General features: G+C 37.3%; 4 protein-coding genes and 1 pseudogene across 7 annotated transcripts; 3 read left to right on the top strand and 2 right to left on the bottom strand.

Moving 5' to 3' along the window:
* Window positions 1–22,530: 22,530 nt before the first annotated feature.
* Window positions 22,531–28,248, top strand: LOC112177019 (26S proteasome non-ATPase regulatory subunit 13 homolog B). Its single transcript, XM_024315181.2, has 6 exons — window positions 22,531–22,752; window positions 23,915–24,361; window positions 25,397–25,477; window positions 25,995–26,191; window positions 26,302–26,401; window positions 27,734–28,248. Exons 1-6 carry the CDS (start codon window positions 22,603–22,605, stop codon window positions 27,917–27,919), a joined length of 1,161 nt encoding a protein of 386 aa, XP_024170949.1. The 5' UTR covers window positions 22,531–22,602; the 3' UTR covers window positions 27,920–28,248.
* A 194-nt stretch (window positions 28,249–28,442) lies between these two features.
* Window positions 28,443–31,266, top strand: LOC112177020 (annotated as a pseudogene).
* Window positions 31,267–31,393: 127 nt separating this feature from the next.
* LOC112176333 (extra-large guanine nucleotide-binding protein 3) lies at window positions 31,394–38,900 on the bottom strand. 4 transcript variants are annotated; one of them, XM_024314203.2, is made up of 10 exons: window positions 38,638–38,900; window positions 38,110–38,189; window positions 36,957–37,735; window positions 36,719–36,856; window positions 36,173–36,277; window positions 35,904–36,083; window positions 35,200–35,377; window positions 34,047–34,294; window positions 32,418–32,590; window positions 31,394–32,129 (listed from the first exon to the last, which is right to left on the bottom strand). In XM_024314203.2, exons 3-10 carry the CDS (start codon window positions 37,698–37,700, stop codon window positions 31,535–31,537), a joined length of 2,361 nt encoding a protein of 786 aa, XP_024169971.1. In that variant the 5' UTR covers window positions 37,701–37,735; window positions 38,110–38,189; window positions 38,638–38,900; the 3' UTR covers window positions 31,394–31,534. The 4 variants fall into 4 exon arrangements, with proteins under 4 accessions (XP_024169971.1, XP_024169972.1, XP_024169970.1 ...); XM_024314204.2 differs by lacking the exon at window positions 38,110–38,189; XM_024314201.2 differs by having other exon boundaries at window positions 31,535–32,129; window positions 36,957–38,189.
* An 8,443-nt stretch (window positions 38,901–47,343) lies between these two features.
* LOC112175423 (pentatricopeptide repeat-containing protein At1g31920) lies at window positions 47,344–49,445 on the top strand. Its single transcript, XM_024313097.2, has one exon. The coding sequence runs from the start codon at window positions 47,600–47,602 to the stop codon at window positions 49,418–49,420; it is 1,821 nt and encodes a 606-aa protein (XP_024168865.1). The 5' UTR covers window positions 47,344–47,599; the 3' UTR covers window positions 49,421–49,445.
* Window positions 49,446–52,247: 2,802 nt separating this feature from the next.
* On the bottom strand, window positions 52,248–57,602 carry LOC112179396 (phosphomevalonate kinase, peroxisomal). The gene is made up of 10 exons (XM_024317794.2): window positions 57,442–57,602; window positions 57,198–57,348; window positions 56,982–57,079; window positions 56,691–56,800; window positions 56,529–56,581; window positions 55,866–56,240; window positions 54,892–54,996; window positions 53,938–54,165; window positions 53,522–53,644; window positions 52,248–52,734 (listed from the first exon to the last, which is right to left on the bottom strand). The coding sequence occupies exons 1-10, from the start codon at window positions 57,447–57,449 to the stop codon at window positions 52,468–52,470; spliced, it is 1,518 nt and encodes a 505-aa protein (XP_024173562.1). The 5' UTR covers window positions 57,450–57,602; the 3' UTR covers window positions 52,248–52,467.
* Window positions 57,603–72,089: the final 14,487 nt, after the last annotated feature.

Genomic DNA, 72,089 nt, shown 5'->3' with positions numbered 1-72,089 from the left:
TATAAAAGGATTTTTTTTTTTTATCATTTTAAGAGATCCATTGTGTGATTCATTTTTTATCGCATTTCGGCATCTCGACCGTACAGTTTTTAGGTCTTAATGTATAGATCATTTTTGAAAATTTTCAGCCAAATTGATGATCGTAAAAGTATTGAACTAAATTAAATCAATGTATGAACCGAATCTGTCCAACATGAACCGTTTATGTTTATAATTATAAATCACAGTCATGAATGCCTTAATAATTATCAATTTGGCTGAAAATTTGCAGAGGTGATCTACTCATTAGGCCTCATCAAAAAGCCCGCGGATCAAGTGAGCCGATGGAGGCCCGCCGACCCTGAGGGCCCGGCCCGTTAAAAAGCCCGCCTAGGTGGGTAGTGGGCAGGCCCACAAAAACCCGGCCCGGCCCGACCCGTAAAAGCCCGCTAGGCCCGGCCCGTAAAAGCCGTAAAATATTATATATGTGTGTGTGTGTGTGTGTGTGTGTGTATTTATATATATATATGTAGATATGTATGTGTGTTTATAAATATATATATATATATATATATAGATACATATAGATATATATTTGTGTGTGTGTGTGTTATATATATATACATATAGATATATATGTGTGTGTGTGTGTGTGTCGGTGTGTGTTTATAAACATATATGGAAAGTTGTAGAATCAGTGAGAAAAAATGGCTAGTTGGGCCTTCTGTTACTATCTTCTTCTCCTTGAGCTTGCTATTCTTTTTTGCAATATGTGAAGCTTCCAAATGTATATATATAGAAAAGATATATATGCATTACCGCATAATAAATATATATATATATATATAGATATGTGTGTGTGTGTTTACATATATATATGTGTGTGTGTGTGTGTGTGTGTGTGTGTGTGGAAGTTCTTATACTTCTATATAAAATATGTGTTAATGTGCATATATATATTCTACATATCGGTTGACCAATCCGATCGGATTCGAAAATATGGTGAAATTGGCTAAATTTTTTACCACACTCATAATTTATTGTAATAAACTCATCCAACGGTCGGTTTTTCCTTTTTTTTTTTAATTGATAGGGGTTGCTCTTTGGAGTGTATGATATATAAATATAGGTTTATAAGAGTAACTACGTTTGACCTAGTTGATCGAATTCGAAACGAGAACCAGATTGGCTGGATTTTCTACAACCACCATAAAACATTACAATCTCTCCATCCAGCGGTTGGTTTCTCCGAATTCATTTTCTACTTCATGGTTGCTTTAGAATGAACCTAAACAATTTAAATGCAATGTACAAGTCATACAACTTTAGGAATAAAATTGGTATAGACCAATGTGTTTGTAATTAAAATTAATTTTTTTTATCTTATGTCCACACCCATCCATTGATGGAATATATACAAACGTGATGTGAAAAAATAAGCACGTTTCGCGGTTGTCACAGCATCGGTCAACCAATAAAACATATAAGTGACTACGGTTGACCAATCCGATCGGATTCGGAAATATGGTGAAATTTGCTAAATTTTTTACCACACTCATAATTTATTGTAATAAACTCATCCAACGGTCGGTTTCTCCATTCTCTTTGAATTGATAGGGGTTGCTCTTTGGAGTGTATGATATATAAATATAGGTTTATAAGAGTAACTACGTTTGACCTAGTTGATCGAATTCGAAACGAGAACCAAATTGGCTGGATTTTCTACAACCACCATAAAACATTACAATCTCTCCATCAAGCGGTTGGTTTCTCCGAATTCATTTTCCACCTCATGGTTGCTTTAGAATGAACCTAAACAATTTAAATGCAATGTATAAGTCATATAACTTTAGGAATAAAATTGGTATAGTCCAACGTGTTTGTAATTAAAATTAATTTTTTTTATCTTATGTCCACGCACATCCATCGATGGAATATATACAAACGTGATGTGAAAAAATAAGCACGTTTCGCGGTTGTCACGCCATCGGTCAACCAATAAAACATATAAGTGACTACGGTTGACCAATCCGATCGGATTCGAAATATGGTGAAATTGGCTAAATTTTTTACCACACTCATAATTTATTGTAATAAACTCATCCAACGGTCGGTTTCTCATTTTTTTTGAATTGCTATATGTAGCTCTTTGGAGTGTATGATGTATAAATATAGATTTATAAAAAATTAGTGTCTTTAAAAATTTATTTATCAATAAATTAGTATCTATATATAAATATAGATTTTTTTTGGTACAATATAGTTATATAGATTTGTTATCTTTGGTTGTATTTGATCATTATCCATTGAATTTCCAAAGCTTGATTAAAAAAAAAAATACTCGTGTCTTTAAATATTTATTTATAAATAAAGCCCGCAAGGCTCGGCCCAAAAAAGCCCTCAAGGCCAAGCCCGGCCCGGCCCGCAATTATTTAAAAATATAGCAAGGCTCGGCCAGACGACCCCTACTACTCATATAGACCTACAAACTGAATAGTTGAGATGCGGATATGTGATTGAAAAGTGGGTCTAATAAGCTATCACTTAAAATTACCAAAAAAAAAAGAGAAATTTAGCTAAATCAAAAAACGTTTTACCATTTAATTAGCACAACACTTGTTTTAATTTTATCTAACGGACTATATTTGTTTACACAATTTTAAATGACCAAATGATTATTAATTTGGTTGATTTTTTGTAGACACAATTTTACATAGAAATTTAAAGGATCAATAATCAAAATCATTGAATTAGGTCATTTATTAGTGTAAAATAGTAAAAGTCTCAAATTCATAAAGTAAGAATACACACACACTGACACACATATAATAGAGAATGCTGTTAATTCAACCAGTGCAAAATACAGATTAGCTAAGTCACACCAGACTGATATAGTGATACAAGAGTTAATCATTTGATTCATTCAAATATTATATCTTCAATTCATAACCAAATTAGCCAATTTAGCAAAGTAGATGAAATTAATCAAATCAACCAAGTAGGTGAATACTAACCTAGCCAGGATTTTTGCAAAAACACTTGTTCATGTAATTTAATATGCTTACTTTTAAATCAGTGGAACAAAGATTTTATATTAGGTGTTCGAATTTTGCCACAAAATTTAACTTGTTTTGGTTCAGTATTGTAGGTTTTCTCTCTAGAGGAATAGCCGCCACTGTTTATCTTGCTCTGTTTGACGGCGTATTGCTTTGACGTCATCATTGGACGAGTCTTCTTAGCCTCAACATTGCTCTTCTATCCCTGTCAAGGTGGGAGGTGGGCGTTAAGAGAGAATAAGTGCCTCCATGCCTTGGCATGACGGCTGGATCACTTTCGATCTAGTACATCCTGTGTTTGTAGGATGAGGCTTGTCAGATGGCGACACAGGTGAGGTTGTGCATGATGGGGTTTGCGTGGTAGAGAAGGGGGATTTTCCGAGTGTGGATGGTAGTATGCTCCTTCATGGTCGTGTGGGCGCTGGATTTGCTTCAATTGGCTAGTGGTGGGTGGCTGCTTGTTATGCATCTGGTCTAGATTGAGCGCGGTGTGTGTAGGTGGCGGTGACTGGTGTCCAGTCGGTGGTGGTAGGCGACAGCATCCAGGCATATCTTAGCATGGGTTGTGGTCAGAAGGTAGAGTGCTGGGCCTCTGCTTGGGTTCCCATCTTGCGAGGCTACCTAGGGGTTGGGCCTGAACTTTTTTTGGCCCAGTCTATTTAGGGTTTTTTAATCTAGCATTGGTTATGTTTTACTTTTGCATTATTCTCTAGAGGTGCCCCCTTTGCGTAGGGTGGTTCTCAAGTTTTATGAAAAATATTAGGCCTATTTCAGAGCTCTTGCTAGTAGTGTTAGGTTATTGGTTACTTTGGGCTTATTCTCATGGTGAGGTTGCATTTTAGGTGACTTAGGGTTATTTAAGAATGTCTCAATCTTGTTATAGCCCAATCTTGGGTCAGCTATTTCTTTGTGATGTTATCTACATATTGGTTTTAATGGATTGATAACCGCATTCTCTAAAATAAAATAAAAATAAACCTCTTATTACAATAAGTATTTAGAGAACATCCAGAAATGATATTAGGAGACTACTAAATATAAGTATTCTAGCATGCACCAACTAGCAAAGAGTACTCTACTGGTTGCTCCATTTGTTTTGACAAGGCAGTGACATAACAGAAAGATAACTCGATTACAACGAAGCATAATTACCAAAATCACAGCTTTCCTACTATGTTGCTGCTAGAGAATAAATTCGACGACACTAAGTTTCATCTTACCACTAGGAGGTAGCAACCATTTAACCAGAATGGATCATCGCCTCGCTAGTCCAGACAAGGCACTTAGAGTGCACACACATGCATTTAACCCGACTAGCCCCACAAAATACATGCAGGGACCTATTACACACCAAAAGCACAACAATGCTAACCAGCTAGAATAACTAGAATAAAAAAACAGGAAAAAAAAAAAAGGTAAAAAACCTAGCCCAGGTAGGGCCCAAGCCCAAGCAACAACCCTAGAGACTTAAAGATCACATGCAGCCAGCTAGCCCGGCCTAACCTTGTAGCCACCGCAGGTTGACCCCATATCACACCGCCCCACCACTTCCACCGGAGCGTCGCTGTCAACCTTCTTCCTTCCCTTTATAGTGAACCAGTGAGCCAACCCATGCCGCCCCGACCTCGTCTTCATCAGGCAGCCTCCAAATCTGAAACAACACTCAACTTTGTTGATAAGGCCTGCAAGTAGAGAACCATTCCCAGCCAATTAACCACCGCGATCTCCCTCTCCCTTACCTCACCTATAGCCACTGTGATCTTCCTAATCCTATAGAGAGCATGGCCTCACACCAGACCCAGAGGGGGTGGACAAAGGCTGGTCTGACCATGGCGTAAGGGCTAGTCACGGGACAGGGAAGAAGGTCTGCTCTCTGTTTTCGCATTTATTAGACTTATCTAAGGAATAGTAATAGGAGGAAATTTAAATTATCACATACCAATTTATAAAAGAAAATCTTAAAAAAAAAATGAGGTGGGACTTGGGAACCCTCGCTGATTATAAACTGAAGGAATGTTATGGTAAAACTTCTTTCCCCTTTTCTCTCTTCATGCCTTCGATATTGTTTAAATTGATTTCATTTTCAAGAATACATCGGAAACAAAATGTCATAGACAAAAACTGTGAAGCTAACGATAAGGACAACCAATCTTGGATTTGTTTTTAAGGATAATTCTATGCATATTTATTTTGAATTATCTTTTATTTGTCCCATACTTTGCATATTCATTGACTCAGTTAATAGTTGATATGATAAGTACCAAGATGTTAGAAAAAAGGTAAGTACTTCCATAACTACTTTGAAATTTTTCTGAAATGTGGAAAGAAAGAAAAAACAATTAAGCATGTAAACCATGAAACAGGAACCATTGTTCTTCTTGTTGTGTTTGACAAATCTCTAGATGAACAAACTCAATGTGCAATTTAACTTAGAATCTAATGGTGTGCGTATAGAGAACACTAATTCATAATCTAATATGAAAACAACTAAATTTAACACTAAAAGGAAGAACAAAGTACAGTCCTAACATGATAATTAGGTTATATGGCGTCTAACTCTAAAGACACTTATATTATAATTCGATCGTTTTTTAAACATATGTTTAATAAAAAAGTCTTGTTCGACTTATCTTTATTAAAAAAAAAACCTCTGAACATGATCCGTTTACCATAACCACAAGCCCAATTTTACAAAACCCATCCCATCACCAAGACTTAGTAGCGGAGGATGGAATCGCACTAGACTTTGTCTTCTTCTTCAAGAACCTGGTAGGGTAGTGCTTGAATTCTGGGTTTGTCACTCACATCAAGCTGCGTGTTCTGTAATGGCGATTCCGCAAGAGTTCCAGACTAGGCCAAGTTCAATGCGTCCCAAACCATTGCATTTGAATCTTAAGTAAACCCTACTAGGGTTGAAGATGCTGCAGAGGATGCTTACGTACAATCCGTAATTCTGGGTCCTAAGCTTGTTTTTAAAGCCCAGATTCAGTCGATCATCCCATCTTCATTGGCATCAACTACTTTGGGTGGTCACTCCTTTGCGGTCCCAAAGCCCAAGACAAATCTTGTGATCAGGGAGCTTGAATCTTCAAATGATTCTCCTAGTGCTATTTCTAGTTAGCATCAGCTTCGAGAAGAAGTGATTGAGTGTTCCTAAAAAAAACCTCCGACTTAGTCTGGCTGTGGATTGTTCAAATCTTGATTCGCATAATATGAGTCTTACTATTGGGGAAATTATACAATATGTTAACTTATGACATATATACAATTACTATTTTAAGGATTTAATTACTCAAATGAGAACCTGCTATTATTACCACTTTTAGGACTTAATTAATTACTTAAATGAGAACTTATCTTATTCTAACGAGGACCTTATTATTATTATTTTTTTAAAGGAGCTAGTACGGCTACCCTCAAGACTTGATTAATGAAATTGCAGAATACAGGGGGGAGACGTAGAGCCTGAACCCTAGATTACAATAAGCCTACAGAGAACATCCTGAAATAATACCAAGACTCTTCGCAGAAACTATTTATTCTAACAAGCACCATTTAGCAAAGAGTGGACAAATAGGTACTCCATTTGCTTTGACATTGCGGTGACATACCGGAAAGATAACTCCATTAAGAAGAAACATCATTACAAATAGCACAGCTGTTATTCGACTCACGAAAGACTAATTGTTATATTACTCAGCTGTTGAGTGGTCATAAGTTCGACTCATCATTACAAATCTCCTTTGTAAGTGAGTGGTCATGAGTTCGACTCACAGAAGACTAGTTGTTATATTACTCAGCTGTTGATGCCCTAAAAAAATATCTTTTAGGAATAATTTCAAACAAAATAAGAAAACTTTAGATAATGCATTTTTTTTTTTTTGAAGAATATCATGTCGATATATATTAAAACTCAGGCCAGAAAAGACCATTACATATCCTCCCTCTACTATCTATGGGTCGATAAAGAGTTTGTGGTAGTAGCACAATGATAATAGATTAGGTCCGATCATTTGAAGGTCCTATGCTCATACAGGGAGCCTATAGACTATTAACTACTACATAGTAAATAGGCAGAGTAAACAAGACTCGATGATGCTCACTAAAAACCTAGAAGCATAGCTCCCTAACAAAGTAGGGAATTATTTAGAGAAAAAAACCTAACTAATTAGAAGCCCAATGAGCTCCAAGAGAAAGAAGTCCAGGTCCAAGTCCAACAAAACAAATCAGGCCCAGACCCAATGGCTATCTCTACACCCAGTCATCGCCCGCTCAAGCCGAGGTCGCACCGATCCACTCCAGCACGACCTGCGCCACCTCGAGCCCGCCACTCACAATCCGCATCATCCAAGCCGACACTGTCTTGGCGCTGCCACAACCTACCCTTCCACGATCCACATCACCTCAGTTCCGTGCTTCCACAGTCTAGCGTTGCACAACACCACAAACCATGCCGGCACTAAACCGCATCACCATGAAAATGCCACCACAACGAATCAGCACCACCACGAACCGCCGCCATATACCACGACCACTGCGTCTCAAAGACAACCCACTGAAACCTGTCCCCAATTCAGTTTGTCCATCACTCGAACCCAAACAACTCCCTGTAAAACTCACCAAACAATAGCATCTAAAAACGTCGGTATGGCCATGGGCCTGTCCTGACGTCGAGGTGCCGCCGGACGAGATTGATCTCCCAGTCGGATAGAGTTTCTCAAGAGAAAGACAGTTGTTTTTTTTACCCTTTAGATAATGCGTTGAAAATAGTAATACTTTTTCTAACTGATTTGGAGTTTTTTGCAAAAACACTAGTTCATGTGATTTAATATGCTTACTTTTAAATTAAATCAGTGGTGGAGCCAAGATTTTATATTATGTAGGGCTTCTAAATATTTTTTCGTTGCTGTATACAACAAAAATTAGAGTAAATGATAAAAAGAAGAAAAATATCGTATCTCTAACTATATTTATTTTGTATTAACTATTAGAATTAATTTATAAACTAGCCCCTTAGCATGTGCTCCGCACATTTCAATTGGCTTTTATTTTTTAAAATTTAAAAAATTACAGCAATTTCTCTCCTGATTTTAGAGAAGTTTCTCCTTTTTTCATGGGAGATATTGCAAATTTATCATAGTCTATTGACTATCTTATCCTCATATAGAAATAATTTGTTTACTAATATCTATATTATGTGAAGGCATATATGGTAGTTCAAAAATTTAACCATTCTCTTAAGAATTGGCTTAATTATATTCATGTGATTTAATATGCTTACTTTTAAATCAGTGGTGGAGCCAAGATTTTATATTAGGTAGGGCTTCTAAATATTTTTTTCGTTGCTGTATACAACAAAAATTAGAGTAAATGATAAAAAGAAGAAAAATATCGTATCTCTTAACTATATTTATTTTGTATTAACTATTACAATTAATTTATAAATATATAGGAATCAAAAGTCAAAGGAAATTTAAAATAGAAAATGCAATCTAAAATTAAAATCAAATACTAAAAAGAGTTCATCATTATATAATTTAGCAATAATTATCATAATTTTTTTTTTTTTTGATCGGGTTAGTTGTTAGTAACTCACACACCCATGCAGTGGTATCCCAGCGCCAGGACACCTGCACCGACATTGCGGCGAAAGCCAAGCAAAGCCAGACTAATCCACTGCACCGTAGACGCACGAACCCAAAGGGTCCCCCAAAGCAATAATTATCATAATTTTTGAAAGCAATTTAATGAGAAAATAATTAAATAAGCCTAATAAATATAGTATTTATTATGCTTATTTAAAGAAAAGTGAAATGTAGAAGGAAATTTAACAGAACAAACATGACAAGTATTCTGTACGTATTGAGTTAAGATAGCAGCCGCTTCTCTCTCTCTCTCTCTCTCTCTCTCTCTCTCTCTCTCGTCTCTAGGGTTAGAGTTTTGGCTTTCTGTGCAACTTTCAACTGCTTGTTGATGCCATGGCCACGCGTCTCGTCTCCTCTCTTGCAATCGCCGAGGGGAAGAGACAAGTGGATCTATGTCCGTCACAAGGTAAGGGTTTGAGGCAATCATATGTTTTTATGGTTGGAAAACTTCTCACAGCTAGGGAGTTTAAGGTTAGATCATTTTTGGGTATGTTAACGGTGATTTTTTCCTTCTCAGATCCTGCAGACCGGCTTAGGGTTTGGAAGGGGGTGTCATGGGGTTTCAACAGAGCCCCTGTGGCTTTGGTTGAGTATGATGGAGTGGTTTCGGTGGAGATGGTGCCGCTGGTGAAGGCATCATATTAGATCACGTTGCAGAATATCCCTCCTACATTCCCGCCGGAGCGAATTATGATGATGATCAGGTTTACTCTTGGTGACTTCCAAGAGATTGATAAACAAGCCAAGAAAGTGGGTAAGTATCAAATCCGGGTTGAGATCCCTTTCTCTCGACCTCTGTCATTTCAGCGATGGTATTGGGTGGAGGATATGGTGGAGTATCTCTGCAAGTTTCGCTATGACACTACTAGCAAAATAACAACACACACGGATTTACTGTAGTTAAAAGCCACAGATATCCGTGTGAAATAGAAATACTGACAGAAATCCGTGTGAAATGAGCATAATGGGGCCCACAATAATTTATACAATAACAATATCAACGGATATCCGTGTGAATAAACAACAGTCACAGATATCTGTGTAAAAACTAAAACATTTCACACGGATATCTGTGTGAAAAACAATTCACACGGATTTCTGTATGTATTATAAATTAGTTTATTTTGAAATCATTAATTTTTTATGTTATACGAATTATGGAGGGACGGATTTCCGTTACAATAAGTATTTGATACAGATTTCTGTGTGAAATGAGTAATACACACGGATTTCCGTGTGAAAATGTTGAAACAGTAATCCGTGTGAAAAAGCCAAAAATGAGACTACACACAGAAATCCGTGTGCATAAACAATAGTAACGGATGTCTGTGTAAAAACTAAAACATTTTCACACGGATATCTGTGTGAAAAACAATTCACACGGATTTCTGTATGTATTATAAATTAGTTTATTTTGAAATCATTAATTTTTTATGTTATGTGAATTATGGAGGGACGGATTTCCGTTACAATAAGTATTTGATACAGATTTCTGTGTGAAATGAGTAATACACACGGATTTCCGTGTGAAAATGTTGACACAGTAATCCGTGTGAAAAAGCCAAAAAGGAGACTACACACAGAAATCCGTGTGCATAAACAATTGTAACTGATGTCTATGTAAAAACTAAAACATTTTCACACGGATATCTGTGTGAAAATAACAATTAGCTACAAAATTCCGTGTGAAAAAATATAGGTGTATATAAGGTTGACCATTTATTTGATATCGAAATAACGGCTGATTGAGTTAATTTTTTTTACACAATATCTATTAATACACTATAAATAGATGGGTAATGTCAAATTTATTGATTTTCAATTTTGATTTATTGGTTCGCACCAAATTCTTATATGTCTACTAATGTGGTATAACTAGTTTATTAGTTGTCAAGAAAAGTATACATTTAATTATGAGCAACAATGTGGAGCAAATAGATTTTATCAAAATCGACCGTTGGATGTTGTCATGATTAGAATAAATAGTTATGGTCAAAATATCAGCTATTTTTGTTATCGTTTAGGTCTCGATCTACTATATCAACCCTTAACCCTAAATACCACATAAAACTAATATGCTCATAACCGCTCATTCGCAACTTATTTTTTCGATCTGTCAGCTCTCATACTCTCATGATTATGAGGTATACCAAATAATGTAAAAATTTTGTAAAATTTATCTCCTTGTGCTTTAACTCCCCTTAGGGAAGTATCGATGTATATAAGGTTAACCACTTTATTTGATATTGAAATAATGGCTTTAATTTGAGTTAATTTTTTTACACCATACCTATTAATACGCTATAAATACCCATCTCAAATTTATTAATTTTCAATTTTTATTTTTTGGATTGCACAAAATTCTTATATGTCTACTAATGTGGTATAACTAGTTTATTAGTTATAATGAAAAGTATACCTTCCATAAGCAACAATGCGTAGGAAATGGACTTTATCAAAATCGACCGTAGGATGTTATCATGATAAGAATAAATGGTTGTGTTCAAAATTTCAGCTATTTTCGTCGTCGTTTGGGTTTCGATCTAGTAGGTCAACCCTAAACTTTAAATACTACATAAAACTAATATGCTCATAACCGCACACTCCTAACTTATTTTTTTGATCTGTAAACTCTTATGCTCTCATGGGTAGAAGCTATATCAAGTAATGTAAAAATTTCTGAAATTTTATCTCCTCAAGGGTCGGCTCCCCTTAGGGAAGTAGAAGCGTTTAAAGGGTTGACCGGTTTTTGGTACAGACATCTGTGTGAAATTAGTAATACACACAGATATCTGTGTGAAATGTTAACACAGAAATCCGTGTGAAAAGAACAATGAGCTACAAAATTCCGTGTGAAAAAGGAGACTACACACAGAAATCCGTGTGAATAAACAACAGTAACTGATGTCTGTGTAAAAACTAAAACCTATTCACACGGATATCCGTGTGAAAATAAAAATTAGCTACAGAATTCCGTGTGAAAAAGTATATGTGTATATAAAGTTCACCACTTATTTGATATTGAAAGAACGGCAGATTGAGTTAATTTTTTTACACCGTACCTATTAATACGCTATAAATAGATGAGTAATGTCAAATTTATCAATATTTTTTTTTTATTTTTTGGATTGCACAAAATTCTTATATGTCTACTAATGTGGTATAACTAGTTTATTAGTTATAATGAAAAGTATACCTTCCATAAGCAACAATGCGTAGGAAATGGACTTTATCAAAATCGACCGTAGGATGTTATCATGATAAGAATAAATGGTTGTGTTCAAAATTTCAGCTATTTTCGTCGTCATTTGGGTTTCGATCTAGTAGGTCAACCCTAAATTTTAAAGACTACATAAAACTAATATGCTCATAACCGCTCACTCGTAACTTATTTTTTTAATCTGTAAACTCTCATGCTCTCATGGGTAGAAGCTATATCAAGTAATGTAAAAATTTCTGAAATTTTATCTCCTCAAGGGTCGGCTCCCCTTAGGGAAGTAGTAGCGTTTAAAGAGTTGACCGGTTTTTGGTACAGACATCTGTGTGAAATAAGTAACACACACAGAAATCCGTGTGAAAAGAACCATTCGCTACAGAATTCTGTGTGAAAAACTCTATTAGCTACAGAATTCCGTTACAACAAGTGTTTATTACAGAATTATCTGTGAAATGAGCAACACACGAATATCTGTGTGAAATGAAAAATTAGCTACTAAATTCCGTGTCAAAAAAATAGAATAGAGACAGAATTCAGTGTAAACAATAATTAACATGACAGTTATATATTACCAAGATAAATACACACGAAAATCAGTGGTAAATATATATGTATTTCACACGGATTTTCGTGGTAAATTTTTTCCCGCTCACTTTTTTGGAACAAATTCAATTTCCCTCCCGTAGTAGTATTACACACGGATTTCCGTGGATTTCTTAAGTACATACACACGGATATCCGTAGCAAAGGTAAATGTATTTCACACGGATTTCCGTGTGCAATACTATAAACACACAGATATCTGTGTATAATGCTACTTAAAACCAGAAAATTTTCCACAAAATAACAACACACACGGATTTACTGTACTTAAAAGCCACAGAAATCCGTGTGAAATAGAAATACTAACAGAAATCCGTGTGAAATACTAACAGATATGTATTTCACACGGATTTTCGTGGTAAATTTTTTCCCGCTCACTTTTTTGGAACAAATTCAATTTCCCTCCCGTAGTAGTATTACACACGGATTTCCGTGGATTTCTTAAGTACATACACACGGATATCCGTAGCAAAGGTAAATGTATTTCACACGGATTTCCGTGTGCAATACTATAAACACACAGATATCTGTGTATAATGCTACTTAAAACCAGAAAATTTTCCACAAAATAACAACACACACGGATTTACTGTACTTAAAAGCCACAGAAATCCGTGTGAAATAGAAATACTAACAGAAATCCGTGTGAAATACTAACAGATATGTATTTCACACGGATTTTCGTGGTAAATTTTTTCCCGCTCACTTTTTTGGAACAAATTCAATTTCCCTCCCGTAGTAGTATTACACACGGATTTCCGTGGATTTCTTAAGTACATACACACGGATATCCGTAGCAAAGGTAAATGTATTGCACACGGATTTCCGTGTGTAATACTATAAACACACAGATATCTGTGTATAATGCTACTTAAAACCAGAAAATTTTCCACAAAATAACAACACACACGGATTTACTGTACTTAAAAGCCACAGAAATCCGTGTGAAATATAAATACTAACAGAAATCCGTGTGAAATACTAACAGATTTGTAGCTCACACGGATTTTAGTGGTAAATTTTTTTCCCGCTCACTTTTTTGGAATAAATTCAATTTCCCTCCTGTAGTAGTACTACACACGGATTTCTGTGGATGTCTGAGCCATACACACGGATATCAGTAGCAAGGGTAAATGTATTTCACACGGATATCCGTGGAAATTCCGCTTATAACCAGCACATTGATCCAAATCTGAAGCATATCGATCCCTATTTCTCTCTCTCCTCTCCCCGAGCTGAAAACAGAGCATGGAGTCTCCGGCTCCGTTCTCCCTCCTCCGGCCACCGTTTGACGCCAAACCACATCCTACAGCTTCGTATCTTCCTTGTGCAGCTGCCTGTGGTAGCCTTGAGCGGCGGCACGGCCTGTATCGGCGGCGGTAACCACGTTTCCATTTTCGGCCGTTTTGGTTCAAACCGAGATTTCTCCTATCTCCGGCCACCAAAACTCGAGTTCTTTAGTTTGTTGAACTAGTATCAAGGAGTAGAACATGCAGAAAGAAGGACCGGACCCGAAGCAACCGTTTTTACGTTGAACGGAGCAGCTATCGGAAACTGCAGTTTTTCCGGCCAAACCGGACTGTTTTGGTAATTTTCGATCACTTGTACTCATTTTCTGACTTCGTGCTAGTTATAAATGTTTCTCAAAATGATGAAACGAAGCGGAGAAGCCCGGCCCCAACACCATTGGAGGTGGTCGGCGGCGGCTCTGCTCGTAACTCCGGCGACCTTTTTCGGCCAGTTCCGGGGGTCCCAAGAGAAGTTTCTGCTCATTTTTAGATTCTACATGTCGATACGATCATTTTGATATATAACATGTGAATTTTGGATATCGTATGATTTAGTTGTGAATTTTACAATTTCGATCGATTTTGATAGTTCGATTTGTGATATGTGAAGATCGGACCATCCGTTAGACTTGTAATTTTGATATGATGATCGTAGGACTGTCACAAATGTGGGTCTTGCAGAAACTACCTACCTATATTGATTTTCAATTTGCTTGAGACGTGTTACTCTATGACATTGTCTTGGTTGCCATACAGACGAATACCGGTAATCGAAGACAAAGTTCGGTTATGTCAAGCTCTCATCCAAACTTTTCACATTTCACTTGGAATGTTGCAGCTTGGGCAGACAATGAAATTAGTAGTACTTGCATTGTTGATGATCATGTACTAATTTTTATTCTAATTAGCATTGGTATGAAATGTAAAAAAATATCTTGCTATGAATGTAAAGTTTGAATATTTTCGATTGAGTTGTGGATTTGTTCATTTTATTGTAAATATTTGTAATATATTTAAATTGTAGAAAAATAAAAGTATTTTTTTGAATAAAAAATAAAAGTATTATTATGTTTAGGTTGCAAATTAATTAGCAGAAATTTTTTTTTTTAACATGCTGTTACTTTTACACACAGAAATCAATGAGAGTTAGGGTAAAAGGATTTGACACAGAAATCCGTGTGAGATAGGTATGTATTTGACACAGAAATCCGTGTGAGATTGGTACGTATTTGGTACAGAAATCCGTGTGAAATAGAGTTGTTCACACGGATGCATTCCATTACGGTGATCTATATTTACGGAAAGATAGTGGGGCCCACTTCTAATATTCACACGGATAAAATAATCCGTGTGAGATAGGTATGTATTTGACACAGAAATCCGTGTGAGATAAGTACGTATTTGGCACAGAAATCCGTGTGAAATAGAGTTGTTCACACGGATTGCAGCTAATTCCGGTAATTTATATTTGTGGAATTATAGTGGGGCCCACGTAAGTATTTCACACGGACAACATAATCCGTGGCGGATGAGCATTACCCCCCCTCCAAACCACACGGTAATACCAATCTGTGCGTGCACCGTGGGTAAAAGCTATCACACACTGAAATCCGTGTGAGATAGTCTTATTACCCACAGATTAAAATCCGTGGGTAATTGTTGTTTTGCTAGTAGTGTGATAAATTGTTTGGCCGCTGTGGGGTTTGTGGTTTCATCACTCATGTAGGGTTGCCATATTCTGGGCTGGCTTTGGATGAGAATGAAGTGACGGCAGAACACAAGGTGTTGGGTGAACCGGCGGCGATGCAGATGGGGGCTGGGCTGCAGCTAACACAGGCGTCGATGCCATCTGGGTCTGGGTCAGGTTCTGCTAGCTGTAGTAGAGTCAACTCTGTTTTTCAATCTAGGGTTTTGGTCAATGGCCAAATCCTAATTTTCAGAACACAAGTTCCCAATGCTTTACCAGAATCTTTGTTGCATAACCCGACCTATCTTGTGCAAAAACCACGCCGGAAAGTTACTATTAGAGAGATTGATGGCTCGGATGCCATGGCTACAAGTGTAGTTGGGAAACCAAAGGATAGGGTGGAGGCTGAGGTTTCAGTTTCTCCAAAGAAACTGAATCTGAGTTTAGAGGTGGGCAAGAGAAACTTGGACTTGATTGATATGGGCTTGGTTCCATGAGCCAGGAGACGGATGACACTGCAAAAACAGAAGAGGGGAAGACCTGTGGGAAGCAAGAACAAGCTCCCATATGGTAATGCTGACAAGAAGAAGCCTTCGAAACTGTCCGATACTTTGGAGAACAAGAAGAAAGCCAAACATAATCTATTGGGCAAGTTGAACAATGCAGGTGAAGGTACAAGCTCTAATCTGAAAGGAAAGGAGCTTGTGATTGCTTAAAATCATATTTCATAGGGGTGCAAGCCTGTGTGAGGGTGGAAAGCTTCTATTCTAAGACGTTTCTAGTTGTTTGCCTGTACCACAATTATGTGATTGGCAGGCAAAGGCTAGTAGAATGATTTCCTTTCCTTAGAAGACGAGGTGATCCGTTCTTGTGTAGGCTTGCGTAATGTGAGCGCTTTTTTAGAACTTAATTGTTTGCAGCTTCTTAGATAGGTTGTACCGATGTTTATTAACTGGGTTTCTTGTTTGAGAGTTTGTAGACTTTGGCCTTTTTCTTGGCTATTGATTTTAATGATATCAATTTCTATTAAAAAAAATTTGAAGGAAATTTAACAAAAATAATATGTATTAAATATAAAATTATCATATAAAATTTTATAAAAGGAAATTTTTCAAAACAATTAGGTGGGACCTTGGACCCCCCTTCCAGCCCCTTCATATCTCCGGAGAATGCATCGGAAACAAAATGTTGCAGACAAAACTGTGGAGCTAATGTTGAGGACAACCAATCTTGGATTTATTTTCAAGGTGGCATAATTTTATGCATAATAATATTTATTTTGAATTATCTTCCATTTGTCCCATACTTTGCACATTCATGGACTCAATTAATGGTTGTTATGATAAGGACCAAGATGTTAGGAAAAAGTTAAGCACTTCCATAACTACTTTGATTTTTTTGTTTTAAACGTGGAAAGAAAGAATAAATGATTAAGCATGTTTACCATGAAACATGAATCATTGTTCTTCGTGTTTGAAAAATCTTCTTCTACATGAACAAACTAAATGTGCAATTTAACTTATAATCTAATGTTGTGTTTATAGATAATAGTAATTCATAATCTAATACGAAAACAACTAAATCTAACACTAAAAGGAAGAACAATGTACGTTCCTATTTCTTGTAAGAATTTAACATAAAGTGGGTCTTTTAGGGTCTTCTATATGTATACTTAGTCAATTTGTGTATCAAGTTTCATCACTACAATTAGTATATAGAAACAGTAATTGAGGAATAATTATCAAAACAGTTATCAGTGCAAACATGCATTAAGCCAATACAAGAATGGAATCATTCATTTTACTGATTAATAATAGTTGTCAAGCTGAGATTTGTATACAACACATGGCAGACTTTCATAAATATTTTGGCCCCTTTATCTTTTTTCCTCAGTCTTCTTTGGGCACCAAACCACCAAGTCACACCAACCAATTAAAAGTCTGTAACTGAAATGGGATGAGTTTTTAAGGCCTCATGTATTCATTAATTTCATATGTATGAATTTTCATATTGAGTACTTTCTTGGTTTTGTAGAGTAGGCAGAATAGTAATGGATACACAAAAAGCCTGTTGAAGTTTGTTAAAGATCTCAGGCCAACTGCTAATATAATTGTTGGTCGAAAGTTATAAAAATATGCAGAAGAAGCTCCCAATATGGAAATGGTATTGACATGTGGCACTATAAATCTATCTGATGGTCCAAGCCAAGGAAAATTAATACAAATCATGTATGATCAAGACATTGGAAATACTTCTTGACCTCAGTGTAAAATCAATCCTGGCCCACACTAGATCAAGGTACTGGGGGTTCCCACTTTATGAATGCCTTACTTGGAGGCAGGAGTTCTGAATTGGATGCATACAGTAACCTCAGGGCGAAACAAGGGGATGTATATGGAATTTAATTTGGCCCCTGAACAGAGATACAACAATTTTTAAGTAACTTGATATTACCATTGAATAAATTAAAAAATAGAAGAAAAAAAGCAACAACAATCTTCCATATGCAATTTATTAATATACAAATGATAAGAGATGGTAATAGATTACAAAAGTTATATATTGGCACCCGTCTCTGAGTTTGATTCACAAAAAAAAAAAAAAAAAAATAGATTACAAAAGTTTAATGTAGACGTCGATAAATTCTTAACATACAAAAATGAAAACATAATACAAAGAGGAAAATATTAGTGAAATCAGACATATTAAGGTTTTTAGAGGGACAGATTGCATGTCAAGCAGAGGTAAAAATAAAAAATAATAATGCCCAAGCAATTCAAAATCTTAGAGGAAAAAAAAAATGAACAATTAGATTTTGATAAATGAATACATAATAATAAACATTGCATCCATAAGTAAAACTGAATATAACTATGAGTGTTTTTACAAATAATACCTCAACTCTTCTGGATATATGAACATCTGGTAGATCATTGATTCGATTTTATTGAAGTCTAGGTCAAGCGTTATAGTATCATCACCATCTATCTCTTCTTCTTCAGAGGCTAGAGAAACCTTCGTAATTTCAACACTTTGAAACAAAAAGCCTACTTAGTAAGACTGCAAATTTCTAAACATCTATACAATTCAAGAATTCTATAGCACATATTTATAGTAGCATTACAGGGTTCTAGTCTGGTAGAATGGATTCAGTTTTATTTGGAATTAGGGTTTGGTGCATCCAGCTTATACAACCCTCACCTATTAGAGTGTCAGGTTCTTTGTATGAGGTGATAAAAAAATCTCTAGATCCATCTATTCCATATAGAAGTTTGGTCTAATTTGCAAACAAATATAAAATGAAATATACTGTATGTTCAAATGGAAAAGGAAAAATATATGTTGAAAATAAATTGAATGAGAAAAACAAACATTATTTGTATGTATATATGAATATAATATTATTTTTTTCGTCTTGTAAACATAAATTAACACTAGTATATAAATGTCCAAAATTATTTCGAATTGCACTTACCAACAATAAAAGTGATCACAATCATCTTAATAGTTGTGACATTTTCTATTAATAATGCAATATAAGTATTTTAAGCGTGTTATGAATAAGGAGTTGCTTATATTTGTTTGTACCATGATTGCGTGCTTAGGCGAGTAAGGTGTTATTTGTTGATTTTCTCTAGGAGTGTGTTTGGATGAGGGAAAAAAATGATGGAATTTAATTGAAAGTGAAGATTTCATAATTCCTAAAACCCAATTCCGTCGTTTGGCATTATCAGATTGGAAATTTTAAATTTCTCTCTGGAAAAAAACGAATGAATTCATTATTTAAATTCCTCACTTCAATTTCCACCAAAATAGGTGTCATTTATGAATTCCTTTGTAGTATTCAATATTTATTTCCAAAACGAGGCTTTTTTTCTATTTTATTTTTTTATTTGTTTTAAACTTTCTTAATTTATTACACATTGCAAATCCTAAATAGATACAACCAAACAACAGAAATTGCAATTAATGAAATTTTAGATTGATGGAATTAAAGATTTTATCATTTATAAATTTCTACATATTTTATAATTTTCTTATCCAAACGCACCCTAGAAGACATAGAGTTGTTTTTTTTTTTTTTTTTTGAATAAAGGGCTAGTGCGGCTGCCCTCAAACCTTGATTAATGAAACTGTCGAATACAAGGGGGGACATTGAGCCTAAACCCCTTATTACAATAAGTATTTAGAGAACATCCTGAAATATTATCACGAGTCACTAGCAAATAACTATATTCATCTAGGCATAAAAAGGAATGTAATAAAGCATCAATACAACTAGCAAAGAGCGCTCTACTGGTGACTCTATTTGCTTTGACATAGCGGAAAGATAACTCGATATGTAACTCGATTACAACGTAGCATAATTACTAGCTTGAGCACAGCTTTCCTACTATATTGTAGCCGGAGAATAGATCCGGCGACACTTAATCTCACCCTGCCACTAGGCGGTGGCGACCATTTGACGAAGCGAGGAACTCGCCGCCTACCTAGAGCAGACAAGGCACTTAAAGTGCACACACGGACATAAAGCCCGACTAGTCCTACACAACTATTGTAGGGACTTATTGCTTGCATAAAGCGCAACATAACTAACCAACATAAAAAACCAAAAACATGAACTAAAAACTCAACTTGGGTAGGACCCAAAAGTGAGCTCAGGCCCAAGCCCAAATAGCAATGAGATCGCAGCCAACCAGTCAAGCCCAGCCCAAATTTGCCATCACCTGCCTCGAGTCGCCACCACCTGCAGACACCACCGTCTATATTGGAGCCACGCCTGCATGGAGTCGCCATCTGCCACAGACCACCATCTGCAATCGATCGTCGCCTGCATCGAAACTCCACAGTCTGCCTCAGATCACTCCAGCCTGCCGATGGGCACCGCTGCCACCGCTCTTCCAACCTGATTATCCCAAAGACAAGCTTTTCCGTCTACTCAATCTAGACCGGATCCGGGAATAAAATCCACAGCACCAATCAAGGATAGCCTAATCCGCAAAAACCATCCACTTCCAAGAGTTATTCTTTGTTTGAAGGATTCGCTTATTGTGCAAGCTGGAATTGGACTTATAACTAAGGGGGGTGAAATTTGCACACCCATAATTACAAATTGCACACCCTTTCATTTTTTTTAATAATATTTCATCTCACATTTTTTACACTTCCTAAAATACCCTCAAAGTCAGATTTTTTGTTTCTTTTCTTTCTTTTTGGGTCTCTCTCTCTCTCTCTCTCTCTCTCTCTCTCTCTCTCTCTCTCTCTCTCTCTCTCTCTCTCTCTCTCTCGCTCCCTCCCTCCCTCCCTCCCTCCCCAAAACCACGACAATCTTCTTTCTTTGTTCTCCATGTACGAGCCCAAGCTAGGTTCCTCTTTCTAGCTGTGAGGTTAAAGAACAGAAACCCATCGGGGGCCTCGGAGATGTGAACTGGAAGCTTCTTGTAGCCTAGGGATCCAAGGGCGGTGTAAACAGCGTCGATTTAGGCGAATTAGACGTATCCAAGACCCAAACCCCATTTTAGAATCCTCTGTGAATCTTCCGGTAGAGATCGGAAATTCAACCCAGACCTGATTTTGGCAGAAATCGGATTCGAAATTGATCTTGCAGAACCAGACTTGCTGACGTCAAGCACCAGAAGCTTCAAGCCAGAGCTTCAGAGATCGAATAAACGCAGACCAGAGCATCGGCAGGGACGACACCAGTCGAATTTCTTTCAAACTGTTCAAATATCACAACTTGATTGACATTCCAATGCTTCCTCCTCAAAAATTCAAAATCTTTCTCAACCTAACCCAGCACACCAAAACTCTTAAAATCTCAAATCTCTAGCCTTTCGCCAAAATTAAACAACTTCAAATCGCAAAAACAAAACCTACCTTGCCATTAGTGCAGTCGAAACCTCCAGCCTCCGCACGATCATCGTTCTCCACGTCCTCCAACGACAGCTGTACCTACTCGAGCATAAGATAATTGGGCTCCTTTTCCGAGGTGTGCATCCCCAATATCATCTTCTACACCGAGTAGTCCTTCCGGCTCTTCCCGGTTTGACAACCACTCGACGGTGAGCGACGGCCACTCTAGGGCATGAGTTATGACTAGATCGAAGAGAACGGGGGGGGGGGGGGGGGGAGAGAGAGAGAGAGAGAAGGAAACTCTGACCTTGAGGACATTTTAGGAAGTGTAAACAAATGTGAGATAAAATATTATTAAAAAAATGAAAGGGTGTGCAATTTGTAATTATGGGTGTGCAAATTTCACTCCTCATAATTAATTGTATTTCCTTAGTAGAGGTTTAGGCCCCATAGACCCAAACAAGATTTAAGATGTTATAACATTAAACTGTCATTTTAGTTAAACTGAATTTTAATAATTTAATATTAGAAAAAGTGAAGCTAATAACTTTAACCTATATTAAAAATGATAGCTGTTATATAATTGGTAAATCAAAATCCAAATATTGAAGTTAGTGGGAACGATTATATATTGAAAATATTGGTAGTTCAATTCAAAATTGAAAGCTTAAATTATGAAATTGATGTTTATTAACTATTCAGACCGACCAATGCAATATAGTCAAAATACTCAAAATACTCAAAAAAGAAAAGTAACTAAATTCAAAATGATAAGGAGGTAGGCAAACAACGAAGTTAGAAAATGTTGTAATTTCAATAGAAATGAAAATGGAAGAGTTAAGGCGCAACCTCTTTTCATTTTTCTTTTATGTTCATTCTATCTTTGATAGCATGTATTTATCTATGTATCTATAACGGTCGATATATTACACTGTTTCAGTAATAGTTCATTAAGCCCCGTGTAAGAGGACTAAATCATTACATATATAATTTTGATCTCCATAATGTCAGATTAGTCCAACTCTAAAAACACTTATGTTATAATTCGATCGTTATGTCTATTCCCATCCACTAACTCAATTTTACAAAACCTATCTCGACCCGACCCGATCTGTTATGCCGTCTGTGATAGTAAGTCAATAAAAAAGCCCAAATTAAGATTTTCCAGAATTCTTTTCTTTCCGAACAAGTTAATAAGTTAATCGGAGCGCAGTATAAATAGAAAAGCCAAACAAGGCCTACCACCAGCGAACTCTCTCTCTCTGATTCAGCCATGGCCGCCCTGCAATACCTAGAATCTTCGCGCAACGCGCACCCGGAGCTCGCCGAATGGTACAATTCGCTGGCAGATCTGTACCAGAAGAAGCTATGGCACCAGCTCACTCTCAAGCTGGAGCAGTTTGTTGCTCTCGCCGTGTTTCAGGTCTGTTTCTCCAGCTCAATTGTAGTTTTTTTTTTTTTTTTTTTTTTTTTATGTTGCTTGAGTGTGCAGGCAGTTTGGGGCGGGTTAGGGTTTCGGAAATTGAATAGGGTTGCCGCTTGATGTGTGTGGGGGGTTTTAGAGCTGAATTAGGGTTTTTTTGTGTTTGGATGGTGAGATGGGTTTTTGTTGGAATTAGTTTTGTTTTCTGCTTCGGGTTTAGATCGACTTTGGTGTTGCCGGAATTGCGAGGTATGGAAGCTTTGGATTTGGCGTCCGTTAAGTGAAACCCTACTGGAAGTTTGTGGTTCTTTTGGGAAATTTGAATGAATGGAGCACAATGAACTGGGAATTCGGGAATTTGATGTGTTCTACAGTTCTTTCTGTTTGGAGCCTTCAATTTTTTGGATCCTAGGTTTACTTTCATAATCCAAGGAGGAAACTAGTTGGTTTGGAGGTATTAGAAGTAAGATTGTTTGGTGCTCGTGCGGTGCGGTTGTCGGTGTAACTTTGGAAGGAGTCTGGCATGTGATACTGCACCAGTGTTAAAAAAAAATGTGACAGAAAGTGTCTCCAATCCAATAATGGAGATTAGTTTCAGGAATCTTTGATCGTAGTTGGGCAAATGAGTGAAACTAGGTAGGCTACTCTATCCTGGCCACTGTTAGGAATGCTTTCTTAGGTAGGATTGATTGCATTTATACCTTTTGTCTTCCACATTACCATATGGCAATAGGTTCTGGGTGTGTAATAAGGAGTTTAATTGTTACACTTGCCTAATCAGAACTGCATTGAGTTATAAACATGTGCAAGTCTAAATGAAATAGGTTTGCATTTTATTTGTTACTTGATGAAACTGTAACTTTGATCAGAACTATGAAGCCAATTATTGCAGGGTTTATCTTCTTCTTTCTTGTCATTTACTCACACTTGCCAAGCATTTTACATTTTTGAATTCTTGAGCGCATCAGGTTATATATGATTGCTTGATACTGAAAGGGTAGGGAAGGTTTTGTTGCTATTGACATGTGTGCACATTCATGGGTCTCTGAGTTCTGCTCGTCTTGACGCGGAAGACTTTCCAGTTGGCAATTGGCAATTTAATAATTTTATGTTCTGGAGATTTTTCTTCTGTATCTGACTTGTTTTCTTATCATTATATCAGGCTGGCGATGCTCTGATACAGTTATATCACAATTTCATCACAGACTTCGAGACTAAAATCAACCTTCTGAAGCTTGCACACTTTGCAGTTATTGTTTCTCGTCAGTATCCAGAGAAAGAAGCTGCTATCAGTTACCTTGAAGGGGTGATTGAGAAGCTTCAGGCCACTAGAGAGCAACGGATAGAGGAGCCAATCCTTTACATCAAAATGCAAATAGCAATATTCAAACTTGAGCAACAAGACCAGAAGGAGTGCAAAAAGCTTCTAGAAGATGGAAAGAGCACACTGGACAGTATGACTGATATTGATCCATCTGTTTATGCCAGTTATTATTGGGTTTCATCTCAATACTATAAGTTCCGCCAGGAATTTGCTGAGTTCTACAAAAGCGCTCTTCTTTATCTAGCATACACATCAGTGGAGTCTCTCTCAGATTCATTTAAGCTGGTAAGGTTTTATATTCTTGGAGATGAACCATGTTCTTCGTCAGTTTTCCTAGGTGTTACATTCTGTTACTATGTTGGTGGTATGTTATTGGGAAGCTTCTAATCTTTTGTTGACACCTAGATGAAATGGTTTCTTAAATCTAAGTATCTTCAGTTTTCTCAAATACGTTGTTTTGTCTAAATTTTCCTGTTTACTTAATCTTTTAGACTCATGGAAACTCCTTGTGCTTAGTTTGGGTAAATCACTAGCTCTTAACTTGCATTAATCTGGTTTTATGTTTGAGTATTATAGATTAAAGGTACTGCATGCCCAAGTCTTCAAAGATGTTTGAAAACATGATTGTCCTATAGAATATATGACAGCTAAGATCATTTTGTTTACCTACCTGATTTATTTGTAATACTGAAATATTAATGCTAAGGTCACTATGAAAAAGATACACTAAGATGGTAACCATACTTTGAGAGTTTGAGTTGGTGAAGTGAGATGCTAAGGTCTAAAATGTGAAGTGAGATGCCAACCTATGGATTTAAATCCTGAAGTCTTGGAATATGAATACTTTGAGAGTTTGAGTTGGTGAATTGAGATGCGAAGGGTTAAAATGTGAAATGATGTTTAGCCCATGGATTTGAACTCTTTAAGTCTTGGAATATGAATTTTACTCATTGTAGTTTAGGTTGAAGAAAGAGAAGAGGATGCCTATATATATGTATATATTATCATTTGTTTAAAGTCTAGAAGCTAGTTGAGAAAATCCAGTCACTTTGGTAAATGAAACATTTGTAGAGTTGGAGTTGTAGTCTGGAATGTGGACCATCTTCAATCAAATGTCAATTAAAGATTTCTTTCAAGATTGCTTTGCATCCCTTATGTGGTTTATGTGTATTTGTATGATTTTAATTAGCGTCCAGATTCGCTGATTGGTAAAACTTAATCCTTGTATGGTTCACTTAAGTTAACTGCTGAGTGTTACACACTTTGCTTCTGTATCTCCATGCTGTGAATTTCTAACCTTTCATTTTCTTGGTGTTATAGGATTTAGCATTTGATTTGTCCCTTTCTGCGCTCCTGGGAGATAACATCTACAACTTTGGAGAGCTACTTGCCCATCCTATTGTAAGAATAAATTTTCCGATTGTTTTTTCTTTCATATTATCTTGCTTCTTATGGTTTAAATTTCCATTACTTTTAAGAGTTCCCTGTAAAGATGAAGGTGGTTTCATTATTGTACTTGCAAATTTTTGCACCTAATACCATGGCATCATATTCGAACTCTATTGGAAATTAAGAGATGCGTTTTCAACCTAGCATGGATAGAGTGTGAGGCACGATGTCAATGATAATTTCATTTACACTGCATGTTTAGTACCTTCTGCTTTCTTTTCTAAAAAAAAAAAGAAAAAAAAGAGAGGAAAAAACCTTGTCTGAAAGATTTACTGTTGAATGTGAATTACTATAGACAGTTATGAAGCGGTGGGGCTTATCCAAATTAACTGTACGTGAACCCATGATGATACGTGCATATAACATGGATACATAACTGTTGCAAACCAGGGATTTTATGCTTCTATATAGTGTTCTATTTTCTTTTATTTAATAATTTTTTTGTTTTTGTTTTTGAACAACTCTGCAGATTAAGAGTCTTCTAGGGACAAAGGTAGAGTGGCTTTACTATATTCTTCAAGCATTCAACTCTGGTGATTTAGGATGTTATCAAGAGTTATGCCGTGTGCACAATGCTGCTCTGAGTGCTCAACCGGCATTAGTTGAGAACGAGAAGAAGCTTTTGGAAAAGATTAACATTTTGTGCTTGATGGAAATTATCTTCAGGTTAGTACTCTCTAGATTGTCTTTTTTCTTGTAATCTACAGAAAAGATGGAAAGGATTTTTCTGTGTTCTGCATTACTATAAAACTAAACTGGTATGTGCTTCCTTGCAGCCGGCCATCTGAAGATCGAACTATACCTTTAAGCATCATTGCAGAGCGTACAAAACTTTCGATTGAGGATGTAGAGCATCTTCTTGTGAAGAGCCTTTCTGTGAGTCCCTGTATACTTGAAACTTGGACAGTGCACTCATTTCATTTTTGATTCGTTTATTAAAATAGTCCCACTTTGAAGGGAAACTTGAGTCCTACGGCCTCTGCCTAGTCAGACTTGGCGACAATGCTCACACGTGCACACACACACACACACACTCCCCAATATGCATATGAAGAGTTTTATGCCATAGTTTTCATTACACATTTAAAACAAAGCTAATGTAGTGGGAGACAGAGTTTTAACTGGGGAATATCATGATTCAGTCAGTCACTTCAGCATATGTGAGACATGATAATTAGGGGCATGCACACCTTATATGCTTATATCTTGGTTGCGAGTTTCCTTACTAGGACTGGCTATATCCTAATTCTTAAGGAGCCTTGACACTAGTTTAATTTCCAATCTTCTAAATTTTAGGATGAGAACATGACATGGAAATGACTAAAAATAATTATATATATTTTTTTTCTGTAGTATATAGGTGAGATATTATTGTACATAGTCCTTTACATTTATATATATTTGTGAAATTAAGTTCCCTTGACCAAGTCTTTGGAAATTGAGTTCCCTAACTTGAAAGAACAATACCCAATTACACAACTGACAACTATGGTTGGGTAGAGACAATAGGCCATCACATGGAAACATGATTGCGTGGGTTTGTGTGCCAAATAAGATAGCAGCTCTATGTTTTAGTAGTGTATATGTTGCATATTAGATTTCATCTATAAGAATGTGGAGAAAGACTTAATGTGCAAGTGGATTCCTGACTTTATAAGAAACCCGTTACTTGGAGTCGCTGATTCCTTACACGTGGGGTTGGTCCGAAGGTAGTTTAGCATACATCACTTTTTGCGTAACCATCTCTTACCTGAGGTAAAATCTTTTATGTAATTATGGTCACTGTTTATGTGTGACCAATGTCAGGTCTTGGTGAACTGCCAAAGACCTGAACACTCTTAACACGAAACATGACCATCTTTACAAGTCTTGACCTTTTTGTAGGAAAAGGATGATCATCAAAAACAAGTTTATATTAGATTTCGTAGCTCAAAGTGTTTCTGGTCATTTTGAATTCATTTTCTTTTCAATTTAGGAGGTATTCCTTAGGATTTGCATTTGTCTCATGTCAATAACCATAACGTGGATTCTTTTGCCTTTGCTTGTGTATCACACTTTAGTCATTTCTTTCTTAACTCGTATCTGGATCTCATATTGCTGAAACAAATGACGTCTTTTTGGACAGATTATACCGGATTTTATTGTGTTTTAGTTAGAAATTTCATTTAATAGGGTGTGTGGAATAATTAGAGGACATGTTTACTGCAGGTTCATCTGATTGAGGGAATAATTGATCAAGTTGAGGGGACGGTCCATGTTTCTTGGGTGCAACCAAGAGTTTTGGGAATTCCACAGATCAAATCTGTGCGTGATCGGCTGGACGGTTGGTTGGATAAAGTGCATACTGCTTTGTTATCTATCGAGGCCGAAACACCTGATTTGGTTGCATCGTGAGTGATGTCTCTTTCTATGTTTTCTGCCTAGTGTAACATTTCCTTAGCGAAAAAGTGGGGGGTCAAAGTTTGCAAGGCAGCCAGAGGAAACATTAGTCTCATTTGCTTGAGCACCTAGACCTACTTTTGTATGTTGCTTTTTCTTGAAATCATTTCCTCATGTACTTCACTTGGGACTAATTCCATTCTACAGTAGCATGCCTAGAGACATGGTGATCAAATTGAAAGACGGCTGTTTACCCTTTAGCATGGCTATGAAACTTTATGTTCGGAAATTTTCTCAGATACCGTAATGTGTGTTCAAATTGAAAGACGGCTGTTTACCCTTTAGCATGGCTATGAAACTGTATGTTCGGCAGTTTTCTTTAGATACCTTTATGTGTGATCCTCCTCCACTTAGAAAGTGCATTTGTTATTGTTTATCACTAATGTACAATCAGTCAACAATTGGGTGAATGGTTTTCTTGATTATGCAAGTGGTAATGAGGCAGCAATTTGAGATTGCTGCCACGTTGTCCATCAATGAAAAATGCAGCTGCTAGCTGATGGATCGCCTTATTCTATACTCTAAAGCACATCCTCTGATCCTCATACATGCGAAACTGTAATAAACAATCTTGAAAATTGAGAAAATTGGTCTTCTAGGCTAAGTTTCTGGCCATTAATAAAGGATAACCTGTTGAACTCTATCAATTTGTTTCAGCTCCATGGTTTTCTTCTTTTCCCGACGTTTTACTGACGGTAAATGAGTAAAGGTAGTAAGAGAAATGATTCCAATCAACTCACTTGGGATTTAGGGTTTAGAGAATAAGGGAAATGATTCCAATACTCATGACATCCTTCACCCAATGCAAAAATACGAACATGCGAGCCGTGCTCAAGTCTAGGTCGAATAGTCTCGTAATAAAAACAGAGTTGCGCACGAGTTGTTTATGAGCTCAGGCCAAGCTTGGCTTTTTGCTCTTACAGCTGAGCTTGAACTTGAGCTTGTTATTTACAGCCCTAGAAATGAGAGTGTGTTGGAGGGAAGACCACTTCAACAGGTTGACTTATTAGTTAGGTTATTGTTGTTGTTGTTGTTGTTGTTTTTTTTAATTATTATTATTATTTTCAGTTGAGATGTAGACTGACTCCATGCTTTGCTAGACTAGTTTGGAACAGAAGATCAAACTAGTCTACGCCTTTACTAAACTAATTCTGCTTGATGTATTGATATATTTGATATATTGTAGAACTTCACTCATGGACCTGCAATCACCAAAGTTTTGCTAATTGGATATACAAACCTGTTACTCCACTAAGTTGTAGAAGTGAAGGACATCTAATCTATCCAATAATACCACAGCGATGACACCACTGTCAGAGCTCAGAAACATGGATGCAATGCTCACAATGCTCTAGCTAGTTTCAAAAGGTGCATGTTCTATACTCTTCATTCATAAAGGAGTTTTGGTTAGAGTTTAGCCCATATCTTTTCGCTTACATGTTGGGGTTTCCAATTATTGTATGAAAAGGATTTCCTTGTGCCTAAAGTTTCTCAATGCAAGGTAGTTCCCAAGTGGGAGAAGGATTACTTGTAGCCAAGCACCATTACAAATAGCAACTGAAGCGCAACATTTTTGATTCTTAATTCTACTTTCATCGTTCTAGCTAGACGTCTTGGGTTAGGGCAAGTTATCAGGGAGATATCATCGATCTAATCTTTGAGTGCGACTCGGTTCTTATATACTTACCATGGATATTGATTTGTTATTGAATGAATACCCAGGTGATGATGATTTCGAGCAGAGTACATATTACTCTACGGACTTCGACATGAGTGATGGTTGGAATGATGAGATACATCCACACTCGGAGCAGAGTTATGTCTCCGATGAGACGCCATCATTCTGGCAGAGGTATTGATGTTATCCTGCATCTTCGACTGAAAAGCATGCACACATTGAGAGTGGTGGTAAAATCATAATGCCTCCCTCAGCCCTCGACGTCCTTTCATCTCTACAGATGGCTTCTCCAATGTTGTTTGAGCTAGGACCATATTATTTTGATGCTGACAAGAATGAGACTGAGAAATCTCGTGTCTCTCATTGCGGGGTTTGGGAGTTCACTGCAGAAGAGGGCTTCATTTACATGCCTAATTGGATGATGCAGAATATGAACTTGCAAGAGGGAGACCTTGTGCTGCTGCAAAATAAGAGTCTTCCGAAAGGCACTCATGTTAAGCTGCAGCCCCATACAAAGGACTTCTTAGACATTCCCAACCCAAAAGCTATGTTGGAGATAGCACTAAAGAGCTTTTCATGTTTAACAACTGGGGACACTCTTTTGCTACCATATGAAAACAAGTACTATGGATGTCATTGAAACAAAGCCTTCTAATGCCATAGGCATTACAGACAGAGACTGTGAGGTTGACTTTGCACCGTCTCCTGACGCTAAGGAACCCGAAAAGCCTGTTGATGCAGCATCTGTTCCGATAAACAAGGTGGCATCAGCTGATGATCAAGTTGTGGAACCTAAATTCAGCGCTTTTACCGGAGCTGGGAGGCGGTTGGATGGCAAGCCTTTGCAGTATGAGCCAGCAGCAGCTATTGCTTCTTCATTTGTCACCGCCACCAACAATAATGCACAACCTTCTAGAGGATATAGTTCATCACAAGCTACCAGTCATGCCAATGGTACACCAAAGGAAGCTGCAAAGCAAGAAGAGCCAAAGTTGCAGCCTTTAACAGGGAAAATGTACTCACTAAGATAAGTAAAGGAATTGATTGGATTGTTAAACAGTTGAACCATCTGTCACATGATTGATGAAATTTTATTCTTTTCACCATTTTTCGTTTATTGATCGATCTATATATGATGCTTAGAATTTATACTTTCAAGCCAACAAGAGTGTAGAGAGAGAGTGATTAATTCCTAGGGCACCAATCTGCATAAACACTCAGTAGTCTGAAAACCATAATTCTCAACTACCCACCAACATGTGAAGCGTGTGAAGCCTTTTCTGGCGACTGACCAAAAAAAAAGAAGCATTTTCTGGCTTAGTGAACTATTCACAGTAGCATATATGCATTTACAACTAATAGGATGACATAAACATCCACCAAATAACTCAAATATTGCTCAAACAAAAAATTGTAGTGGTCAGCGCTTCAAATGGTTTTGAATAAGATGAAAGCTTATAAATTGATTTCAAAATAGCATATGGTTAGACTAGTCATGGGCATAACTCTTTCATCCTTTCAAGGCATATTTTAATTTCAAGAATGCTAGCAAAGAGTTGTGGCATGTTGGTTAGAATAACAGACACCAAAAGAGGTCACAAGTACAAATTTCACCGACTTCATGAGATAGATAGGTGGGGTAGGACAGAAAATTGTCATTTCTCCCAAAAAAAATGTTCAAGAAAAGCTACAGAAGCACTCACTGAGATTTATAAGACCTAGAAAGTAGAAACCCCATTGCATGCACAATGTGGAAGTGGAACCAACTTAAAAGCCCCTTTCAATATATCAATGTAAATGTTTACAGAAGTAAAATACACAATCTTATTTCCATCTGTAGACCCACTCTAAAATTTAATTGTAAAACAAATACAAATATGATCTTTCTGACATCACTCCTGCCTGACATAAGGCGAGGAGCTCATATCTGTACTATAAAATGAATCCTCCGGTCCGCCATAGTAGTTCGCCTCCTTCTCCTCATCCCACTTGAGAACCTCTCTTATGTACTTGAATCCCTCATCAACTGTAACACGGTCCCTTGCCCGAGCTTGCCACACGAAAAGCTTTCGATCCGTGATAGAAGTATAAAGGTCTTTGAACTTCATTGCAACATAGAAGTAAGCTTGATGGGCCAGTGACTGGTTACTGTGGTGAGGCTTCACTGGACTAAAATCATAGAACCATTCACAAGTACTTAAAGGCACCTGATTAACCTTGTCCTCAAAGAGATCATACTTGTTTAGTACCAAAACAAAAGGAGTATCTTTAAAGCAAGGGTGTCTGACCATAGTCTCAAATAGCTCCCTGCTTTGTATTATCTTATTTTGAAGCAATGATCCGCTCCCACTACTGTCTGGGGAAACCCATATCTGATCATAATCACTAAGAGCGACGCAAAACACCACCACACGCACGTCTTCAAACATTTCCACCCACTTACACCCTTCATTCATCCCCTTGGCATTAACTCTTATAAGTTGGTATCTGTAAAATTAGACACAGGGAGTTTAGAAAACTAGGATTTCATGTTAAACATCTATTGGTGACGGAAAAAAAAGACTTATATAATGTAATGGAGTCATTGCCCTGAATTTTTTTTTTTGTACTTCTGTGTTTGAGTAATAACTAAGAAAACAATGTGTATACAGGTGAGTCTTAGCTCAAGTGACACGCGTTGGGTGGGAGGAGTAAAAAAGAGGCCCTAGTTTCAAATGGAAAGCTTTATATGAAGCTTCATATAAGATCATACACAGAACACTAAGATAGCATTACTTGGTTAGCGGCGGTGGTGGAGCTTCCAGATTTTCTGTATAGGTTTCAGACATTGGACTTCGATCATCAAGAGAGAATTCTATGAAAGCCAAGCCATTTCCTTGAGTGACCCCTTCTGCATATAGTATGTCTCGTTCTGAAGGTTCATACTCATTGCTAGATACCTCAACAGCCTGGAAGAATAAGACCACATTGTTTAAACAATTGACACTAATGCATCTTTTTCAATAGTAATTTCATTAACATCCAAAAAATTCCAAGAATAATATCTCAAAGATTCACATCATATACATCATCCCATTTGCAGTTCTACTCAAATATGTTCAATACTAGTTCAGCAGATTCAAATTCTTGTTTTGGAAAGTGAAAAACCTTCCTGTTATTTAAATGTAACCTACATACACAAATATTGTCTGCCACAGCAACTATAGATGACGCATTCAAATTAAATCTAACTCCCATGGAACTCCAACATCTCCTATATCCGTCATATCTCCCTTGTTTCCAACTTGCTAGTGGTTCAGACTTCAATGATCAAGATTTTTGGCTTTAGCTATCATTCTTTTATTTTTATTTTTTAATTTCTAATGAAAATGAATGGCATATTAAGAGAAGAAAGCAAGAGGGAATACATAAAATAGTTAAATGCTAAAAAAAAAAAAAAAAAAAAAATTCTAAACACGTCTAGTTGTTATTCTTAATTGTAGCAATTCTCTCAATGTTCCTCATTCATTCATTCTGCTCGAATTTTAAAAAACATGCAATAAAGACAAAATGTTGGTGAATTCTTTCACTTCCGACAATCATATGCATCAGTTCTCTTTGACATACTAGGTTTAATGACATTAAAGCACCATAAGTTCTTGTCTGGAAAACCAATAACATCCTTTATAATATACTAATGTTTTAGGGTGGCTGCGCATGAACTAGTTGGTATTTGGTGGTCTCATCTTTGTCTAAGAGGTCAGATCCTCAATCCCCTGAATGTCATAATACTTCAAAAGAAAAGTTCTATTTTGTGATATAAGGAAGAATATGTTCATGATTTATAACAGATTGTTAAGCCTCATTCAAAGTGGGACATTTTTCATTGTATTGATGTTAATGTTGATAACTGTGAAAACTAATACATAAATAATGCCAGAACTTATGACCTGAAGATTTTTCTTTTAGGGTTAATAAAACTTCAACATGCTGACACAGCACTCAAGGTAAGAATACTGATTCTAACTTCCACCACTTAGACCTACAAAGATTCCTAGGTGATGATGTGACTCGCAACCCTTCAATTACTTCAACTTTCTTGTTCTTATGTCATAGTTTAAAACTGCATGCACAACATTTCACACAAGAATAGGTTTGACAAGAGGGACTGGTGTTGGTCCAGACTGCCCATGCTTCCCCTCACCCAGAGTCAAGAAAAGGAATTATAAAATTTCAATGTATACAATGTCAAAAGTAAAATTTATACAACATACACAAACTTGTGTTACCTCAGATATTAAGATAACATGGTTCTGTTTTTATCAATAAAAAGTTAATAGAATACCAGCAGTAAGATCTATGCAACACTGCAGTTTGTATTACTACACAAATTAAATGAGATGAATATGAATGTAATGGAAATACCTGGCTTAAAAAGTATTCGGCAACCTCTGGGAGGAAATGAAGCTCATCTTTTCTTTTATATGTCTCCTGAATAGCAGGATCCTTCCACACCTCTTCCACTAATGGAGCATATTCGCGTGTTGCAGCAGGGAAAAAAGCATCTAAATCTCCAGTAGCAATAATGTCCAGAAGCCAATCAGAGAAATGCTTCAACCTTGGGTTGATGGAGTAGATACATTGACTAGTTTCATCACTATCAACCTGACCACCTGAAAAAAGTACACAATCAGAATCAAACACAATATTGTAAACATGTATTTAACCATGTAATGCCATATATCAGAACTGTCTTGTGATAGTGGATAACTCTAGCATATACCTCAGTATCATAAACATATTTGATTTGAGGTGCGCATGCGTTTGGGTGAAATACTGATATCATAATAACTGCTAATATCATATATAAACTCATAGGTAGAGCTATTTTTGGAGAAGAAAAGGCAGTAATAATGAAACAACAGCTACATTATCTACATCCTATCCAATTGATGACTATAGGGAGTACAACAGCATCAAACATGATGTAAGACACTTAGAATACCAAACAAATCAAATGGAAACAGATGCCATTGAAAAGCGTTTTGACTATGATATATTCAAAGAAATTCAAATGAACCAAACATGGTATGAATTATAAATAATGATAAGATGAAATAGTATAGGATCAAGAAACCAATTTAAATTCTTCAACCCGTAACTTAAGCAACTAAAAGAGAGACCAAGTGGAAATTCTACAACAATCAAACTCATTATGGCAGTTTGAGAGTACGCAAGTATACAGTAATGTCCTGCACTGTTGACATGACACTTGCAACGAGCATACAGATGCAATACAAACCAGGCTGCTCTTTGCACTTTCTCTCATTGGTATTGGTAACTTCTCAAAACTTAGAACGATTCACGCATGTGCAAGTCCCAATAAATTGAAGCGTAGTAGAAATTACCATTGTTAAAATTACTACTCGACTTTTCATAACAGTACAAAGCATAAGTAGATAAACAATAATGCTTGGCTTGCAATTATGAACTTGGGAATACATAGTTCCTATGGACTGAAGCAATAAGTAGTAGAAATTTGAGGTAGGATTGAACAAACATATTTGTATATAACTACCTGTTGCTTTGTTTTGATCATGGGAACCATGTGCGCCCATCCTAGATAAAGCCTCCTCTTCAAAGCGCTCCCTTCCATCTAGCAGAATGCTTAGATATTTGTACATGTTACTTTGGATCATCAACTTCATATCCTGCACCTCTTCTGCAGTAAATTTGTTCCCATACAAGAATTTTGCCTATCCAGTGATCACAAGAAAATAATGAGCATTACCAGTAACCTAACTTACCACTGAAAAACTTGAGACATCAGTGGAATTCCATTAGAAATGGAAACAAAGAAAATTTGTCAAGCAATGCTTGTTAATTTAAAGATCAATTTATGGTTTCGACTAAAAACCAAATGGGCAGAGTATAGTGAACCACAATGAAACAGATTTTCTTTCCTAAATGTGGGGCACTGACTGCAGACCTCCCTAGACGATAGGCATCGACCATAAACAAATACCAGTATTTGGTCAATGTTTTGTGCAGAGACACTATTTTCAAACCCAAGATATGAAATTTCAATGGGCAGAGAAACAAGAAGCCTTACTAACAATCTTTCAAGACAGCAATATCGACCATAAACAAATACCAGTATTTGGTCAATGTTTTGTGCAGAGACACTATTTTCAAACCCAAGATATGAAATTTCAATGGGCAGAGAAACAAGAAGCCTTACTAACAATCTTTCAAGACAGCAATTATAAGATAAGGCCGTACCTGCTTGAAGATAGTGCTTGTTCCAGACCCTGGAAGGCCAAGAAGAAGAAGCTTCTGAATTTTTTTCTGCTCCAAATAATTTGGAATGGTGGTATAATTGCTAGCCTCATCTCTTGGTCCATGAGGTTGACCATGTGGCACGGGCAAAGAGAACAGGCTACAGACAAACCGAGTTGTAGCCTGTCTAGCAAGAAGCAAATTAACACTGTTAAAGAATCCATGATCGAATATAGGGACACAGAAAAATCAATTGAGTTTCCATTACATACCTTCTCCCAAATGTTTCCCCTGATATTGTTCTGACCTTCTTCCTCATAACGGCCATCATCATAGACCCAAAAATGGGTGTCACGTGGACATTGCACACTTGCCACCTGACAGTATAAGAAGTATATTAGAAGAGACATCAAATTCATTGCAACAAAAGCAATAAAGACATATTACATAGGCACTGATCATGTTAAAGCTTAACAATGTTCATCCCTTCATAGCAAGATTAACAAACTGATAAACATATTGAGGACTCTTCAATGGGCATGGATATAATGTGAACAGTGACCCTGATTCGGGTAATGTAAAACACCATGCAAAGAGTTATATCACATAGCTACAATACATTTCTGTTCATCACAAAATCATACTCTTAGTACAGAACAAGCATACTCATATAGAAGGGAACATCAAATTCACAAAATCATAGTCTAAGGGGCTATTCACTCAAACCTAGTGCCTAGTGGTATAGCACAAGCCTACAGGTCACATCTTATAACATGAAAAAGAATAAATAGTTCATCAAACAAAGCTAGAGTGCTCACCTTAAGCACCTTCAACTCAAGCTTTGTAATTTCTCGACCATTCATATAAACTTCAGTGTTTCCGTTGCTTGCTTCAGAGCTAAGTTTCCCAGTAAAATTTAAGTTTGAACTTATGATTCTATCTGGTTTTTCTCCCTCCTGCCAAATTAAAAAAAGTTGGGATGTTCAAGGAGATTCATAACAGTATAATTATTATTTATTCCAGAAGTTGGAAAAAGAGTTGTTATTATGCACTCACCTTTCCCCAGAGACCAGATTCCTTGTCATACCAATATCTACCAGGCTTCAACTTCCGCGGAGGTAAAGCGCATCCAAGTAATTCGGCCATCTCTTCTGGTTTTAATGGAAATCCATTTACTATCAGTTGCTCTGGCCGTAGTTGATTGGCAGCACATTCTTTCTCTGCTTTCATTATCTGCTTGACTTCCAAGGGACTGAGCAATCTGGACAATACCCTCGACTGTTTACCCAATTTCAGCCGCTTTGATTCATCAATTGGCTGACTAATGCATGTCACACACTTACGCCCTTCAGGCATTGAACCCATTGCCCGAAGCACACAATTGCTGCAATACTTGGCATCACAAACCAGGCACGACTCCTTAGTTTCCCACTTTCCTTTTTGGCACCGGTAACAAACTCTACTTTTTTTCTTCTTCTTGTCCTTTGAAACTGCAACATAAGGTGGAAAAACTGGTTTCTCTACATCAGCCTCTTTCTTCTGAGGCCTATCAACAGTACTGAAAGTGACCACTGGAGCTCGCTTCACTTCACTGGCAACTTGTTTGGGTGGAACACTTGGAGGGTTATGAACTGAACCTGGAGAAGCTGAAGGTGATGCTGAAGAAAAGTCAGGGTTTTGCAAGACCGACACTACAGATTCTGAGCTTCCTGATACCCTTGGACTTTGAGTAGGGGAACTTGTGACACCAGCAATACGAGACATTGGCAGAGGAATTGGTTCAATAACCGGTGGACCCATATTGGTAACCGATCTTTGGGATTCAGATAGCGGTTCTGCAGTTGGGATTGCACGTGAGTTAACATCAAGAGGTTCAACCCTAGGTACATCATAACCGACAGGAGGGCCCTCATACTCCATAGCAATGGAGTAATCAAGATCAGAAGCATCATCAGGGAGAGAAGCACCCGGTGGGAGCATCTTCTTCACCAATTCCCTCCAGCTCTCTCCCTCCATTTGCTCCATTTCCTCCTCTATAGTACTAATTTCTCTATCCTCTCAACAACGGGGGCGTCAAACTATAATCTCTCAAAACCATTCAAGACTATGCCTCCAACTAAAAGACTTGCATGAACAACCTAATGCTAAAACCTCATAAAGAAGCACAGCTTATACTAGACCAAAAAAACTTGAGGTACTAACAGTTCACCTGATGAGGGGGTGGGAGGGTTAGAACCAGTAATAGTCTTGGAGCAGCCGGAGGAATCGAACGGTGGTCATCCTTTGAAACTATTCAAGTTTGAATTCAGAAACTAATCAAAGATTTGAACCAAATGCAAATTGAATGCGACCAAATTCAGACTTTCTCAAGAGTCCAATAACAAGTTCCAAGCAAAACCCATCTAAGATTGGATCAAATTCCAGTCAAAACCAAGCAGCTAACTTGGCAAATTTTAAAAGCTTGGAACCCATAAAGCCCACCTTTTTAACTCGTGTAGTGGTCCAAATAGTTGAAACAATCAAAGAGTCAAAACAAACTGCAAATAGAAAAACACAAAATCCATCCCAGCACACCCATGACTGATTCAAACAAAAATAGATTACCGGCACCACAAAAAAATGAAAATGGTAAATATCCCACCTTTGGACCCCCTCCAAAAAAAAACAGAAGAAGATCGTTTTCAAGGAAAAAAAGAAAGAAAAGCTGAGAGCTTTCGAGAGTGAGAAAGTCATATACCTTGACAGGGACAACATGAAAGGGAATCTGTGCTCAAAACCCACCAAGCATTTTGCTTTCAACCACCAAAAGGGTAAACGTCTCTTCTTCTTCTTCTTCTTGTACAATTCCAGTAAAAGCTTATTAGCTGATATGAGATGTTAACTCAGGAGGAGGAGGAGGTTTTGAAAGCGAGAGAGAGAGAGAGAGAGAGAGGAGGTGGGACCCGCAGGTTGTATCTAATCTCACAGTGGCATTTATCTTCTTCTGCTCACTACTCACTCCAACTCCAAACATGAGTCGTCCTAGTAATGACGAATGACAAGACAGTTCGGCTCGTGCTACTGATCATCTCTTTCTTTGGATCTTCCACGCGCCTGTGTGGGCGAGTGGGTGAGGGCTCTTTGGTTGGAAGTCATGAGTGGCGATGGTCAACAAACCCCACGAGAGTTGCGACCATGATTTTTTTCGATTGATTGATTTACATTTACAACAAGGGGAATTTTTAAAGGGAGATGAAATCGGGCACTTTTTTAGCCACCTTTGTTTTTAGTTTTTGCAAATTAGAGTGGTTTTATATGGACCTCTCATACTCTTTTTTTTTTTTTTTTTTGAGAAACTGTCAACTCAATTTTATTAATAATAAACAGAATAAAAATTACAAATGATAGATGTAGAAACTACATTAAAATATAAAATAGCAAGAGAAATACTAGATGCAACATAGTATCAGAAATAAAACCTAGCAAGAGTACGAAGGGATGCAATTAAGCATTTGATGAAGCACCGGACATGATCCGGGCTATGTAAAACGGTACCAATAGTATGGCCGACCATACTTCTACGCGAAGAAATACGTCGAATAGAGGTAACCTTCTATCAAGATAATTGCCGGTAGTATGACCGACCTTGCCTACTCCACGCAAAATAATGCGTTGAATAGAGAGTAATCTTCTATCTCAGTAACCAAAGAAGCAATTCCAACAATCAGATAAATTTAGGGCCCAAGAAAAGTCTCTCGGATCCCAAATCCGAACCCAACCAGCTTCGGGCTTATTCACCAGCTGCACAGCCCCAAGAAGGAAGGCCCAGCCCAAACTCCTACTTGAGCAATCCAACAGAGCAGAGGCCCAAACCCACAAGGGTCTACAGTGGGCACCCAACACCTCTCTGGGCACCAGCCATGCTCTCGACCCCGACAGCTGCACCACCACCCGTCGCCGGAGAAAGCAAAATCCGGTCCCGCCAACGCGACTCCACCAGATGTAGCGCAGGTCCAGCCCAAAACCCAATCGCTGCTCCACTCAGATCTCCGCCTCTATGACCTCGGCCCCGACCGCTGCTCCATCACCCTTCGTCGGAACCTGACCATCTCAGCCCCATCTGATTGACTCCAGACGCCGCCCTCCACGTCGGTCTGCCTCGTCACCGTCAACAGACTAAACGTTGCGCCGCCATCACCTTCTAATAGCCGCACCTCCATCATTCGTCGGAAACAATCCGAACCCATTCTGCCCAGATCTGGGTGGCGCCAAGCGCCAGCAGCTGTCCCCTATTGACATCGCCATACCAACCCTAACCACAATCCCACCAGACCAGACCCAGCACCATTCAAATCCAGTTTCAGTCGTGCCCGTCTTGGACGAAGATGACTAACTCTCGGTGACAATCCGATCCAGCCAATCGACGCAACCTCTTCTCTGCCCAGACAAGATCCATCACGAAAAGACAAAATCGGAGAACTCGAAGACGTCGCCGGCAAGAATGCGAGCCACGCCCGATTAGGAGACACGGTATGAACCGTGCGCCAAGACAACGACGCCGAGATCGGTGCCGGAAAGGTACTCCATCGATGATGGAGAAAGGTACAGAGAGGTCAGGAGCGGCGCTCTCCCAACCCTAGCGGAGCGCTAGGTATTTTCATTTTAAATATTTTATTCAATTATCACTCCCTTAACAAAACCTCATCTGTTAGATTTTTGGACCTCTCATACTTAGTACATCTCTAATTTACTTTTTAGAATACTTAAAAAACTAAGTATACTTCCTTATTTTTATCAAAACACAATTGAATATGAGATACAACAATTTGTTATTATACTTTTTATCTCTATCTTCAACCATGAGAAGAAAAATGAATCAAAATTACATGATATTGCTCTCTTATGAGTAGGTCTCTCATTCACCAAAATTAATCAAAGGTTCTCGATCTTGATATATTGCTGAAATCCTTTTGAATTGCTAACGGTGCGTTTGGATGAGAAAATTATAAAATCCGTAGGAATTTATAAATGATGGAATCTTTAACTCCATCAATCTAAAATTCTATTAATTGCAATTTATATTGTTTGGTTGCATCTATTTAGGATTTGAAATGTATAATAAATTAAGAAAGTTTAAAACAAATAAAAATAGAAAATAGAAAAAAGTCTTGTTTTGGAAATAAAAATTGAATATTGCAAAGAAATTCGTAAATGACACCTATTTTGGTGAAAATTGAAGCAAGAAATTTAAATAACGAATTCCTTCGTTTTTTTCCAAAGAGAAATTTAAAATTTCCAATCTGATAATGCCAAACGAGGGAATTGGCTTTTAGGAATTATGAAATCCTCACTTTCAATTAAATTCCATCATTTTTTCCCTCATCCAAACACACTCTAAAAGAAGGATTTCAAGGGTTTTGGGTTGGAAGATCGAGTAATGACTATATAATAATATTCAATGAATTTAGTTTAATGAAATTCTAAATTAGATTATTTTGAATTTATTTTTGTATTAAATGATGGGTCATATATAGAAACTATTATTTTTACTTAATTATTTTAGGTAAATTTTAAAACTATATGGCAATATAAGGAAATTCCGGAAGATATAAAAAAAAAAATTAATTGAATGTTATATTTAGGGAGGTAAAAGAGCATCTTTAGCAATGCTAGCCATATTTTAGTCAAATTTTAGCTAAAGTAGATAAAAAATTATTTTGGCTAGCCACTTTTAAAAAACGTCTGCATCAGTTCTCTCTATTTTAGCTAGTTTAAAATTTATATTAATTTTTAAATGAAGATTAAATAGTTTAATTGTATTTATAAATTACATAAAATTACTTAAAATGTATGTTTTAAATTATAGAGAGCCACACCTCGCTCTCTATATTTAGGAGCGAACTATTAATAAAAAGCCACTTAAGAGTCTGGTGCAGCTGCTAAAATAGATAAAAAGCTAAACATGCTCTCCAAAATAGCTAATGAGCTAAAATAGAGAGTCTGCTAAAGATGCTCTTAAGAGTATTTTTTTTTTCTTCCCATTTTTCTCTCTTTGTCTTTTCATATTACTTGAAAAAGTCTATTAATAATTGAAAAAAGTTGGAGGTCCAAATATTAAATTTAGAGATCCAACTAGAACTACCCTACAAATTATACCCCTATTTGGTTTTGTTATGCTTTTTTTCATTGAAATGACACTTGCTTCCTCACATCCCTTAGAGAGGTACACTATTGCCATTATAGATTGATAAACATAAATAAATAGTCTTAAAATACCTTTTATGTCTCAAAAGTCTTCGATTCATTTTGCTGGATTCATTGTTGAGTGGCTTGAGCCACTGCTTACGGCCTTCTGTAGTATAGGGGCCTCGGCCTTACTATATAAAGCTGGACACCCTTATTTATTAGTAAAACTCAAAACTCATCCACGAGCCCCTGCCCGTAGCCTTCCATCATGACTATCTGCCTAACCAATCCATGTTTCTTCAGAGAAGCGACACGCTCTTGCTCGAAATCAATCCTTTCAATTATGTAATACAGTGTCTACACGATTACTCAACAAGCTAATTTAATAGATCAAATATCATTCCTACAAAATCCTAGCAGCCATTGAGCAGAGCCTTGGCTTCTCGACAGCAATGTCTAGGGTTTCAAGTTCACAGCGGCAGCGCCGTCCTCCTGTCGGATTCAGTCTTGTTTAGTGACACTTGACATCGGGCTTTGTTTCCTCACTGTTTCTTTCAAGGATTGCGCCGTTGGGTTTATGGTTTTCGGATTTGGATTTGGCAAATCTTGGCTTGCTGGATTGTTTCTGAGCATATGAATAGAAGCCGGTGGTGTTGGGGTTAAATTTCGACGTGGTGTAACAGATCATGGTCAAAGTTTAGGCGCAGCAGATCAGTGTCGGGTATAAATCAGCGTCAGTTTTAAATCTCTGTTTAGGATCAATTTTTTGCTAGTGGTGCTATGATTACTTGTGTTGTAGATCCAGTTGCAGGTTTTGGTCGGGTTTTGACGGATTGATGTCATGCTGGAAGGGCCAGCCATTGGAAAGTTTGTCGGCAGCGGTGATGGAGTGGCGGAAGAGGCTTAAGGCTTCTGCTCAGTTTGCTCGGATTCGGGCTTAGGCTTTTGGGTCTGGGCTCGAATTTGGGTTGCCTGGCTCTAGGAAGTCACTAAGTGAGCCTGTAGGGAGGGTGCCTTGCCACCCAAATTTATCACTTAGTAATGAGGGTGGGCCAGGCCTAAGAGGTGGACATTCTTAGGTATTTAGGTCAATATATGGTCCAGGACTAATCGTTTTCGGATCCTGATTGTTGTGAGAGTTGGCCATTATTTGGAAGAAGATTAACTTGAAGCGACTTGTGGACAAGTAGTTGCTCCTATCTGTTTGCTAGGAAATGACATTCTATTAGTATCACAATTGCATGATTGGCTAATGGAGGGCTAGAAGATGATTTTGCCCTAGAAGATACAGAGTTATTCTTTGTACTATAAGTTCGTTACTATAGCAAGCTCAAAACAGATTCGTAATGAATTTGCATTTACTTGATAGAGTTCGGGATCCTTGTCTGTTCCCTATTCAAGTACATGGTAAACTCTATGTCACGTCCTGAATTTCAATAACAAATTGCTCAACAGTCAATCCTAGAAGATTGATGAACTATGAATATATTTTCCATTTTACTCTCAAGTACTGATGAAAAAAAAAACTTCATTATTTCATGATTTTAAAATATGTAATTTAAAAAGAATATTGATCTTTTTTTGTACAAAAATAAATAAAATTGATCTTTCGTAACTTTAATCTAATTTTTTTTATTAAAATTTTGATATATTTTAAGTCTTAGTTTTTTCCTTTCGAGTGTCCCACTTAAGATCAATTTCTGGCTCCGCCACTGGTACTTTCAATGTTTAATGTAATAGTTACATGTATGAGTCATTGATACAACAATTGTGAATATTGATTTATAGCAACGAAAGTTTTAATATATAGATTCGCATACTATGTAGATTGAGTGGATAGTCACGTGTATTGAACGTGATAGAAATATTGCGGAATGCGTGATGGAAGTGGTAATTGAATCAATGGTGCACAATTAATGACCAGCAAAACTCTCAAGCCTCTAATCTCTTCCTTTCAAATAAGTGGTTGAGAATTATCACGCTTGCGGGAAGCAGATGGATAATTGAAGAAAGAACATTAGAACTTTCTTCCTCAGTTGAATCAAGCTAAATGGATTAACTAACCAAGAAGCATGAATGGAAGATATGCTTGGGGTCTGGTGAATATGGGTATTAATTTCACAAAGCAGCTGCCAATGGATCATTTGTTCTTAAAACCACCATTGCAGTGGCTTCAATGCCAAAGAGTCTTCATATAAATCCCAAAATTCATAGGTTGGGTTCACACATGTGTGCCTTTTGCGTCTCACTTGTTGCAGTCAGTTGCTATTGATTTTATGAAAGTATCACGTGACAACACATGCGTTACAGTACAATCTGCATAGCATGTAGATCTCCACATTAGACAAGTTCTATTACAATACATCACTGAGGTTTATTTTTGTAAGTCACATATGTATATCACGACAACAACAACCAAGAACAATACAGAAGTCTAACTTTATGTATTTAGCATATAAGTTCTTCTCAAACAACATGTGTTTGCTTAATTATAATGCATGACACCAATGTCAAATTCTTGTCAATAAGACTATGTTGTTATTACTCATGAGTTTTGCAATTTAAACCATAACATGATTCCCGACAAATGATTGGGGTCAACTTACAACAAGAAAATGCTAATTCAAAAATTGAATTTGGAATTGCATATGAACATAAAGTATAGCTTAATTATGTGAATCCCGCTCTCTTTGTCTCAAGTTAGTAGCAGCAACTGCAAACCTAGTAGCTTCAATCAAACTCAACTCTTGACACAACTCGAAAACTCAGCTATAGTCTCCAATTAAGGTCCATCTAGAATCCTCATGTACTATCTATCTTGTGCAAAGACATAATTGATATCTTTGTACCTTTTACTTTATCATTTGCATCATTCGGCTGAATGGACACTTAACTCACCACGTGCCAACCATATGATGATCAAGACATAATTGAATTAATTACAACATCATCTATTAGAACTTGGCTGAGACTTGATGAATTTTATTGATAATAGTTTATGTAAGATCAAAGAGATCATCAAACTGTCGTGTTCTATGTTGGCTAGAAGGATCACTATTGGAGGTGAGTAGGTGGCTACCTAGCTACCATAATGACTGGAGGGATTTGGTTTGTATGTTGTGGCCAATAGAGTAAATCAACTTCAATAAAAAGTGATGGAAACTCTAATGAGAAAATTTGAAGTTTTGTTTTCAATGTTGAAAATAACAAATGAAGGTCTTGATAGTCTCAATGAAAAAAGATCTATTAGAAGGAAACAATTGAAAGATAATGTATGTTATACATTTTCTTCAATAATTATGTTAAACCTTGAGAAATTGTTTTCCTTTTATGATAAAATATTTTAACCATTTTTTAGGGGTAGCCATGTAAGTTCCTTATAGCATTTTACTCTTATATATAAGATAAAGTTTGAATATTCCTCAAATCTAGATGAGATAGTACTTTTAGTGAGTTGTTGACTGTTGCTTATTGGAAATCTCATTATCATCCAGATGTGGGGTCATTCCAAAAAAAAAAAAAAAATCAAGATGTGGGATAGAGATTAAAAAGGAAAAAAAAAAAGAGCGATCACTTTGGACACTACAGCCATGGCCCGTGGCTACCACCACCCAAGACCATCCCGTATCCAATGTTATGTATTATGTAACATTAGTTCAATTGCAAATTTGTGAATGTAGTATCAACTTCCTTTTATAAATTGTAAATGTTGAATAATTCAATGAGATTTTAATTCAAAATGATCAAAACACTAAAATTTATTGAGATTTTTCGAATAAGTAAAACTAATTAAAATTGTAGTTAAAATATTCTAGTGGTAGTTCATTGACCTAGCGCTCTGCTAGGGTTTATCGTTGGCCTCCTCCTTCGACAAAATTCTCAAACCTTCTAGATCTCAATGGCCATGGTCATGGCCATTGCTAGCCTTTTGTGGCTAACTCTCTATTTCTTTTTGCTGCTTTTGATCTGGCGCTTGGGGTTCCGCCTTAGATGAGGCTGCCCGGGGGTGCTGGTTAGGTCATGGCTGATATGTGGCCGAGCTCCAAGGAAGTGAAACTATATTGGTTTACGGCAGATCAGTGAGTCTAGATCTTGGATCGCGGTCAACCAATTGGCATCGGTGATGGGCCGGAGTATTGACGGTGTCGAATCGGATCCACAAACTGGCATTCTCTTTGACGGCTACGTTGAGGGAAGTGGTGGTGTTGCTTGCTAGGCCGATGTTGGTGGACGAATCGCACCGATGTCGTCGGAGGTGAGGGCAGCTTGCGTCTGCTCGGGGTCTATTTGTGATGAAGATTGCGGTTCAGTTCAGTGGATGTGATGGATTGCTGGGATCGAGTTGCAGACTCTAATGGAGTGATGCAATGTTCCGGTGGTTGGGCTGGATTGGGATCTGTCTCCGGTCGGGAAGCTGTTGCGGACACAACAATGCTCGTCCGACTTCGTGGGTTGGAGGACGAAGATGATGGAGCGGTGGCCCCGACGATGAGTATTGACAGCAGCGCGAACGGTGGATTTTGGTTGGAGAGATACTTGCCTACTCTTTGGGCCTGCATTTGGAGTGGTTGGGCCTCTTGGGCATTGAACTGGTTGGTGGATCTCAACTTTGGGCTTACTGTTCTAGGGTTTCAAGTGGGCTGGATTACCCTTTTGCTATGGGGTTGGATGGATTGGGTCTCTATGGCCCATAGTACTGTTTAATTTTTGTTTGGGTCGCAAAAACCAGTGCCTTAGTTGAAATTGTCTGCTTCGAGATTTCTAGGTTTTTGTTAGAATAATGGTGCGTGGATTTTCTAAAAGGTGGGTGTACTGAGGGTATGCTAGGTTCCTATGCTTTTTTAGGATAAGATGTTAGGATGCTCTAAGGAATGATTCTTTCTGTCGACCCCATAGGGGTGTTTCGTTTTTGTGTTAGGTTTAATGTTAGTTTCTACCAAAATCACTAAAAGAGTGTCTACGTCATTTTTTTAAATAAATTTTAAGAAGAACTCATTTCTACGTCGAACCTAATACTAAGAAATATTTTTATCTTCTTCAGATCATAAAACTATTAATCCGATCTACTTATGTAAGCCGCTTGATCCAATAGATATTAACTTAGGTTTTCAAAAAAAAAAAGCCTTGGATTGGCAATTGACAAAATTGGCCTTAACTTGTGGTCCTAGTTGAAAACGTGTTAATCATTACAAGGAGCATTTTCGTAAATTGTCCTTCTGAGAAAAAGAGATATGATATCTTACCCCTTGCATGACATTATCCTATCAAATACACTCATCCCATATTCTGACACTGTTTTTTTCTGGTTGGAATTTGCTTTTCCAATCTCATGGCTAAGATTCAAATCCACTCACTACTGTTTTTCCTTCCTCATCAGCAACCAAACTTCTGCTTTTACAACTCCATACTTCACTTCAAACCCCAGCTGGGTGTTACATTTTAAGTCTCTAGTCCATCACTTGATGGTGTCAATGTTGATATGTATTCAGCAAAACCTATTGGCTTAAGATGGTGGTGGTGAGCAGAATCACCAGATGACAGGGACAACAGTCCTTAACCACCAAACCCATCTCTTGTTACCTGCAAAAGATCCACCAGGGAGCCAAGAACTCCATTTCAGGTCGAAGGAGCAAGAAAGCTTGTCACTTTTGAAGAGATGCAAGAACATGGAGGAGTTCAAGCAAGTCCACTCCCATATTCTCAAGTTGGGTGTTTTCTGTGATTCTTTTGTTGCAGGCAATCTTGTGGCCACTTGTGCCCTCTCAGCATGGGGAAGCATGGACTATGCCTGCTCGATTTTCGAACAAATCGAGGAACCGGGTTCGTTTGTATGCAACACCTTGATCAAGGGGCATGTGAAGGCTTTGAACTGGGATCAGGCATTGCTTGTTTACTGTGAAATGCTTGAGAGAGGAGTTGGACCTGACAATTTCACTTACCCAGTTGTTCTCAAGGCTTGTGCTTGGTTAGTGGCAATTGAGGAAGGGATGCAAATTCATGGGCATGTTTTCAAGCTTGGGCTTGAAAATGATGTGTTTGTACAGAACAGTTTGATCAGCATGTATGGCAAGTGTGGTAAGGTACAACTTTCTTGTGGTGTTTTTGAGCAATTAGTGGATCAAAAGAGTGTTGCTTCTTGGAGTGCTATAATTGCAGCTCATGCTAGTTTGGGTTTGTGGAGTGAGTGTTTGAAGCTTTTTGGGGATATGAGAAGGGAGGGTTTGAGGGCTGAAGAAAGTACCCTTGTCAGTGTGCTCTCTGCTTGCACTCATTTGGGTGCACTTGATTTGGGAAGGTGCTGCCATGGATTTTTGTTGAGAAACATTAGTGCACTCAATGTGATAGTAGAGACTTCCTTAATAGACATGTATGTTAAGTGTGGGTGCCTAGAGAAAGGGTTGAGTCTATTCCAAAAGATGACCAAGAAGAACAAATTGTCTTACACCGTGGTGATCTGTGGGCTTGCTATCCATGGACATGGTAGGGAAGCTCTTGAGCTATACTCAGAGATGTTTCGAGAAGGTTTGAGACCTGATGATGTTGTCCATGTGGGTTTACTAAGCGCTTGTAATCATGCCGGCCTAGTACAGGAGGGTCTCCAATGTTTCAAAAGGATGAAATATGAGCATAAAATTCAACCTACAATTCAACACTATGGTTGCCTGGTAGACCTCATGGGCAGAGCAGGAAGGCTTGAGGAAGCAATGCAGCTTATCAATAGCATGCCCATTACACCAAATGACGTCATATGGCGAAGCCTTCTTAGTGCTTGCAGAGTTCATAAAAACCTGGAAATTGGGGAGTTTGCAGCTAACAAGCTGTTCCAATTGAACATGCATAACCCTAGTGATTATGTAGTCCTATCGAATATGTATGCACAAGCTCAAAGATGGGACAATGTGGCAAGAATTAGAACAGAAATGGTTTCCAGGGGCTTGACACAAACACCTGGAAGTAGCTTGGTTGAGGTGAAGAGAGAAGTGCACAAGTTTGTTTCACAAGACATGTCACACCCCCAATGTAAGTGCATTTACGAGATGATACACCAGATGGAATGGCAATTGAGATTTGAAGGCTATTCTGCAGACACGACTCAAGTACTGCTAGATGTAGATGAAGAAGAGAAGAGAGAGAGGTTAAAGTATCATAGTCAGAAGTTAGCAATTGCTTTTGCACTCATACATACATCTCAGGGATCTCCTATAAGAATAGTTAGAAACCTCAGGATGTGTAGTGACTGTCACACGTACACTAAATTTATATCAATGATCTATCAAAGGCAAATTACTGTAAGAGATCGAAACAGGTTCCACCATTTTGAAGATGGAATTTGCTCTTGTAAAGACTACTGGTGAGTTGATTATATTCTCCTCCATTTTGGATTGGGTCTTGTTTTTTTTTTTTTTTTTGCTTTTGCTCATTTCCCAATATATGTCATTCACGAATAGCAAGTAGTTCATAGAAACTTTTACATGAATCCCAAACTCAGTGGAGAAGAGATGCCATTTACTTTAATACAAAAATGGAGGTCATTTTATCCCTATATTTTTCAGTATAGTTTACCACTTGCAAATTGCAAAGCCATTTTTAAGAAGATACAAGCGAACTGCAAGTGACCCGAGTGCCAAAATCACTCCACTACAAAAGTTGCGATTTTATTTTTATTTGTTTTTTATTTAATTCTTCTTCCCAAAGTTCCTACAGGTTGTTTTGCAACTGATTATCCATGCTATGATAAAAGTGATTCTAAATTTGAGTTATCCTTGGAAAAAGTTTGAGATGTAACCCCAAATAATTCTTGGAAAACCAGTCATCTACTCATCTAGTAATTGTGTTGGTTTAACATGTAAATTTTGCCTTCATATGAGTTCTCTCTTTTTTACATTATATAGAAACAAATTGAAGTATGAACAAATTGAAGAAGCAAAACAAGGGAATCTAATTTCTCTGTTTGTTATGATTGGTAATAGTACAAGGCTTCTTGACTGGGAATTTTCCCTTTTATACTAACTCACTTTCAAGCTAAGACAAACTGATTTCAATAACTACTTGTATAGCAACTGAACTTATCCTCTTCTGGAATCATCCTGGAGATGAGCAGTGAGGATGCTAGCTAACTTCATTTTCTTCATTCACAATTATACACTTTACATCCCCCTCATACTAGTACTTGGGGGACCAAGAACTAGGTTGCCGCAGATATACATAAATTGTGCAGTGCGAAGTCCTGTGGTAAAAGTGTTGGCAAACTGGTCAAGTGAGGGAACAAATTGCAGTCAATACAAGCTAGTGCCCTGAAACTTGTCTCAACCAGAAGGAATGAGTGGCAGTGCCTGGGATAGCTACATAGGATGAGGCCTGCCTACAATGCAGTACTAGAGTTCTATCCCGAGTTGCAGAAACAAATGCCTTGTGATTGGAAATTGTAAGCAAAGCTGGAGTGATCATTGAAGAGCTAATAGACATTAAATGAGGCTGATGAGTCAGTTCAGATAACTGAGATGCAACTGCAACTGGCAGAGGATTAAGAACTTTTGACAGATAAGGAGGTTGAGAAGTATTCTCACTTGGCAAGGCAAGACATGGACTGATTTGAGTAGCAATGGAGGCCGACAATGGGGTGAGAGGTAAAGGAAGCAGCCATAGCTTGAGTTGTAGGTTGTGATGTTTTTGAGATTTTGCAGGTTGGATGTCATGTAGTTGGTCGCTCCAGAATAGGATAACCAAACTTTATGTACTGGTGCATTCTTTTGACAGCAATCCCAGTATTTTGCTGAGAAACTCCTCCATCATATAGAACACCACCATTTGGATTAATAGATCCAGTATTTGTTTGAGGTTGTGCATATGCAATATTTGTGTGATGAAAGCCACCAAATTGTTGGGGAAGGCCAGTAGGCAAATATGGTGAGGTATGAGCAAAATTTGCACCAGGAGGAACAGAAACCAGAAGATGCATTGGGGACATCAAGTAACCACTACTCGACACAGAAGGAAACCACATGTTTCCATTTTGCATCATGGAGTTAGCACCATATGCAGTATTAATAGTAGGAGCAGATGCAGTAACATAGTTGGTATTATTAGGCAGACAAGCAACCTGTGTAATTGGAGATGTAGGACTGCTAGATAGAGCATTCACACTTGAATTGATCATACCAGGTACAATACAAGTAGTAGAACCAATATAATTGTAAACACCATGAGATACATCAGCTTGAGGTAGACCTAGTGTTGCAAAAGAGCCTCCAAAACATGACACAGGGCTAGTATTGTTTGCAGCCATTGCAGTTAATGAGGATAATGGGCGAGTCATATGCTTTAACTCTAATTCAAATTCAGCAGATAAAAGCAAGGACCTCACTTCCTCCATACTCGTAGAATTTTCCCTGTAATAATTTGTCTAGTTTGTCCATACTCAGTAGGAAGACCAGCAAGAATAACACTTTTAGCATCTTGATCATTTATTCTAACTCCTACTGCAGCCAAATGGTCTCTAACACACTTAAACCGCAACAAATATTTGTCTATGGAATCTGAACCCTTCTAAATATTTTGTAGTGTAGCTTTCACTTGCATAATACGAGATTCACAAATAGTGGCATATCTTTGCTTCTTGAAGTTGGAGTTTGTTACTATCTTAGTTTCTTACTACTTAGGGTTGGAGTTTGTTCTAATATGATGTTGCATCATATATGACTAAGTTGGGTAATGATTTCATCAAGACGAACAAGGACTGAGTTGCAAGCTTGATTTGAAGTTGCCATTAGAATTTGAGAATGAACAGCTATAATCTTGAAAGGAACAGACCAAAACCAAGGTTCAATGGAAATGGCAACCAAAATTTTGGTAGTCTTATTAAACAACAAACAAATATGTCACATTCAGATGAGTGGTGTATATCTTACAAAACAAGATGTCGAATAAGCAACATTGAATCAAACAAAAGAAAGAAAAAAGAACTCAGCGGCTTATAAGATATTGAAGAAAAGTAATCACTCTTTTTAGATGCATTTTAAGGGTAGAAACTGGAAGCCTGTTTTTTATTGGTAAATTTCAATTTCTTATCAAAAAGAAAGAACCTTGAATATTTTTGTAGACTGAATTTAATTTACTCGTCTGAACTGAATTTAAAGCATGAGAATGTTAACATCTTTGTAAACTCTGCACAAACTCTAAAGAAGACAAACTATAAATAAAATTTTTATTGATTAGTAATGAGTGACTATTTTGTTGTAATTATTCAAGCAAATTACAATTGGTCGGTGTAAGAGACATTTTTCCTTAACCATGACTAATTGATTTAATATCCACTCTTAACACAAGTCCTTTCCAAATCCTATTTTCTCACCACCTTGATAAACTGCTCTAGTTTATCACATAAAAAAAGTGAAGGATAAACTTAATCAATATGAACCGAGGAAATGGATGAGGTAATTTCCTTTGTTCGTGGATCAGCAGACTCTAAAGAAACACCATGAGGATCTTCTCTAACTAACAAGGCCAAAACATTGAATGAGCTCCATGATTTTGTCACGTGGCTTCCAGAATCCCCTAAGGTAACTGCAAATACTGCATCAAATCCACCTGCTCCAGGAACTCCGGCCAGCAAAACTCCTTCCATACTCATAGTAGCATCCAAAAGCTTTGTTTGTGATTCTGGCTCTATCTGCAAATTTGTGAAGCCAAAGATTCAAGGGGTGGAGAAAGTATGTTAACTTCCTAAAGTCTAATCAGAATTTAAGATAAAAAAGAGGGATACAACCACATCTTTCCCAATTGACAGGAAAGACTGACAATATTAATTAACTTTTCCTCGCTCCAAGTTAATTTGCAAACAGAATCTAACTAATCAACTTCAGATCTCAAGTGCTCCTGTGCATGGGCTTAAGCTTATTTTGTTCTGGCAATTGGGAATAATTTTTAAATTTTGCATGAAATGAGGGAATTATAATCCTAAGAATCACCTTGAGTTTGCATAACCTATTCCCTAGTTTTAGGTTTTAGCTTTATATTTAAAGTAAAAGACCAGCGTACTCTATGTAGTCTCAAAAACAACTTCAATCCCCCTCAATCACTCAGCAGCTTCAGTTCTTTACTTGCCCTTATGAGGCAGCTTCTGATTCAACTATGTAGAGACATGAATATTATGTTCATTTCTACTGATATGGTGTATATCTACCTATGTTTATGTTTTAATGTGCGTTGCAGTGTTGGTATTGGTTGCACATTGATTTCCGAGACCGACATCTATCTCTGCAACTTAGTTTCCTTAAACTAGCCATTCAAAATGACAGTTTAACTAATTCTTGAAAGTATAGTACATGTATTTTCTAGAAAGAGATCAAACTAAAAGATGTAACATTCTATTGATAATTATTCTTTAAAAACCATCAGCAAAGGCCCAATAATATCTATAGCAAACATACAAGAATCCACTTAAAGAAAAGACATACCGGAACACCTGCAGCCTCACCCATCTGATGCATATGAAACCTGATCCCAAGCATAGCATCTCTTGCTCCTAATAATGCTTTAACTATTGCTTGTTGGTTTGGATTACCGACTTGCTCTATCCACTGTTCATGCATTATATAAAATTGTCTCAGACATAAAGTTGGGGAAAGACAACAAAAAACCTAATGGGTAGGAAATTTAAAATCAATATGAAAACCAAAGTTTCAAATTTGACGATGCCATGAATAGGAGTAAACGGGTTGGACTTGCATGAGCATGACAGATGTTAAAGTGGCCCCGCATCATGTAAAATATACTGCCTCTTCTGACCCGAAATGTCCAATAAATCCAAAATGGGCTAAGTTTGATTAGTTCATTTTGTTTTAATAACAAAAGATGAGTCAAAGAACTATACCTTGTCTGTTTTCAGAATGCTGCAGCTGTCTATCACGCATTTATAGTCATCCCAGTGTTTTTCCGCCAATTTGCTTAGAGTATTGAGTTGTGTTTCAAGGGCTGAATTTGCCTCTGACAACTTTCTCAACGTGTCCAAAGATTTCTCAGGGTCAGACTTCTGCCACTTTTTCACAGCACCTACCATTGATGGAGTGGATGATCCTCCAGTCCCTGGTTCTCCGAGTAACTGCAGAGAGCAGTATAATCACTTAAAAAGCACGTGCTTCCATTCTTTTAGAGGTAAAAAACAGAAAAGGAACTCTTAACATGATTACACCATTTTTTTTTTCTGAATGGGCACAGAAGAATGATGAAAGAAAAAAGAGACATTGGAATGCAGCCTTTTAACTGTGTTTATTAAAGTTTTCGAACAATTCTAAACTTCCTGAATTAAATTTGTCAGTCCAAAGTTATCAATGTTATGTTACATCATGTCTACCTCTACATTCAGAGTTAACAAGGAAGCACAAGGCTCTTTGGATGAACCACTAACTGCTCCCATTCTACATAGGTAATCACAAACATATCAAGGAGCATCCAACAAACCATGCAGCGGGATGAATTGATGTGGGATATTTTACGGATTACTTTTCAAGACAGGTTAACATATGATGGGAACTTAGGATTACTAATACAAGTAACAAGAAAGAGCTTAGCAAAGAGTAGGATGTTAAAACAATTCAAGCTATGGTTCAAAAATAAAATAAAAATTGAAGATATATTACCACAAAGTTTAAGAACCTGAAAGGTACAAAATATAAGAAAACCTAACACATATCACCCATTTAGAGGATTAAAAAGCATTTGATTACTAGACCGAACTGGGCATATGATATTCTTTTGCATCCATGACCATACTTACAAGTGCATGCATAGTTAAGTGAGCAAAAATTAGAGATATTAACATGCTTACAAGAGTCATCAATGGTGGCAAACAGAACTTAGTCCTCTCATGGTCCCACTTTCCTTTTAGGATTTCAAGAACGACTTCAGGTAGTGGAGTTCCCATCACTGCAACCTGAAACCACACAGAAACAAAAATTACAGGTTGAAGTTTTCAATGGATACTTGTCTAAACTTTTCTTAAGCGTCCATATTTTTTTCCACTTATATCATGTATGTACTTATAGCAATGTATTGAGATAGAGTCAAAAAGAGAGATGAGCTAGTTAGGACTAGAATCCTATAACAATGTATTGAGCTAGAGTCATATATCTACCTCCAAGTACAAATCATGTAACTACTTTCATGAGATGAGTGTTTGTTAGGGTTGATGACGGCTCAAATGTAACTAATGGAAAGTGAAACAAAAATATTTAATATATATTAGGGTCATAGTCATACTAGAAACATTCGATAGAAGCTAATATAGATTTAAGATAGGATAAATCGCATTAGTTTGCAGTTAGTCAAAGAACATAAAGGCATCCATGATATTCCTATATATTATCATCACCAACAAAATTTTGTACTACGAAAACTTTACATCATAAAGGTATACGAGTACTTAGATTTTACAGCTATCCTGGCGCGAAATGATGCATGTCGGTATATCCTTACGTGCATCAAAATCGAAAATTTGGAAGGTAATATGATTGAGAGCATGTGACTCTCTCGACGCCAAAAGGTAAAAAAATTATTCAAAAACATAAAACAGCTGGATATAGATAACAAATGTTAAATTTACTCTAAAGACTTTGATAGGGGAGAGAATAAACCACAGCGACCCTGAAGTCACTTCATAAGCTTTCTAGTTTGGTGAAATACCATCTCATAATGTTCATAACCACATAACAAACAACATTTTGACAACTGTGATGCACAGTGCACACACTAGCAGAACTAACATCAAACCGACTGCACAGACAGAGAGAGAAAGAGAGAGACCTGTGCAGAAGAAATCACTTCTGGTGAAAAGCGGACATAACGGTGACTTCCATAAACTGCAGAGCTAACATCAAAACCACTGCCCACTTTTCCCTGTGCAAGACAGTGAGCAGTTTGAGCTATCACATGCACTGTATCAAGATCTGTGGTGTCCTTTTCTTGATGAAGCACGGAGGCAAGATTAACAACCCCCAGGTAATGAAGCAAAGCAGCAACAACAGCAGTTGTCATTGCCGCAGAAGAACCCAGTCCAGTTTTTGCAACTTCAGGCTTACAATTTTCTCCATTTGATTCCTCGGCATTGAAGGTAATAGATGCAAAGGCAGGAAGTGCAGCCAATGCATCTGGAGTCAAAGGCAGACCACGGGCTTCAATCTATGAGAGTCAAAATTCAGCAATATCTTGAATTAGGAAGTTGGATTGAAATTAAAGAAATAAAAAATGCTCAAAGTTTCAGAAGAAACTGATTCTTGGAAGGTTAATGCTTTCTAGAGTTTCAGCAAGTGATTTTGTATTTTAAATTCACAAAATTGTGAGTGTGGTCAAAACAATATATGACTCTATTACTGTATACCAGGCTCTGAGATATTCAACAAGTCAAATGAATAAAGGCCACAAGATAGTTTAATTAAACGGAAGAAGAAGCACAAAGGAGTAACATACGTAATTCCGATACGAATAAAAGTCATTGCTTCCTAAAATCGTGATGTCAAGACCTGCACGACTAATTCAGTTCAAACATTAGATTATTCAACACACACACACACACACAGAGCTTGTTATCTTGAAAAAGTAAATGGAAACAGATGGAGAATTAAACATTACCTTGCAATAGTAATTTCTCTAATGAATCCTTCTTGTCCTTGTCCAGTGTTGCTCGAGCAGCAGCCACACAGTATTGCACTGCTTGCTCCACAAAAGGGTTCCTCGAGTCACTGAAACTCGAAACCACTCAAAACGGTAAGCAACAACACCTTAATGACTCATTTAGCAACATCATTATCACCTGCACTCACTCATTTAATAGGAAAGCAAAAACAGAACACCCATAAAATAGTTCAAAAACCAATGATTACCCTTTAATCAAGATCAAAAATTTAACAGCAAAGAATGTACCCTGAAGAAACGTTTTCAAGAGTTAAATCTTTGAGTGACAATTTGTAGATGCTTTCTCTAGAGAGCTGAGGAGAGGTCAATTTCACATCGGTCCATTTCTGAAAAACACCAAAAAAAGGCAAAGGATTTGAGGAAACAAAGACGACCCAAGATCTCAGATTAAGAGAGAGAGAGAGAGAGAGAGAGAGAGAGAGAGAGAGAGAGAGAGGGACGCACCCAAGCCCAGCTGTCAGGCTTGAGGTGATCGTAGAGCGGTTTGACAATGGCGAAGAAGCGAGCGTTGGTGCTGAGCACGAGTCCGGCATTGGGTCTGTCGAGAATTAGGTAGCCTCCGGTCAACAGAACCTTCCCTGGAGCTGAAGCAACTCTGTGAAATTCGACATAGAAATTCAAAAATCCAATTTCTTGGTTTGAATAATTCACAAAGTAAATGATGTTTGATTGAGAATCGGAAACTTACACGGCCATTGCTGTGATCGGAGGCTTCTTCAGAGTGGCAGTGAAGTCGTGAGAAGTGGGTTCTGACGTTCTGACTTCTTCGGTTTTGACGTTGCGCGGTCGCACCGGTCAACTTTGTCCTACCGCCCACCAAAGTCACCAACCTTCTCAAACATTTTTGTATGTTTTTAAATAAAAAAAGTAAAAATAAAAAGACTAGATAAAATCAAAACTAGGCCGACCCGATTCTAATTGGTCGAACCAAAAATCACTCGAAGCAGTAGGTGGAGGCCTTATTCTCTCAACTTTACTCATTCAGTAGAGACTAGAGAGTGATTTATATTGGCAAGAGCATCCATTGTTGTGAAATTTACTTCCCTAAATGCATATATGAAGCCAATATAAGAGAAAATGTTTGCAACCTGTCTGCTTTCTTAGATAATGATCCTTAATCTCCAAGCAACACCTCATTTTCCAATAGCACAGTTAATAACTAGTTGCCGAGTGCTAGTAGCACAATAAATGAGCAGTGAAAGCACCTTCAACTAGAACATGGAGAAGACATTTTCTTTTAGCTTTGATCAGAACATCACAAAGAGCTATAGCTTCTGCAAGAGGAATTAATACTAGGACGGAAAATTCTTTTGGACAATGCTAATATTGGGTTGTCATATATAAACTTGAACTAACGAACCATTAAAGTTGATCTTGAAAGTATTTGGAAGAGAAGGACACCAGTTGATATGAATACTAGAATTAATTGGTCTAACAGGAGGCGGATTCATCATTGAGAAAGCTTGATTGATAAAAGTGGCCCTTGCAACCATTGCAGCTGGAGAAAAAGGTTCTTTCATGAAAATACAATTATTTCTTGCTTGCTAGCAGATGGTAAGTATTGCTAAAGGTGTGACATGAATTGTTTCGTTTTTGGAATATGCATGTTTTCTTATTTTTAGGTATTTTGTTGTTAGGTGTGCTTTAGTGCTTAGATGAGTAATACTTTTTTTTTTTTTTTGAAGAAAAGAGAGTTACATATTATTAAGCAATTTAAATGATTACAAAATACATTGAATAGCCAATGAGGACGCAGGAAACAAAAGTGCAATCATATCTAATAGTTGCATTACGTGAACAAATTTCCTAGGGATATATATTCCTACATATAACTGTACTTAGAAGTGAAAAAATGTCTTTACTAGCATTAGTTTGCTGAAACCGGCATTATCTTTACTAATTAGGATTGAATTTAATACTATTTTTTTCCTTCTATTTCTCTCTGTTGACTTAATCAAAATTTCCTTGTGATTATGATCTAAGCTTGATTGGAAGGGGTGGTGCCTCTCCATGACGCGACGGGGAAGGCAGAAGGATGATTGTGGCAATCCGACGAAAGTGGTGGGGTGGCGTAATGATTGGTCCATCGGTGGTGGCCGTAATGAGGTTGGGCCAGGCTTTGTTGGTGGCTTGTGATCTTCTAATCTCTAGGGTTGGTGCTTGGGCTTGGTTCCTACCTGGGATATGTCTTTTATTTTGGTTTGTAGTTTTATTTACTTTAGTTGTTTATTTTTGTCTCGCCTTTGGTGTGTAATAAGTCCTGCATGTATATATATTTTGTAGGGATAGTCGGGCTTACTACCTGTGTGTGCATTCTAACTCTTTAAGTGCCTTGTCTGACTTAGAGAGGCGACGATCCATTCTGATTAAATGGTCGCAACCTTCTAGTAGCATGATGAAACTAAGTGTCGTCGGATTTACTTTCCGGCAACAACATTGTAATACCCCAGAAATTCGTTATTATTTTTCGAGAATTTTTTGGAATTTATTCAGTGATTGTTGAGACGATTTCGTGGTTCGGGAATGGAGTGGAATTATTTCAGACGAATAATTATTCGAAATGCATAGTTTTAGGGGGATGCAAAGGTTGACTTTTTATACATTGGGTTTCTCCAAAAACTTCTTTCACGAAAGTCGTAGAGCACGTCAATACGAGTTCGTGGATATGTGGAACACGGAAATTAGAGTTCGTATGAAGAAGTTATGACCGTCTGAAAGAGTTTTCATTCTAGTATAAATTGATTTTTTCCGGAAATTATTCATAAATTCCAATTTTCCTGTTTTGGAAATATTCTCTCTCTCTCTCTTCTCTCTCGGCCGAAACCCTCACTATCAGAGTTTTTCGACTAATCCGACCCATACCCGACAGACCCAACCCGGCTTTTCCGACGAGCTTTGGCGACCCTAAGCGATGAAACTGGCACAGACCTGCTCGCCTCCTCCATCCGGTGCTCCCCTCGTTGGTGGCTTGCACGGTTCTCCCCCAAGGCGGCGGATCGTAGCGGCGATGGTAGACCCAATCGGAATTCTCTCCTCCGGCGACAGCAAGGCGTGAAACTAGGCTATTCTTCTCGTGGGAGCTTCCTTTATCGATCCATGGTGGTGGTTGTGGACGATTCTAACTGGAGAAGGATCAACTAGAGGTGAACAGTGGATTTCAGCTTGTGAGCTTGATCCCAGCCGATCTAGGCCGATTTGGCTTGAATCCCAGGTATTAAAGTCGCTCTACTTGGTATTCTTGACATTTTGGACGGTTGGATTAAGGTGGTTTTGAGTTTTGGTCCGGCGGTGCATGTGCAACCGCTTGTGGCGGCGCTTGGTGGTGATTCCGGCCATGTCAGGGATAGTTTCTGGTTCTATATACGATATACTCATCGATATGAGTATTTCGATATATAAAACGTAATTTTTGGAGATCGTATGAATTTGTTAGGGTTTTTAGTGATTTCGATTCGTTCAGTTTTCGATCTGTGAGGATCCGACTGTTCGATCGACTTGTAGTTTTGTCATATCGATCGTGGATATACTCTGGAGACTTTGGGTGGTCTCGGATGAAGTTTCGCCTCGATTGGCGTTACTTTTGGGTTGTAGTTCTATTTGGGAATTCGAAGTTTAATCACTTACTTTGAAATTAGATGCTTTTGTACCATAAGTGGTATTAAGATGTGACCTTGTTGTGATTAGGTACATGGAAAGTGTGTTGAGTGGATTGCGGCGATTAGTGCTTATCTCGATTTGTGTGTGAAGACGCAGCGGGATTCAGAGGTGAGTAATCTCACAATGTTCATTTACGAACGGAGCTACCTTTATTATTTTGAGAGTTATTTATTTAACTGCAAACTATAGTTGGTATTATTAGGCATTCCTGAGGAAATGACTACGTGTATATATATATATATATATATATATATATATTTACGTGAAACATATATGTTCTTATGAGTGTGATATGTGATGAAAACAATATGCATGATGTTGTTGACGTTATTGTTTTGAGATGTGACTTTTCGGGAAACAATATATTTTGGAAATGATGATTTCTCTTGTTTTGAAAAGTATTGAGATTTGTATAACATTTTAGATCCAGTGCGATTCGCTTAATGTTTTAATCTTGTCACAGACGATGAGCAAGATTGGGAAATCTTTGAGTAGATTTATGGAACATTTTGTGTCCAGTGCGACTCGCTTAATGTTTTGATCATTGTCACAGATGGTGATCGAGATTGAGTCACAGATGGTGATTGAGCTTAGGTCATAGATGGTGATCGTAATCGGTGTAACATTTTTAAGTCCAGCGCTACTTCTTTAAAATGTTTTGATCTGTGGAGATTGGGATCGAAAGACCAGATGGGTCTGTTCAGATGTCATAGATGGTGACTGTCATAGATGGTGACCAAGGCATGTTATCGGGAACCACGTATTTGGCTTGGCGAGTGGTTACGATCAGTTAGAGCTCTAACCTGTCTGTCGGGGTACTATATGAGGGTAACTACGGGTTACCGGAGACTCATGAGTACGGGTTTAAAAGAGAGTCTTGAGAGTAGTATTTATTTTATTGTCCATGAGGGACTTTGACTTTCATATTTGAATTGTTGAGATTTCAGTAAATATGATTTGTCACAGAGTGACACTGTTTTCTTTGGAGAAAAGGTTGTTGAGTTTTGGAAAAGAAAACAATGCGTGAGTTGTCTCCACAAGTAGATTTGAGTGGATTTATCGCAATTTGTGTGAGTTGTTTCCTCAAGTTGATTTGAGTGGATTTATCGCGGATTGTGTGATTTTGTAATTCGCTTTCGAGCATGAAAATGATTTCAGACATTACTTCATGTGGTTTTGTTTTGAACTAAGATCATGAAGTTGAATGCTGATTTGACGTTTGAGCATATAGATTTTGTTACGAGTGGACTTACTGATGCATGCTATTGAATGGTGAGAAATTTATAGTTGATGCTGCAATATATGCTTATTGACTGTTAGGTTGAGAGGACTTAAGCATGTGTTTTTGTTTGTGGTTATTGAGTTTACTCATACAAGCTTGCAAAAACTTATTGGGTTTGTGGTGCAAAAGTTTACTCATACAAGCTTGCAACCTGATGCATTATTCCATGGTGTAGGGGTTTATCCTGCAGGTTAGAATGAGCGTGGTTGAAGCAGTAGAACTTTCTTGCTGTTGCAGTGGTAGGTTTACTACCTAATTGTGCTACGCATTGATTAGTCTTCCGCTGTGTAATGAGTGTAGTGTGTGCATTTACTTATTGAATTGATGTTTCAGTTTAATTTGTAAACTTTGCTTAATGTAATATGTGACTCTAAAGAACGAGTCTGTATTCACATTGTGGGTTCGGGACATCGTTGGTGGCCTTGTTTAAAGTAAAAATTTCACAACTATTTAGTATTGGTGTCCGAACCATCACTCTCGGTGCTTTGTATTTGATGTAATTGTATTATTATTTGTGTTTGAAATTCGGGGCGTGACAAACATTGTAGGAAAGCTACTATGCTTCGTTGTAATCGAGTTATCTTTCCGTTATGTCATCGCTAATCAAAGCAAATGGAGTAGCCAGTAGAGAATTCTTTGTTAGTTAGTGCATGGTTGAATACATTCATTTTGTGGAAACTCCTGATATCATTTCTAGACGTACTCTAGATACTTATTGTAATAAGGGGTTTAGGCTCAATATCCCCCCTTGTATTCGATAGTTTCATTAATTAAGGCTTAAGGGCAGCTGCACCAGCCCTTAATTAAAAAAAAAAGAAGTTATTTCACGCTAATTTAAAGTTTAGTATGTTTTTAATAGAATGAAACACATGATTCCTCCATATGAAAACTTCTAACTATGCCTGTAACGACATTAATTTACATGACTCTTAATATGTCTACGTTAGTCTTATTATCGAGAAGTTCGACTTAAACTATTAAGGGCTAAATATTTGTTACTACCCTGTGGTTTAGGTCCAAAATCAATTCAGTCCATGGACTTCTAATTTCATCAAAAACACCCCTATACTTTCAATTTTGATCTAATAGGTCCAATTCGTTAATATTATGCTATGGGTTCAACTTATAGTTGGATTATTTTATGAAAAACTTTTTATTTGATAGATTTCTAATAGTGAGACCCACTCCTAAATTGACTATGCATGCCACCTCAACACCACATCATAAAACATAGGCCATATATGAGCCACGTCAACAAGTTAAATGACTCAATTATCGAAAGACTAACAGATTGGACCTATTAGATCAAAATTGAAACTGCAGGGGTGTTTTTGATGAAATTAGAAGTCCAGGGACTGAATTGATTTTGGACCTAAACCACAGGGTAATAACTAGTATTTAGCCCAACTATTAATTCTATTTATGCTGCATTTATTGGTAAAAAAAAAATTACTATTATTAAGATCGTTGTAATTGTTATAAAGTAGGAAGAAGATGAAGAGAGAATTGGGAGGAAATAGAAGTGTTATCATTCAGTCTCATTAGCCTCCTTTATATAGAGGTAGGGTTTACATCAAAATACATAACTAATGAGTATTTACATGGACATCCACATAGATAATAATATTTACAATACTCCCCCTTGGATGTCCACCAATGAATGATGGTATTGGAGGCGCTTATTGTTGCCTCGTTAAAAAACCTTGCCAGGTAACAAAAACCCAGTGGGACAAAAATAACCCTGGTCAAAGGACAAAAATAGCACAACGCGCATATGTCTTAGGTATAATGCTTCTGGATGCTCCCCCTGATTGTTGCAAGCCTCATTCATGTATGCGATAAGCTACATGTACCATGTATACTAGTTTGATGTGTCTATCACTGAAGTGAGACCATGTGTGCTTTGCATGTAGGGGCTCATCACAAATTTTCATACTTGTAAAGTTTAAGAAATACCAACAAAGCTAGACGATTTTCAATAAGCCTTACCTCATATGATAAGGTTAGAAACAATCTCATATGCTCAAATTCATACACAAAGTAATAGCTAAACAATATAAAGAAATTGACACATTTAACTTTGTATAGTTTAATACATTGAAAAATCATCATGGCCGGCATACCTAGCCATACACATCAATATCTTTGTGTATTAATATGTCTCATATAAGCTCTTCAAGGGCTCTAAGTAATTTATAACTTTGCGAAAGTTAGAATATGTTGCAACATTATATTCATAATTTGAATTCGAATTCGATTATTTAGTCTTGTCATATTACTCATTGAGGCAATTTAGGTCACGTTAACTACAACGGAATGAGTACATATGAGCTAGCTTAAGACTCTTTGATTCCATGAGTGAGCTTCAAGCTCTTTCGACCTTTCATGGACTTGCATTTGAATTATTCATGTATTTGAATCCCTTGAGGATTTGATAAGCAATATGCTTACAATGACACTTTACTTTTGAGATTCTGCTTTTAGCAATGTGTCTTTAAGATCTTCATAATATACGATGACAATGTGCCATAAATCTCTCGTCAATATAACAGCTATATGTAACACTGTACTTATAGAAAATTGTAATTCGTATAAGGGAAGGTATTCATAATCTCATGTCTATAAATAGACATTGTGTCATAGTGATTTATCTTCACTTTTGATAAATACCCTTTTTTAACTTGTAGGGCTAAAGGTCCAAGTATTTCATCACATTTCAAATATTCAATTTCATTGAAATTATCTCTTTCCAATTTGGCCAATAATATACTTTGTCGACATTCATAATGAAACGTGGTATAGCGTCAATACAACCCTTAATGATTTTTGGTAGCTACCAAATGTAAATTATCATTGATGATCATTAATCATAGATCCCACACATTCTTATATGCATGCATTAGCTGTAATAAGCTTATTGATATCGGGTACCCATGCCACTTCTAGGACAATCACCTTTTATAGATGAATTATGTAGAATGTGGATCTTTTTACGTATAATCTCATGTCGAGCACTATAGGGCTTGTATGCTATTCCCTTTTTGGGAGGTTAAAACTTTAGACCTGGTGGATATAATCCACACGAATTCACGCCGTTATTCAAATGACAATAGTATTTCCTCCCCCTAATGGTGGGAAGACCGTCTTATTTTGACCATGCTCAAAAGATGCATTTAAAAATCTATCACTTTCTTTGGAGTGAAGATGTTCATTGGTTGGTGGCGAACCCAAACCAAGATTTAGGTCAAAACATGCTTTGTTCATTAGCATCAACCATATTGATTTATTATTGTATCACCAAGACGTCATTTCCTAATGTCGTACCTACACCCTCTGTATGTGTAGCCATATTCGGAGTTGTGATATTGTTTAATGACATTCTCTTTAGGAGAACTATGTTAATTGGATACACTTGCATCCCACAAATCAAATGGAGTCTACATTGTTTGTATTAATATGGTTGGTCTCAGGGACTTTAACCCAAGCAGATGCCTTTGCATTTAGCATATAATTTTGTCACTATCTTTTATCTAATCAATAGCTTAGATATTTCCCAAAATCAAAATGAGATAGTGGATAAATATCTCACACCAATTCATATCGTTCTTCAGGAACAATCTTTCTCCCCCTCATTGCAGGAGGATTGTCTCATTAAAGTGACAACTTGCAAATATGCAGTAAATAAACAATTTGCTTGCATATAAGGTTAGCAGTCATCAAAACTTGTAAGTGATTCCATGCAACATGGTAGACAAAAGATGACGTAACCTGTCATACCAAATAGTGTATTTGGTTCATTGAACTTTTGGTTCATGACATTACATATATGCCTCAATTTACTGTGAAAATTCGATAAAGTATATATCCAATGGCATAAAGTCTTCTCCAACCATATAGGAATCGAAGCAATTAATGCAACAATATTTCAAATTCGGTAACATCATAGTAGCTCATTTAGAGCCATAAATCAAGATCTACAACTCATGATATGAGTGTTACCTTAGCTTGAGTAAACATCAATTGTAAAATATTGAGAATTGCTATAGACCAAATTCATTTTGAACTGTTGACAAAATGTATACTTGAAATTTCGAGTTAAAGACTACAATTCATAAGAACAAGTAACTTTATCATGTGGAGAACCTCAATTTCTGTGTCACATATAAATGTGTAGTCATAAAGAGGAGGGACTTCAGGCCCTCATATAATTGGAGATCCAAGAAACTTGAGGTTTCAATTTTTTCAATTTATAACAACTTCTTAAGGAACATCAGGTTCCTAGATAATCAGAATAAGAAACATTTAGTTTCAATGGAAACTCAAGTGGTTACAATAAATTTGAGGAATAACACAATAGTGCTTTCAACTTTGCTTATTATAAGCAAAAGACGTCAGACATGTGAGATGAATCTTAACGTTCTTATTAGTCAATGCAATTTAATCTGACCAGTGCCTTGACAAAAATCCACCGTATAGTGTACCGTAGACACACGCCCAATTTTCAATTTCCTCACATACGTGGATGTTAGGACAATATTTATATTGACTCATGATTTCTCTCTTGCCATGATCCACATCTTGTGGCATTTCATGCTATAGCCATGTCAGTTGGTTTTCTAACTATAGAATGAGACCATGAGAGGGTGAGGTTATACATCATAGGTAATAATATTATGTGCTCTTCTGGAGCCATCAATCAGATATGTAAAATCTGAGATGATTATTATATTTTCTTCATGACCATAACTTATAAATGAGGGATTTTAGATAGTCATCTAGTGAGTATGATCATTGAGGAACTTCAAGTCCTCATGTAATTAGGGATCAAGGAACTACAAGTTCCGATCTACTTAATTACAAAATAAATTATGATTAAATCATGAGTAATTGGGGTTTCAAGCTCGAAATTTTTATTATTAGAACTACAGGTTTTAAGATTTTGTATGTTGAACTTCTGGTTCAAATAAATTTAGTGCCCGAAACTTCAGGTTCGAGCAACTGAAGTGAAGTTTCAAGTTCACTTTATAACCAATTTTTATTTTGTACTCAAAGCTTCTAGTTTGAGTTTTTACTGTTAGAACTTCAGGTTCTACTATATGGTATTTTGAACTTCTGGTTCAAAAAATGTACACTCGAAATTTGGAGGTTCGAGATATCAGACTGCTAGTCAGTATAAAAAAAGAAAATTACTTTAATAAAAGAAAAGGAATTAATAGAATGCGAGCAAATAAATAAAATAATAATGGAAAATTCTAGTTCCATTAATGAAGAGAATACACAGAACTTCTAGTCTGGTTAACTTCAAAAAAATATTTCTCTCTCCTCTAACTGTATGAGGGTATCATATGTAGAACCTCAAGCTAAATGTATGGCTTCTCGCTTTGGCCAAGTGGCCAATATTGACCTTCAAATTCACATTGTCGTACAGAGGAGGAAACCCCAATAGCGACAAAAATTTTGAGGAACTTCCAGTCCTCTTATAATGATTGGGGATCGAAAATATGTGAGTTCATATACTCAAATGTGCTGCAATGCACAGTTGGAGCATTTTGGGCCTAGGTAGCCTTTGGGTTTCCTTTGACAAAGTAAAAAAAAATATATACTCAAATGTATAGGTACAAGGATCTTCTGGCCCTCGTTAATTGCATAAATTCTGAAGAGCTTCATGTCACAATTTTCTAATTTACATTTCATAACCCTTGAGGAACTTCAGGCCCCATATGATTAGAGTTCAAGTAACATGTGATTTCGATCATTCTATAGTTCTGAGGAACTTTTGGCCCTCATTAAGCTTTGAGAAAATTTCATGTTGCAATTTGATTATGTAACTCTTGAGGAACTTCAGGCCCTCTGTAATCGAATCAAGAGACTTCAGGTCTCGATCTATTTTGATTACAAAATTACAACTAAAAATAGGTGTGAGTACACCATTTCAATTTTTAAATCAAATGAAAGAATAAAGTGAATCAAATGGTCAACATAGATAAATACATACCTGAAGTTCTTCCAATTAAAATACTGATATATGCCCAGATCATATATATGCATAGAATTGTGTAACTGGAAGTTTTTCCCTTAAAATTATACAAACTTGAGTATGCCAAATTGTTACAGCCTACAAGACAATAATGAATCATAGTAACGACATCCTGAGGACTAACAGTGCTATAAAGCCAATAATTTATATATTGAATAAGACAAATCTTATTAATTTGCTGTAAAACAAATTGAAAAACATGACCCAGTGGCCTTTCGTTATGAAAAATTTGGCATATAAAGATAGGAAACACATAGGCATGCCAAAATATATGAATGATTATCAAGGTTTAGCAAAATTGTGCAGCATATGAATTCAAAATATAAGAATAAGAAGCAACTGAATAGTCAAAGTAACTTAATAAATGGAGACGACCCATTCCGTCACAAGTCAGAAACCAAGACCACCATGAATCTTTAACACACTGATGAAGCCCAATTAATATTGGTCTCTCAAGCATGCTGATCAATTTACTAGTTATTAGGGATAGACATCTTATCTACTATAACGAACCCAGTACACTATAGCTAACAAAAGAAGAAGATGGACCCTCACAAATTTGAAAAATGCGCACCGATATGAAAAACAGATTCAATCAAGAAACGATGGAAGTGGTATGTGCAATAGAAAATACGCGATCATGACAAGAACAAAATTGGGAGATTAACTTCCACATCGTACAGTGAGTATAGATATTAAACTCATAGATCAAAGTTAAGGTCAAAAGCAATGAGGCTGCACCAAAAACTTTAAGATCATCATGGAGTCTAAACAATAGAGCAAGCGTGCTGATAACGTGTTATAAACTAGGAAGAAGATGAATAGAGAATAGTCGGGAAGAAATAAAAGTGTTATCATTCAGTCTCACTAGCCTCTATATAGTACATAGCTAATGAGTATTTACATGGACATCCACATAGATAATAATATTTACAACAGTAATTACTTTTATCGCCTATAACTGCAACCCCAACTCGTTCCAGCCATTTATATCCTTGTTATAATTAATGTCTTTCGTACGAAAAAAAATCAATATATACATATGTGTTTATTTTTTCATTAAAATCCAACATATAATTTGTCATTTTTCTTTTAGACGGAAGATATATTTCCTTATATTGATTTATTACAAATTAACTCTAACCCCTAAATGGAAGGAACATAACTAGAGGTTTTGTGATTCTTGGTACAAAGCACCTAGTAACATCGAGGAGAGGAACGCGCCCCACGCGCGCAAAAGGAAAAACCCGGAGTAAGTTAGTTCTCTCCCGGCCGAACGCTACCGGTGATCCTGCCGTTGCTTTCCTTCCTAGGAGGGGATGTCGTTGTTGGTTCGTGGCGGGCCCTCAGGGCAGGGATGCTGTCTAGGGAGGAGGGTTTCGTGCTCTTGACTTCGGATTGGGCAGATTGTTCTCGATCTGTCCTTCTCCGATCGGGGGAGACGACGGTTGTGGGGCTGCGGCAAATTGTTTCTGACCGGCGGTGTGAGATGGCGTCATCGAACAGGTGATCTGGGTTATGGCGGATGAGGGAAAATCGCGGCAGAGGGGACCCCCGGTGGGATCTGTTTCTGTCATGGTTCTGGATCTGGTTGCGATTGTCAACTGGGTGTAGAATCTGTATGCATATTGGCAAGGTGGAACGGCGGGGTAGTGTTGATGGTGCTTGCCAGCTGCGGGAATGGTTTTCTGCATTGATTGATTACTACAGGGGGAAGTGGGTGCTGGGCCAGGCCCCTGTTTTTGGGCCTTACTGGTGTGGCATGGTTTCCAATTGTTCTGGTTTTAGTTGTGTTTTAATTAGGTTTTTCTGTTTGGTTTGTTCGGGTTTAATAAGTCCCTACTCTTCTGAGCTAGGGTTGGTCTCCTACTCTGTTGACATCGGAGTTGGTCTAGGTGTTCTTCCATGTAAATGGTGTCATTCCCGAGGACGAAGACAATTTTGTTCAACTCTGGTTTACGTTTGTTGTTAATTTGCTGGTAAGCGATCCTTTACACGTGGTCTAGTACCTTCGAACACTGTGTTGAAGAGGACGCTGCCTTCTTGGCGGTTGATTACAAGGTTTTACTGGAATTTTCGGGTTCATATGCTCAAAGTAGCCTTGGAAATGGGCGTTTGGTGGTTAGAGTTTGGGCCATTTGGCCTGATGGTCTCTGTAACCACGGTTTTCTTGGGGTTTTGGTTCATGTCCCCCCCCATTATAAACTTTATTGATTAATGGATAATTTCTGTTCTAAAAAAAAAGAAAAAAAAGCACCTAGCGCTTTGGCATGCGACGGATGTGTGTACCAAATTCTTGCTAATTCTGGACAAAGGGTCAATTAGTTAGATCTTGACCTCTAATTCTGCTATAAATAGGGGCTACATAATTCTAGACTGTATAAATAGGGGCCCATTTTTCATCCTTTAAACCTATTGGAAGGGTAAATGGACATTTCAACCAGTCTTTTGAACCCCAACACCGACCAAGAACTGCATCGCAGCAAGATTAGGCTCTCTCATCTTTTGTTGCAAAGACTCATGGTGCTCACTACTTAACAAACTAGTGGCACCACTCAACACTGCAATTGTTGAGCTGATATTCAAAGTGGATATCGCCCTTTACAAGCAACTCTGCTAAACATAGAAAATATCATCCACTGTAGAAATGGTAAGACTGTTAGGCACATGCTCATCATGTTTAAGGTTAGCCATGACCGCATGAGGTAATTAGTCCACCTAAGCTTGCAGCTCTTCCGTTAGCCAAATAGCCACCCTCAAGTATAAGGGCCAAGTTATAGTGTAGGGCATTATGAGTAAGGGATATCATACCCAATGAAAAACCCACTCTAGCTACGGAAAAACTAAAGGGTGCTAGATGAATATGCAAATGTACAAATCACAAACAAGGGCTCACAAGTGAAGCAAAGTTCATGGTGAATATTGTCACGCCCCGAATTTCGAATAAAGAAATCCGAATCCGAAACACGATAACTTAACACGCACAAGAAAACACTTGAATTTTTTTATATTTAAACTAAGCAACAAAACAAACCAAGCTCACAATGTTAATATAGACTCGTTCTTTAGAGTCACATATTACATTACAGAGAGTTTACAAATTAAACTGAACAACAATTCAATAAGTAAACACACTCACTACTCAGCGGAAGACTCAAACCGAAAGTACACTTCTACATCCAAGCTAGGATAGCAACAACACCTCAACTTCGACGACTGTTACTCTGACCTACACAATAACCACTACACCATAGAACAGTGCATCGGGTTGAAACAACAAACCCGGTAAGCTTTTGCAAGCTTGTGTGAGTAAACCTAAATAACCGCAAAACACCCTTCCAACTTAAGGACAACAAATCAACATAAAATTAATTCCAACATCCAAATCCTTTTCTTTTTAAGGAAAATACCAGTCACCACCTTGACATCCAAATCCTTTGAAGTCTCAACAACAAAACCAAAACCATAGTAATCCTTGAATATAGTTATGTTCAGGAGATTACATTAAAATCAAACAATAGAAATCATAGTAATCCTTGCACATAATTTAGTTCAGGAGATTACATTAAAATCAAACAATCGAAATGAGTATGAAAATCATAGTAATCCCTGCAAATAGTTTAGTTCAGGAGATTACATTAAAATCAAACAAAAGAAATGGAAAAGGAAAATAAATAAGGAAATTAAACAACTCACGCTAAAGCCAAGAAATCGCCCTTTCAACTCAAGTAAAAACTCCCACCTTTTAAATACAACACCAATGTCCCTCATGGACAATAAAAGAAAGAAACACCTGAAACTCTTTTTACAAGGGTAGTGAAATATGCACTCCAACTTTTACAAACCACACTCCCTCAATATTGATTTTACAAAATTACCCTTACACTTTTAGCTATTGAGAGTCCCAGAACTCCTGTTGTCCTTGTCTTCCTCTTCACTTCATTTTCTCCTTCTAGCTCTCTTAACCATCTTCCTATCAATTGAATTCTTCTTTCTTCCTTATATCTCATGATTCTCATCTAAATCGATATGCCCAATATTAGATAGATTTTATCTTTGGATAATTAGAGATTAGGGTAAGAATTGCAATATCAAATCTTTCAACTCAAAACTCAAAAGCCTACGAGGTCGATCTTCAAAGTATTCTTCCCTTGCCAAACCCAATTCAGTCTTCACCTGTTAAATGCATCATAGTAGATCAAAGGTGCAGATGACATTGATAATAGGAATTGGAGTGGCAATACATCATGAGAAGAGACCTATTCTATCCTCAGGCATTGGACTGCCTCAACTGATTGAAACTTCAATAAACCTTTTCTGATCTCAGATCTTTTACTTTTTATGGGTTAGCAGCAAGCTT

This window comes from Rosa chinensis, chromosome 7 (assembly GCF_002994745.2).
Source record: "Rosa chinensis cultivar Old Blush chromosome 7, RchiOBHm-V2, whole genome shotgun sequence".
NCBI classification, from domain to species: domain Eukaryota; kingdom Viridiplantae; phylum Streptophyta; class Magnoliopsida; order Rosales; family Rosaceae; genus Rosa; species Rosa chinensis.
The sequence above is the reverse complement of the archived record's forward strand: the minus strand, read 5'-3'. Positions and strand labels throughout refer to the sequence as shown.

Bases quoted from the DNA above. Each gene is read 5' to 3' on its own strand.
- LOC112177019 (XM_024315181.2), top strand. From the start codon at position 22,603: ATGGCCGCCCTGCAATACCTAGAATCTTCGCGCAACGCGCACCCGGAG. The intron at 25,478-25,994 runs GTAAGAATAAAT...ACAACTCTGCAG, and splicing joins AGCTACTTGCCCATCCTATT to ATTAAGAGTCTTCTAGGGAC. The intron at 26,192-26,301 runs GTTAGTACTCTC...GCTTCCTTGCAG, and splicing joins TTGATGGAAATTATCTTCAG to CCGGCCATCTGAAGATCGAA.
- LOC112176333 (XM_024314201.2), bottom strand. From the start codon at position 37,925: ATGGAGCAAATGGAGGGAGAGAGCTGGAGGGAATTGGTGAAGAAGATG. The intron at 36,857-36,956 runs GTGAGTGCATAA...TTAATTTGGCAG, and splicing joins AATCTGGTCTCTGGGGAAAG to GAGGGAGAAAAACCAGATAG. The intron at 36,278-36,718 runs GTGAGCACTCTA...TTATACTGTCAG, and splicing joins TTGAGTTGAAGGTGCTTAAG to GTGGCAAGTGTGCAATGTCC.
- LOC112175423 (XM_024313097.2), top strand. From the start codon at position 47,600: ATGACAGGGACAACAGTCCTTAACCACCAAACCCATCTCTTGTTACCT.
- LOC112179396 (XM_024317794.2), bottom strand. The intron at 56,241-56,528 runs GTATGTTACTCC...TGACTCTCATAG, and splicing joins TTTATTCGTATCGGAATTAC to ATTGAAGCCCGTGGTCTGCC. The intron at 54,166-54,891 runs GTAAGCATGTTA...TGCTCTCTGCAG, and splicing joins TGCCACCATTGATGACTCTT to TTACTCGGAGAACCAGGGAC.